A 72,089-nucleotide genomic window follows, 5' to 3' on the forward strand; every position below is an offset into this window, starting at 1 on the left:
CTTCTCTTCGAACCGAATATAAAATAGCATTGTTGTAGGAGAAGTGTCTTCTCAGAGAAGACTGTAACAACTAAAAATTGGACTTGTCTGAAAGGTTGCTTTACCATGTCTCTAACCTGTTTTGTCCTACCACGCTGGTCCCTTTCTCTCTATGTATTCTCTCTACGGTCGTCCCGAATGCCTGCAGCTACCGCCGACCTGCAGCAGCAGCACCAGACAAATGGCAATGAACAAGTAGAGCTTCTTGATCGCAGCCGGACTGCTGCCATTAACGACTCGGCCTGGGCCTGCTTGAGGGAGCCTGCGAAAAGAGCTTGCCTGCTCACTTACCACTGAATGAAAGCCTTAACGGCGAGCGCAGCTGGCGGCGGCGGAAGACAGAGGGCCACCCCAGGGGCGGGCCCGGCGCCCTCGCGCTTCTCCGTCCGCCACCAACCAACGGGCGCGACTCGAGCCACCCGCGGCTGGACTGGCAGCTGCGGCAGCAGCAGTAACGGCCGCAGCCCCGACTTTCGCCATCCAGACCTTTCGATAGTCGTCGGCACCCGCGATGTCGTCCTCGACGTCTTGCCGGCCCTGGTACGTTGGTCTGCGAGCCCCTATCAACCGGCTAGTACCGCGGCCCTCTCTCTGGGTTGCGCCGAGGTCCTCGTTCATTGTCAGCGGCTCGTTGGTTCGCCAGTGCCTTGCTTGCCTCGGTACTCTCATCTCAACATCATATTCCGCCGACTGCCAACTACCGCTACAGCCCAGCACCTTTCGGTTGTCCTCCTCCGTGATGAAGGAAGAAAGGGGCCCGACGCAGAAGTTTTTATGGCTAATGCTTCCACCATCACCACTGCTACTGCTGCGGAGTGACGCTACTGCCAAACACGCTCTACGATGTGCTTCTACTGCGTTAGAGGTCTGAGCAGCCCTCCAACAGCGGGCCGCCAGGATGAATCGGGCAGAATATAGCATGCTCTGCGTCGGGTAGTGTCTGGTAACAGCAGTAGACGCAGTGGCAACAGCAGCAGAAGTCGAAAGAGTATGGCTCCTTGGCCTGGAAGGGCCTTTTGGATTACGGCAAACTGCTGACAGGCCGAGATTTAAAAAGAAAGACTAAGTGAAGCGAACGGGAGAGGACAAAGGACAATCAAGCAGAATTTAAAGCCCAGCGGCAGCAATGGCGTCTATAATGGTAGCCATTACGGTAGCATCGGACAGGGCGCCTCAACGAGCGTCAATTATTTTGGATGTAACACTGGAAAACGATTGGTAGAGCTGATGAACGCGTCGATAACAAGCAACTGCTTAAGGTCTACACATATCCAAGCCGAGGAACGGCCATCGACAACAAACGTCAATATTAAGCTAGCTATAGAAATCTGTTAGCAACACGGGTATGGCGGCAGGAAGGATTTGTCGGCTTAGAAAGAGTAAGCCTTCCCGCGAGCCTCGACCAGGACTCAACTGCGATCAGCGATCTAACCGTGTGAGCAGCCACTCGCAGGGGAGACAGTGTCGAGACTCTGAGAGAGCACTCGAGCGACTTGAGTGCCTGCCAGCTGAACGCCAGAACGAGAGCGCATAGCTACGAGGACCATTGCCACCTGCACTGTTCACTTTGAAGGCCAATTTAACTATGAGACTAGGCCATTTTCACTATGTAAGCACAAGTGGAAAGGGAATCCCAGGAAAGAATAGAGGGAAAGTGTTATGAGAATGCTGGGTGCTGGCTTGTTTAGGGGACCCTGTCAGCAAGAGGAATCGCCACAATCAGGCACGGGCCATTTCGCTACTGGTAGAATCTCAGAACAGCTGTTCTCACTGTCTCGTTGTTGCTAATCTTTGCTAACCTGATACAAGCTCCACTGCGACTGGTTCGAAAACTGACCGTTCTAAGCGGCTCTCTAGGAAGTTTCCGATAAATTCTGGTCATATCGAAAAGATTCCAGCTCGCATTTTAGTGTAAATAAACCTATCCTTAATTGTTCGTACTCGTACCAATAATTAAGGATGAGTAAATATTAAAATGATAAGTAAGAGCCAATGAAATTTTCTAGCTCGAACGCTCGAAATGAACAGAAAATCAATACAAGTTCAAACGTTTTTTCTTTGTTTTGTCCAGCTATCGGCGAAAAGAACGATGGATGCTGTTGATGAAGCGAGTGAATATATATATTGTCGTCATCAAGCTTCCTGGTTGCCGTAAACGTTAAAACGCGTAGAAAAGTTATCAACAACATTCAATAACTATATATTGGTTATTAAAACCATAACAATGAATGATGTAATAAACCTGTACAATGTGTAAATAGACAGGAATCGCAGCGACGCTGAACAGAGCAACGTTGGCTTGAGTCTAGTAATAGTTCAAGTTATGCGTTATGCTTTTGCCCTACTTTCTGCTTTTGACCCAAAAACATTCTCTGCGCACCTGTTTTCATTTGTCCTGAGACGAGCTTACCGGTATGTCCTGTTTTAACGATACCTGCTATACTAATGGTTCGTTTCTGTATTTCATACTGCAAAAACAGCCAGCACTAACTACGACAGAGACAAAGCAACTGGTTAATTATCTGAACCTTGTAAATCTATCACGCTCTATCAGGCCACATCAATCTATCAGGCCACGATTAGAAGGCTTAGGCACATTTTGCAAAGTGGCTCTACAGGGTACGGGAGTACTGAGCTCACAACCAACGGGCAGCATAAGCATTATTACTACAATGTAATGTCGCCCCTTGTTCTTCTAGAATTACTAAATTTTTATTTCGGTATTAGATGATCTAGACTAGTGTTCGTGATGTATATATATGTAGGTGGCAGCGGCTACCGTCAACTAACCGATGAAATAATATCCAGAGCAAATTATATTGCCTGATTGGGTAACAGGTATGAGTTACTGATGAGTAACGCACTGAAAAATAGTCATCTACATTTGTTGCAGCTCCTTAATTCTGCAGTTTTCCAATACTCTGACAGCAGAAAAAGGGACCTGCTCGTGATTCAGCTGATTTCGGCATTATCATACGGACAGGGGAAATATACGACAACGATAACAGAGTTATGTGTGATGGCACAGGCCCGCTAACCGGTCGCTATCGAAAAAAAAGCCATTAAAAGGCCGCTCTTCTACTTCAACCGGACCGAAACGGAGAATGAGGCCCAATTACAAAAAAAAAAGTAACGTAAAAATCATCACGACACACAACAACTTCGACCATTTCCGTGCCGCGATTTCTGGATCACTCGCAAGCGGCGGTATATCGTGCGCTCTAACCTATCGCCATTGCCGCGATCACTATCCCCAGTATCAACAACAGCGACAACAACAACAACGGATACACTTAAATACGCCTTGAGAACTATTACGGCGTTACTGCTTCTGCCATCGAAGACTCACACCTCAGCCAGACAGCTACCTACCTCACGTCTACCTATGACGCCTAATGCTTCGTGTCGATCTAAAGGAAGAATGGCGACAAAAACTCGATCTGACGCTTGCCCATCCACTGGTGCCCTGGCCCTCGTTGGCGAAACGTAAAGACATCGAATTTTCACTTGGTTACATCGGAGAAATACGGTAACGCCGGGCTGAATGAGCGACTATCACTGCGAAAATGGCATCTTAGTGATCTAAAGTTTGACATTCAAAGGCGCGCAACTACACAACCGCCAGCTTTCTAAGGTTTCCGCATGGCGCATAATACTCGTACTGTAACTTCTTGCTTGGTACAAGCGAGAGGCCACAAAAAAGCGTATATTTAGCATGGTACGTATTGTCGTTTGATGTGTGTGCGCGCGCACGTAACAGATTCAGCGCTACAATTACTATCGGTGTTGTCGATGGCGACGGCAGCGGTAGTCGGCGCTTGCTCGACGTAATTTTAAGTGTCACTTCGCTGGCTGTAATATTCCCTGTTGGCCTCGCTGGTCGTTGGTTGACCAGTAGTATTTATAGCAGTAATGAGTAATTGACTATACGTAACGTGGATCCAGGTAAAAACTCAGCTATACTGAAACGACTGTCGGCTGAAGATCAACGTGGACGCGACATGGGTCATCGGGGGTGGAGGAAAATATACTAGTACTAGTAGCACTGCTACACGTCTTCAGATGAACTTCACAAGAAAGTTGTACGCGATCATTGAGCGAACTGCTGGGGCGTTTCGATGCGGCGGCCGTGTTCGGGATACGAGAGACTGAAAATAGCAATACTACAGCTTTCTATTACGGAAGGGCATAGCAGAAACATAATAGCACGTAAGCATTTGCCACTGAGTGAAGGTTTGGGACATGGCGGCCGATGTTCGCTGCTGTCAATGCGATGATAGTCAGGGTAATTCATGCGTAGACTCCAAACGTCTCCGGGAACTTGATCATTTTTACTCGACCAATGAAAGTACTAGTTCAGCGTTAACAATGACCGTGCGATTCATGCTAAGCGCGATGGCGGTGGTCAACGCTCGCCGTGATGGCAAATCCTTAGTGGTCCTTCACATAGATGTACATAACTCTACATGTGTAATTGACTGCTGCCGATATTCGTATCGCTGACTTCGGACAATAAAGAAAAAAAACTCTAATGGAAATCTCAATGGTGTTTCATATTGTACGTAGTGGTGGTACGGACACGAACACGTCTGCGTTTGTAGGTCGACAGGCATTTTACGTTACTGTTACGTAGAATACATCTACACAGGCACGTTATTACTACATCGGGTGCTTCAAATGTCGCTGCTTGAAATACGCGTATACAGTTGTAATTTGTGCCTGAACCACCGTGTTCTGCACCTTCCTTTAACTGAAAGTTTGAACTTTTCCTTATCTAGGCCATGTACCACCACATGACCAGGGCATAACCTGTAACTCTCATTTGAATTCTTTTCCCAAGCCCACTCTTATTTTCTTTTCTTCGGAAAACAACGGATAGGCCTACAGTCGTTAGCTACACTCTATATGGCAGGCCAACAGGCACCGTTGGCTTTGGACACACACTAACCATCACTTTCCCTGGAATTATCCCTGGCAGCTTGTGCATGGCGGGCGTTTTGTACCATGAACCAACCAGTATCCCCTCCCCATTTTCGACATGGCGGCAATGACCGGGACCTCCTCTGCAACCATATCCCGTTAAGCTCTACAGTATGCCCCGCCACGCGCCTTCCTCTCTCCCTCAATTCACTATGTTGTTCTGAACGTTGCTTATTGCACTGCGGTGATTCTCACTAGCGTCCTCATGATCATTGTCATCATCATCGTCAACTTCGTTGTTGTCGTCGTCGTCATCGTCGTCGTCGTCGTCGTCGTCGTCGTCGTTGTCGTTGTCGTCGTTGCTGCCAGCATCAGCAGGCGTCACCCCTTTTTGTGCCTAGCAACTCCCTAAATTCGCGGCAACGGCGGCGGTTGATGGCGCGCGGCAGATTGATTGTGAACACAGGAGTACCTACCTCTAATATTTGCCAGACCAGCGATACCAATATGGCTGCTATAATAGCAATGGGGTGGCACCGTCTTCCATCTGTATAATAGAAGTATACCAGTTGTTCATCTGTTCATAAGGATTGTGGGCGACTTCGTAGCAGTTTGCCTTTTCGCTCCGCGCTTTCTACCTCCGCGTTCCTTTTCTCGAGGCGTTCCCTTTTTCCCTTTAGCATCCTCTACAGAAAATTCATCCGAGCGAAGCCAACAACGAACGACAACTTCTTCCTTACAGACGATAGCGTGCTGGAGTGTGTATGGTAATTGTCGCCGTTGCAGCTGCAGAGCTCGACGCAGTAGTCAGTGCAAAGGAAGTGCACTTTACTCGTTCTGCTTTGGCCTGTTCCTGAACGGGACGAAGCTAAGTCTATAATTGTAATGATTATGTCGCTAACTATTAGAAGTCATTGGGCTCCACTGGAGTTGTTGCCAAGAGAGGCACGCTTTTGCCTGGCTGAAAGCGGCAAGCGCCCGACTTGTAGAAACACTGGCGCATGAACTCTTCGAAATGCGGTGAAAGCGACAGGCACGCTGCTCTCTGCGTGGAAGAAGGCGGTGATGATAAACAAGAAGGATGGTGCGTGTCGGGCTTGGCAGAACGTGAAAATGACAAGAACAAGAAGAGGCAAAAGGAGGGGAGGCACAGCGCGAAACACGAGTGTCTAACATGCTCCTACCGAAGCCTCCGATGCTTCCGCCGCTGCTGGATACGGTGGGTCGGTATCTCAAAGTCTGGGCCGAGTCTCGACGCTGCTACCGGCTGAGTTCGATACGAGAAGCGCAAAAAACGTGCATGCATGAGAATAGCAGGGGAAAAGCAAGAAGGTTAGAAAAGCAAACCCCTGCCTTGAAACAGTTTGCAGTCCCAGTTTTCCCCCTACGACAACCCACAATTCCTCGCTTCCTTAGACCTTTATGCAATATGGAAAGGTTAAAGGAGAGTCGAGATGAAAGAAGTGTTTGACTGGTTTTAAACGCGAGGCACGCACCTCGCATCATATCATCTTTCCTTTGTATTTCTGAGCTGAGCTGCACCAGCGGAAGCATCAGCAAACGAAAATAAGAGCAATCACACGCAAAATTGCTACTTCTTCAAGTGAAGAACAGTTACGTTTTCACAAACCCGCCTGATGGAGGGCCTAAATTGATTCATCCCTTTGAAAACTTGGCGAGCACATGACACTAGTCTCTTATCCTTTACATTAAGTATCGTTGGATTCATAGGTGACCATAAGTTATAATTGCTTAATTAGTTTATTTATTGCTTTTTGAAACTAAGTCTTAGTTAAAGAAAACAACGTACTGAAAATATTGTTTTTGTATTGAGTCCTAAAATCGTTTATGCTTAATTTTTATTACATTTTTAAGCACTGACATTTTAAGAACAACAGTTGATTGATAGGCTTAGATCATTATTGTTGTGCCATATCCATTGGTATAAAATGATTTAAATGATCGCGGCATTTTCCAGTTGAAGATGCAACAATGCATAGGCTTACAATTCGAGATCCGTCGGTACTATTAGTTAGCATGTGTTTTTACGTCACATTTGATCTATTCCTTTTACTCTGTCATAGTTGAGTTAACCGATTCGGACCATTAAATAAATAAACAGAATAGTATTAGCAAGATACTAGAGCAAGTCTTTAAAATACGCTTGGTTATAAATTAAGGGTCGACACTACGTTGGCCGGCCGATTACTTAAATGTTCTCATCTTATTGAGTTCTTGACGAAGTCCATTGGGACCATGGGGTTTTCAACTTATTCCTAAGGTTCTTTTGCCTTACACAGGAATCATGTCACACTGACCTGGCGCTTGCTAAGTCTCTTGTAATGATTTTTTTTTATTTCTGTCCAAAAATGTTTCAGTTATTATGTCTGCCACAGTTTGGTTATTTTAACCTCATGGAAATAAATACTAATTACTAAACATTTCTATAGCTACTTATAGCAGAAATTATGAATCGATAGGTATGCCGAGCAAATGAAAGTCCCTCAAATCAAAGTATAGATACTTAGACGAAGCTTTATATCGGTTATCAGGAAAATCAGCCAAAAAAATAAGTCATTATACTGAAGTATATTGAAACACTTCGATACGTGTGTACCAGTATGTCGGTGTGGATGAATAAGTTCGTATTGTGGGCTAATTCCAGTGAAGTTTTATTTGCTAAACGGGCAGTATATCTTCACAGAGTTATTATATGTTAGTTCTAATTATTTATTCATCGATGACCAACGCTGATGATTGAAATCTTGATCGTTCTAATGCTTAGTAGTCGCGCGTTTCCTTGCCTAATTAATATATGCGTAGACGAATTGCATCGAGTTCACACAGAGGAAATCTAGTTGGCGAGTCTCTACTGTTCGATGGATTCGAAGGGGCAACAAGCTAGGACTCTGTTTAGAAAACAAAAAGTATGGGTACTTACTACAAAACTTTGGGTATGTTTGCGCCTTCGTGGTGATCTACATCGCGTGTGGCCCTTATCAAAGCTTTTTGGCGTTCCTTTACCCTTATGCGATTACCACTCGCCCACAAACAAAGCCAGCTAGTCCTTCCCCCCGTAAGCTGCTAGCCAATGCTTGTGTGCAGCTCCACGAAAGCAACGACGTCCGAATTGCGGGCCGTCATCGAGAAAGCAGACAAAACGCGAATTAGCTCGGCAGAGTTGGTTACGATGCGTCAAAGAGAAATGTCCAAAAGTAAGAAAGGCATGATCATTGTGAAATAATGACCAAGAAGTGTGCCACTGTGATACTCAGCTGGGTATGGGTAGTGAATAATAAAAGGAATGAGGGCACCGAACACTCGTCTGCACCGAAGAGGAAGCCCGTCCGTGCACTTGGTTGGAATAGAAAAGCGTGGTTTTTGCGGCACTTTGAGTAGCGAACTTCGCGTGAGGAAACAGGCTTGTGTTCGGAACACGAACCGAGGCCTAGGGAATAGTCGGAGTTTAAACCACATTTGTACCAGCATGCCCCTACGGGTGTTTGCTGTTAAAGGAAAAATGCTATGAGAATGTTGACGGGGGATGGAGAAGCCTGGGGAATGGGCTTTTTGCCCGGGTGTTGTGGCCGCGCACCCACAACATTGCCAGACTACCGCATCAAAGGCTAGCGGCGCCGTTTCGTTGATTTAGTTGCTGATTCTCTATACAGTGGCATTCGCGCAACGAATAGAAATACCGCTGGTGGTTGGGGAGCTGGATAGGAGAGCTGCATTTATCATATCTTTTTTTAAATGCGCACCCCCGTTTTTTTCTATAGCACGTAGCACTTTGACGTAACAGGGTATGCATATTCAACCCGAACTTCTACCGGCTGTTGACTCTTTTCTTCCACAGGGGTTGTAACTGAACTGATTTACTCTGAAATCCTCTTTTTCTTCGTAGAGTGCTTTCTCGGCAAAGTCGAAAGATTTAGTGGGTCTCATCTGGGTTTCCGACTTTGATGAAGTGGCTTTTAAGCGACTCGAAAGCATGACCAGCACATAGGCACGACTCGTTCGGAAATGCGCCAAGGTTCTTTCAAGACACCGCATCCTTTTCCTGAAGACTGCTTCTGACTAACCGGTGCTTCCACTTTTCTTCACTTCCTTGTTACGACGCGTCAGCCGAAGATTACTTAATTGCTGAAACAGCAGCCATTTGCAACAAAATCTACATAGACAGTGCATGTTTCAAGGAAGTCAGACTGATATTAACAGATGCTTGCACTGCTAAGAGTCAAAGCCTATTGGGAGCGTAACCCAGTGTCATGTACTCGTATACTAATATATATATATATATATATATGTATATATATAGTTAAATACGGCACGTTAAAAAGGCATTTTTCCTCCACATCAATTTACCGCGCGAGAATAACATACACACAAAAACTAACTCGATTTTCGGCCCCCTCTTCAGTCACTCTTCGGATCAGCCACCAACCGCAATTGAGCGTTTCCTGCGTCGGTGAAAATTTCAATAAGCGTATCCGACCGTCCTCTTTTTTTCATTTTGCTCCCCAGCCCGCCCCATCCAAACGGAGAGACATCCGACCCTAAATCCCTACGACTGGACGAGCAGCATCCAGTATACAGTAGTAAACTGCCAAGCGTCACATGTCTGCGCGGACAACGTTGTGAATCCACCCCCTAGGAGGAAAAGATAGAGAAACTGTGATTGTTATGTCTACGATCGGCTTTACGTCTGCAATCGCCGGCGTCGGCGTCGACGTCGCTGCCGTCAGCCGTCAGTAGCCACGTTATTTCGGTGACTCCTCCGTCTCTGCTGCTTGAGAAGCGTACCGATTGAGGATAAGTAGCAACGATAGCGGCAATGGCTTTACTCCGGTAGCGATCGCCAGTTGAAAACGTCTCCATGCAATCGACCAGTTGGACTGGTTAATATTACAGGGTGACGTACACCGACTGGCAGTTGTTTTCTTCCCACGGACGTCACTCACCGGCCGGGGGCGATGGCGGCCAGCCAAGTAAAAACAGTCGCGGCTGTTTCGAGAGACTCTTCTTCAGCCGAAATGTCTCTGTCGATATCATGTCGTCTACTGCTGCTTGTACCACCTATTCAATGAGGTAACTCCACGCAAATAACATGGACAGACACCTCTCTTCAAAAACAGTCGTACGAAGAACGAAGACAGATGGTCACAAGCTTCACTGATAAGAGCGAACAATATTTTTCGTCCAATTACACGCTATGTGGGAACGATGATGTGATCGGAAAAATTGCCAAGGGGATATATTGATCTATTGTATGATTCAAGGATACAGTTGTTACTGAATGTGAAGCAAAATCGTATTGATTTACGGGGCTCCTTGGGTAATTATTAGGACTGAGATAACGTGGAAACATAATTAAAAGCATAGCAGGATATCGAAGAAAATCAAAGAAATCTACTTTAAATCAATTTTTAAAAAGTTCTCAATTGTTACATATTCAATTTCGTTTATGATTCTTTTTTTTCTTTCTTTGTGAATTGTACTCCCTGTAAACTGGGACTACCCGGCTATTTAATGATATTCTGGTCCTCTCATCTACTTTTGGGTTATTTCCTGAAAATAGGTAATTTGAATTTTGTGCCCGCAACTGCCTTAGGAACAAGGCTTCAGACGGCCGCCGTCCTTCATTTTGAAGCACAGTATATTTACTCGCGGTTTCGACTCTAAATCAATTTGCGTATTTTTATAATAGGTTAGGGCGTTAATGTTAAACTACCACTGAGACTTTTTAATTTGTCCTATTTTTCCTACCGGCTGACGCGTTGCCTTCCACCATCCGCGACTTAAAGTTGTGCTTTGTCCGTCTCAGAGATATTATCCAACACTAGGACAACTATCATGGCATTTTCCACTCTGTCTCCTTCTAATACTGCTAGCAATGCCGTCAATCGTATCGTGTCGATCTGTTTAGCAAGATGACTAGACACGATTGGGGCGGTAACGCCCGGCGCACCATCGTCACAAGAACTAAGATAGGGATTTGTTTTCCTGTAAATCACCAATTAGTTCATCGCTTTGTCTTGTATGTGAATGGGGAAGGGTCCTGTTCTAGTAGGTACAGTTGACCTGAACGGAGCGTCCTCTGGCGAGTCTGTACATTGCTAGCGGAACATAACGATGCGCCGCTTACGTACTTAGTATGCAATGCATCTGGTGGTCATATTTAGAGCCGCCGCAGAACCAGCGGCGGTATAGAAGAGTCGTAGCGTTATAGCTAATCTGATGTGGTTCGAGCGGTGTCAGGCCCCAGCTATTTTTTTCGGCAGAATGCCGAGGTAGGCGCACTGCTGTGAACCCTTTGACGCTTGAGTCTATTCTGTTGTTCTTGCGTGTATCACTATGATGAAGCCACTATACCAGACCAGAATGCGAGAAGCTGCAGCTTCGACGAATGTGGCTACCGTGCCTTTTCTGGGAACTATAACCGAGTCCGCTTAAAAGCATCACCTATAGACGCGACTTATCGTAGATTTACCCTATGAATGCCCTATAGCTGCTTAGCTTGTCGACGTCTGTTGATTTTGAAAGATATGCCATTTATTTTACGTTACTTTAAAATGATAATTATGGACGAAGGAACTCCTCGATGGTTCTGACTTCGAAATACTTTTTTCGTTATTTAAACTCGCGTAGTTCGCTAAGCTCGTGATGTTCGTGAAGTACACCTGGTCAGGTCTTGCAATTTCTGCATACCGTAACGGACCAAATCGTTTGGGGGCAAGGTTTGTGTACTCGCACTACGTCGCACTATGACGCTGCTCGGGCTATTTTCGTTACCATGTTCATATAGTTAACGACATATATACATTTATGCGCTTATCCGAACTCGTCTCGAATTGCAGGTGACTTGTTAAAACAGCGGCGCACTCGGTGACATTACAGAATTCAAAGGGGTGTGGGGCTCCGTGATGAGCGGGGTGAAGTTTCAAGGACATCGCCGCCTGGATTGAGGTGAACAGAGCGAGCGCATCATCTGGTTCGAGCATGGACGCCACATCATTGCAGGCATCATAGTCGATCACACGGACTTTTTACTTTTGTCGATCTGGGAGCGTCCTATTCGTGAGGCTGTTTTAAATGATTTAGCTGTAATCATTGATATATTTCTGTATTGGGCAGATAACGCAGAATAAATCAATAGATTTTGCTAAAGGACTGCTCGAAAGCAACAGACTACCTTAGCATTTTTTTTTATGTTTTTATGGTATACAAACATCGTTTGTTCGTACGATCGGAAGCTTTTACCATTTTAGCGGTATTTTTGGCAGAAACTTGTCTTTTAGGTGGTACTTGGATCTAATTGTGTTGTAGATATTTGAATATGATAGCGCCTTTCTTTTGCATAGGCGAGCCTGTAGACTTCAACAGTCTTCGAATATAATTGAACGAATATCGCTTTGATTCATCAAACGCGCGAATGTTCAGGACCGTCTGCGGGTCCGTAACTGACAGTCGACCCGTCTCCCTTTAGACCGAGTAGATATTTCTATTGTCCCTTTATGCTGCTGTTTACCCCCCTCTACTTGTTGTCGTTGTTATTAGCGTACTTTGATCGGAGGTTTTCAGGCTGTCTCGCCAATGCAAAAAGCCGCTTCGAAGCCTTCCGCTTTTGGCCCGCGTGCATATATGTATGTATCTGAACGTCAGCTATACTATTCGATACCAACCCTGGCATTTATGGGACCGATTTCTGACGCTAAACGTAGTCGAACGAGTATCTTTCAGTGTCCGCCAAAATTTATCGAAGCACGCCGACTGCTACCGTTTCACGTGTTGGTCAAAAGCGATGGGTTGGTGTCCAACTTAAGCAATCGCACTATAGGCTCAATAGAGCAAGAAACTTCTTGCGGTTGTCGAATCACAATTACAGGCTAAAATGACGTCGGTTAGACGCTTCAGCCGATACACATGATACGTCAGGACAGTATGATAGCAATCTGCCTTCAAACAACAGGCTTCAGGTGACACCTATCGGCTACCGGATTGATACTACTACAGCTTCAAGGTGTCGAATTGATTGAGAAACGAAAAGATCACGGATGATGGTCTTCAAGAGTAGGATATCGAAAATAGAGTTGGAGAAGTAGCTCCCCCGACAAGCAACCCCAGCTTCATTGCGGCCGTCTCACCAGTAACCACAACGGTCCTCAGATGTTGTTGCTGTCTTATCGAGGAACGATTTACGGGTGGACTTTGAGAAGGGTCGAATAAATCATCTCGTGACGGTTCGTCAGTGAAAATTGCGTCTGTTTAGTCGACCTCTTGATCAACTTTGAATCGAACTTTTTCAAGCATTTTATTGCAGGACAAGATAGAACCAGTCAGTTAGTAATCAACGACGTAATGGGGGGACTGCTGGGTTTTGTGAAAACAATTTGTCAGGCCTATGGTAATCACTGCGATAGAAGTTAGCCAATTTTGGTTAGTTATTCATCGTGAAATTAAGTTGTATACGCAATAGTCTAGCGGTAATCCGTCAAAGGTGCGACAACAAATACGTATAGGTCAGGGTATGATTTTTTTGTAATATGTATATATAAGGCGACATATAAAAGTGATATTTGACTCTTTTATACGTCAATCTTTGCTACTAGACAAACCTAGGTACAATAGTGCCATGGCTGGCAAGCAACGATTCGTCTGAACGCAACCGGTTTAAGCTCACCATCGTATATTTAATGCTCACAACAACGATCCGTACTGGTCATTGTTTTGAGTTTCACAGATTTTCTTTGTTCAAAGCGACGCGCAGGCCATTGACGATTATTCAACCATAGTTACGCAGTCGGTAGAAGTCAGAATCCGCAAAGTTCGAGCGATCATCATTAGCATTAAATGAACATAATCGTTCCGATGAGGATGTCGTTGAAGCTGAGCGCTGAAACAAACGCTGTTACCGTAAAGACGGGCGCGCACGGCCGCTCCCGAAGTGGCCAATAGCGTAGTGAACCGTGTACTACTAACAGTTATTGTTGTTGTGAAGATAATTTGTCCTTAGCCTCGGTCATGCCGCCTGGAGTGTTAGCACTGCCTATTAGCCATCACTCAGAAGACGCCGCATGTTAATATTCCGCGATGTACGTATTTGACTAGCGAGATAAGCGACTCGACTTCATCGCTCGTCCACTTGTCCAAGAGTTAACTTCGTTACGGTTCTCTGACGGCCAGAAGCTTCAGTCCGCCGTGTTGGTAGACTTTCATTGGAGTCGATCATGGTTCATCTCGCGATCAATGCGTTCAAGTCTTCAACACGTAAAAGGTCGGTGAGTCGCTACAAGCGGCGATCTTCCCGCTAAGACCGCTCACATTTGTTAATAGGAGTTAGGGGCAAGCGAAACCTTCCATCGTCGTAACAGCCACATGACTCGTACTGCTTTTGTGAGTATTTAATCGTAAGTTAGCCTGGTTAAGAGAGCCTTCATTCTGCGAGCGAATCTCCCGATAATCGCCGGTATTCGTCGATAAACGTTTTTTTTATCAGCTAATTAGTATGGATACGGAAGCGAACATCTGGACGTCATACCCCATTCAGCTATTGGATAAATGAAAACTCTCAATACGTACGTTGTACACACTTGGCAGATGAAAGGTGCAACAATCTAACAACAGCAGGAACTTGAAAATCTGGTTAGCACTGATGATGACACTTAGGCAGATTCAATCGGCACTTCGTATCAAATCTTCGTGAGAAACTAAAAAAAAAAGAAAAAAAAAAAAAAAACGATCCAATATGTTTCTTAAACGTGTCCTTTTCAAAAGTAAAAAAAAAAGTTTGATACAGTGCTAAATACTCTAAGTGGTGGGTACGTGTTTTGGATTCAACAAACCTAAAATATTCGACTCCAAGGTTCAACGAATAGCTTTATCCGTACCAAGATGTTTTGATGACGGAGCTCCAGTTTACCCCGTACATCAAGAACAACGAAGTTTGAGAAGTTTATCACTGTGGTGATAGGTGTGCTTCCCAGAAGGTCGTACTTATAAGATAAGTTGGTCTACAGGAAGAACGTAACTGTATAAAAAACAAGTTAGAGAAAAACATTAAGCCATGTGGCTTAGGCAAACTAAGCATGCTAGTTGATTATCAGTCTTGGATTGTAGAACCCGCTTGCTACTGCTAGAACACAATGAATCAGGATACGTCGACGATATTCCGCACATAGTTCTTGCTACGAAGTGGCTGTCCATCACGTATATGTATTGCACCTATAGTTTAGTGGTCAAATTAGCTCTGCTTACAGTGGTCGCACACACAATCTTGTGTAAATTTATTCTGTCATTGCCGTCGTAGAGAAGGTAGCGAAGACAGGATGGATATCCTTCGGCAGAAATGTAACCCGACTGGCCATCGCAGGTTAGCGAGAAGTAATGTTCTTCGCTTGACGACAACGGAGTAACCCTTAACTCAATTGCAGACCACACGCACCAGTGTTGTGTTCGAAGTCGCGTGTATGGCGGCAGGTTCGTGGTCCGGGATTTCTAGTCTGGTTAGTCAAGAGCAACGGTACGATTAATGATTCCATGGGATACATCGTGAGTTCTCGTGCGTGTAGAGTTCCCTTAGCGACATCGACAGGGCCGTCGCCAGTATGCGAAGTGGTCAACAACCAGTATTCTCAAGCTATTCAAACGACGAAGAGCTTACTTGAGACCCTCATACGAAACCACAGCCTCATTAGTCTTGATTACACACCGCTCGAAACCTATGCGAAAGAACAGTCTGTTCGACTTGGCCATGATGTACTCAAACGGCTTAACGCTTTGGTTCTGTCGAGGGATGACGTGAAGGAGCACATCGAGAATATTGTAGCGTCCTTTAAGCTCTATCAGAGTCGATATTCACTAGAGGGCGCTGTTATGGCGATGAAGTGCCTACGAGTCTTCATCGCTGCCATTGGCGATACGTGCAACTTGCTAGAGTACACTGCTGGTCTTCCGTCAACAAACTGGGGGGAATGCGTAAAGCTGTGCGAAGCACAACTTCGAAGCTTTCGAATCCGATCGGCTTTCAGCCCACTTGAATATATTCCAAAGATACAGGATTTTCGGTGCGTTCGAACGCTTGGTGGCGGAGGATTCGGTGTTGTTTACGAAGCTATCCATATACCCACTGACGTAAGAGTCTGCGTAAAGCTCATTATCACGAGCCGCCTGAAACGGCTTTCATACGCGGCACTCGACAAAATTGTCGCATCGGTGTCGGAGCATCCGAAAATCGTTCAGTATCATGCTTCGTTCCTCACAACGGCAGCGTACGTCACTGTAATGGAATACGTGGGTGGTATTGATGTCCTTAAATATGTGCAAGCAATGGGTGAGATCATACAATACCCGGATCAATACTGTATTATTCTCAATCAGATGGTAAAGGCGGTTTCCCACATTCATGCGCACGGCTTTATACATCGTGATATTAAGCCACAAAACGCGCTCCTCCTGCCGGGTGGCCATATTAAGCTAATCGATTTTGATACATGCAAGATATGTATTGCTCATTTCGTAGACACGTACCCGCTAACCGGTTACTTTGCACGAACCGCGGTCGAATTCGAGGACAGGGACTATGCTGGTACGCTGGCCTTTATGCCACCGGAAATCATTAACCACAAGCCCTACGGTCGCGCCGTTGACTGGTGGGCTATTGGGGTAACGGCGTATAGGTTGGTCACTGGCAAGATGCCATACCGTGAGAAGGAACGTTCTAAACTTAGAGAATCTATTCGAAAACACCCTATATGTATTCCCGATTTTGTCGGCACATTTGAAAAGGATTTCATTGCTCGCCTGTTGATCAAGAACCCGCACGCCCGTCTCGGCTCGGAAAATTACGATGAGTTGATTCAGCATCAGCTGTTCGACTATTACAACGCCGATAAGACGCTCGACGAAAGTTATTTTGACACTGCTCGTGTGCAGGAGCTAGTGATGCAAAAAAAAGTTTCAAAAAAAATTAGAATCAAAACCAAAGAAAGAAAGTACCTCGAGCTAAAGGAGTGTGCGAGCATACCCATGGAAGATCAGAAAAGTTTACTGATGTTTGCCTCCATCAACTGGCGTATGCTTTTACGGCCAGATGATCCGGTTTATCCATTTAAAACTGATCTAGATGCCGAACATGATTTGGAGCTGCTGTTGGAGACCCCCGAGCCACTGGCGGCCGACACCTACCCAAGCTCTTGGGGTTCGACTGACATTTGGTTACAATCAGATATAAATTCGTCTACTACCAACTACACTCACCCGTCGAATTCTCTTGTACTCAATAGCCGGCTCAAATGCCCACTTGACGAATACATTAAATCCAACATTACCAATCCTATTGTTGAGCCTACAACGTCGGCGCCTACTTTTAGGAAGCGGGAACCGACAAAAAAGCGGCGAAAGAAACGCACATGTGTGATGGCGTAAATGTGAGTCCTTCGCGAATGTCCAGTGTCATTTGTTGTCAATGCAATCTAAAATATTAATATATACAGTACAGTAAAAAAATGTGATCATTACGCCTTATGTTAGGTCGCCTAGGTTAGGTTATGCTGAGATGGATGCCGAAAGACCTACCTATTGCTAGTGGAAGAGGAAATATACTGTCGTTGGGTCGTAAGATTCGCTGACTTCAACCACCCAGGGCAAAACGAAACGAATATTTGGTTCATTACGTGGTTAATTCGGATAAAATCACTCAGTCACCTGAAAGTGGACCTACATATAAATTTTCTTAGCTGCAACTTAAATAACTGGAGTGACTGATAACTTTCGGCTCTGGAGCCTTCTAGGACACCACTACGACTACAAAAATAGTGAAGTGCGCAGGTCTGACGGCCTCTGGCTTATTTAGAAACATGTGATTTAAAGCCAAAAGCAACGAGTTCACTTTCGACGTGACCTGGATTAGCTGGTGATTAGTCCAAAAGCAGCACTTTTTCAAAGCACAACTTCAATGTCTGCGTGCAAATTTTGCACGCAGACATTGTAGTTGCGCAAGTAATGCTACTTGTGCATTGGGCAAGTTTTTTCGTTCCTTGGCAGTATTTGTAACAATAACACTAACAGCATTCGTAGCCTATCGTCTATGCCGCGTGAAGTCAACTGCATCCGAGCGTCACCACGGGCCCAACAGCAGTAGTGGCCCTATGCTTCGAACGAAGGCTGAAGAGTTATTTAATGGCTTGACTCATCCAGAGTGTCCTCCCAAGGGACTAAATCAATAGAGCCATATCTCTATGTATGCGCAATAGCTGGCTTATAGACTGCATCGTCCCTTTACGCTTCCTGACTAAAGAGCAATTTACACGTTGGTCGGTGGTCACGATACCCTGGAGCCGGCAATCTATTCCATAGGGAAGTGAGCGTGGGTACTAAATCACGCTTAGCTTACTAAGCTCTCTGAAAACCATAATTTAGTTTCTAGCCGCCAGCTTGTAGGTGTAACTAAGTAAAATCACTAATTAAACTAACCTTATTTTCTAGTCTAGGCCGTAGTCGAGGACCTTATTTGACTACAATCAATTCCCGCCGGCCAGAAAGCCCGTTGTAATTTGTATCACCTGTTTCTAGGCCCGTACGATGGGGAGTGTGACGTTGAAATTGCCGTGTGCATATGTGCAGGTTGCTGGCGGTGAATGTAAATTTCTCGTAACAAGTAGTAGGCATAGAATGTTTACATAGATGTTTTTGGAAAATATTTAGTGATATTTTTGTTTAAGTTAGTTACTTAGCGACATGAGCTCTTTTTTAGGCGGAGTTGCTATATTCTGATCCTGTATTTGTTAGTTACCCGCTGTTATATCTTCATAATAAGTACCGTTTAGATGTAGCAGTTGGCAATTAGGCGACGGCCTAGCTACTTGAAAACCTCATCGACTCAGGCTTTCCAGACGAGCTGCTAACACCTTCAAATCGTTTTTAAGCGTCACTTGGCACAGCCGGCTCTTTAATGGAAGACCCAACGAAATAAGCTTCGCGACGCAAATCTAACGTGGACAAAAGATCTATCAGAAAAAGAGAGAACAGGCGCAAATCGTAAAGTGCCTATTTCATCGATGAGTCCACATCAGTCTAAAGGGTCCCACCTTAGCGGGCGCATTTGGCCTGCAATCATATCGTGATGGTGGTTGAATCGCTATAGCCCAGTAGACAGTTGTCTCTTCTCTATCATTTGTATTGCCGACGGCTTGCATCTCTATTCGGCGCCGGGAATACACGCATGCGGTTTGTTTTCGCTTAAACCGAAGCCAGATTAGGCTGTTGTCTGATCGGTGTTGTAGGCAGTTCTCTCCGACCGGATCTAACATGCGTTAATTCTGAACGTACAAAGCGTATTATTAAGGAAATCTGCCGCAACTTCCGAGTGCTTTGTCAACGGCCATATAAGGCGTAGAGAATTACCTGTTGCGCGACAAACGTCTTACTTTGTTTCGATGTATCTGAGGACGAATTTTGTGACCACGTTAAACGAGGAACGCCAATAAGCACACTGCGTGGGTGTTGCGTTAAATTTAGACTTTACGACAGCGGTAGGTACGACAGCGGCCACGGTAGCATTACAGACAGCGAACAGCTGTCTGTAATGCTACCGTGGCCGCCCAGAGCAAGAACTGGGTCGGAGCAACAGCACGCGTCGAGCGGACGGGTTAATTATGTCGCAGAAATTAGCAAAAGAGGAAAGTGCGATTAAGTGGGTGAAAACACTTTCAAAATAATTGTACATCCTAAACGTTTCGTTTGCGGAATAACAGAATAATTACGTGTGTATAGCAATGGAGGCGTTGTAATTTCACAGATGGAGAACATCTACACTAGAATATATGTACATATATATATATAAGCACTTTGTGGATTTCTATCGGCGAATGATACTCCCATGAGTTTGCTTTGGCACCCTCCAATCAATTAGACCAATACCGTTCAGCCAAAGCTTAATTGTCACATTTTTATGCTCGAACTGCACTCCACACAAGGCGGTGCCAATTGGGTTGTATACAAGTAACATTTCAGTAGGCAAAAATGTGTTTCGGGACGGTCAGCCCACAAACACCCATCTGTTTTTCCATCAGAACCACCACTTCCGACTCTTGAACCAAGGCAGCGTTGAGCAGGTTTCTCTGAGCCACGTGTCACTATTGTGATGGACCTCGAATTTGAAGATTTCTAAGTTGACGATAGACTAAAATCACCGTGCATCTGATGCAACCTAAGTCAAAGGGAAACGTCATATCTAGAATGTCCAGCATAGCTTTAGGTAATAAAATTCTGAGAAATGTCCCACGAACTGGAAAAAAACAATAGAAACGTAAACATAAACGTAAATCGGTAAGACTTTACTTTGTGTGATAACTCTTTGTTATAGACATTGGTTTTTTCCTGCCTAAACAGAAGCCAGCTATTCGTTACCGTGTTCAGAGGAGTGATAGATAAAACGTAACAGGTTCGTAATGAACATTACGGTTAGCTCAGCCCTTCCACCTACATGACTGGACTTTTCGTCCACTTTAGTCGAACACTTCCAAGTTGGACAATTCAACTTGTTTTATTCTAGAAAACACTTTGCATAGGAAACTTAGCAAATCCCTCATGTTCCTAGCATGTTTGATTCGGTCTACTGTGAGCCTGTTTTTACCATCATCTTCAGATGGATTATATTTGAGTCGTTCTTTAGTATTGTGAATGTCAGCCAATAGCTCGTTTGGTTAATCAGTTAATAGGTTGCTGCCTAGAGATTTGAATATTGCCCCGTTTGTTTTACCACTGCACGTCATCACACCAGACATTACCAGCACGTGGACCCGATTCACAGCATTAGCCGACCAGCAATAGTAGGCAAATCTCAAGATGTTTCTATTCATATTCTAAAGGCGAGTTTATGTTTATGCGTAACACACGCTTTTTGTGAAGGCATTCTTCTTTCTCTCTGTTTACCAGGTAGGACCGTTTCTGTCTTTGTGGAACCGCGCAAGGCTTGGCTGCCAGCGGCAGCAGCCAACAACGAACAAGCAATTACTATTGCCTTTCATTTTAACACTTCAGAGATAGTATCTGTTGATATACATCGTTAAAATCTTGTCATCGTTCCAAGTCCTGAGAGGTTTTTCTCCCACTATCGGCAGCGCGCTCACGATTGCTAGATGTTGTGGAGTCTGCTACTGACGGAAAACAACGATGCCGTTAACAGTTTGTGCGTTTGTGATTTCTACGGGGTGCTCAGATGGCGCACAATTTCGGTACGCTTTTATATCGTTTTGACGTTCCGAAAAGAAACAACACAATTTTGATTGGGTCCTGTGTTGTGGACAACACGATCCGCTGGACGGGATCGCCTATTCTCCGCCATTCTTTCGGGTCAAACAACAGCGCTTATACGACCTGTTGTAGTGCGGAATGACCATCTGAGATGAATATCCCTATTTGGCTGACGGAGGAAAGCAGTTCCCTAATTGAAACACAATGAAATGTGGCAACACGATGAACAAACAAAGACTAATGGCTCTGTAAATAAAGACACAGATAAAAAAACGGCAGAGAAAATATAAACAACTACCACCATAACTACGGCAAAGATTATCGAATAATAACATTTTTATACACGTAATTATCATATACTAGTGTGTCGGCCATGTACGTGCCGGCGCTCCTTGTTTTCCTAAAGTGCTCCAAGAGCTGCCTGTGTAGAATATGTATTTCTATTAAAGTAGTCGAAAGTTACCGGTTAGCTAAGGACTTGTAACGCAGCGGTGATAGTAGAAAAGTCGGTAGTGACGAGTGAATTTACAAAAAAAAACACGATCCATTGTAGACCGAGCTGTAAACAACATAAGGCAGCTTACTAGCTTAACCACTCGATCAGCTTCATTCATAACTCACGAGCAGCTTTATCGGAACATCGCCCAATTCGATGTTGCGTGTCAGCCAATAGTAATAAGGAAAATACTAAGGAATCTTTATTAGTTTGTTTGTCCTTACTTTCAATCAGGTATCTTGAGGCAAAATGACTGAGTACTGGCCATGTGGAAATACGGGGCCAGCTGAGAACGTGCGAGAGAAATCCATCTCTACCCTTACAATTGTACGACTGCTACATACCTACCTGCCTACCTATGTCTGACTTGGTTTCACGTTCAGACATTGCTGACCTAGTAACACATACGTCTTCTGCCGTACGAAGCCAAAGTGCTTCGTAATCGAAGAACCGCACTTAAATTTGATTATTTCAGTGGCAAAAATGCCCCGTCATGTGCGTTACTGAACAAGGTTCTGTACTCGATGGATGCTTAGTCGCGCATGCTTGCACCCTCCTCCGTTTATATCCTTCCGTGTACGGTCTTGCATCTGTCTACCGCACTGAACTGTCCTAAGTCTGTCGCTGGTTCCTGCGCATTGTCTGAGGCACATTGTTTGTAAACGAACTTCGAAAGCTCACTACACTCCAGTCAGCTCTATATTTTAGTTAGTCGAATAACTTGCCGCTTTACGCAATTGGATTGCATAATCTGTGCGCCCGATCCATATACAGTCAGACCTATAAGGCTCAAGCATTCGAATGAACAAGGAAAGCTACAGTACTGGCAGTGCTCTTCGCTACAGCAGACAACCTAAGGCAAAAAACAACAATAACAACCGTACGAACAGCAGGAAGGCCATCGCTGCGGGGTAACGTCTGTAATCGGAAACAATTACATTTGTCTAAAAGTCTCGCATGTTTATGAACGGGTAAGGGCGAACAGCCATTGCTGGCTTTGTGTTTACTCTGGGTATTTTTACAGCGCTCTGTCAGGACATCTCAATAGATTGATTAACAGTTAGCTAACTAGTTGACGTGTGTTTCTGAACTTTCTTTGCAGGCAGTGGCGTTATTGGGGCGGTTTTAGGAGTGGGGAAGACACAGAACAGAACAGTAGCAACCGGGATCGTAGAAAAATGGCTACCGAATCAAGTTTGCCTGGTTGATATCAGTCGCCTACGGATACAGCGAACATTATTGAATTTAGAAGACTTGGGAGCGGTCACTCGCGAAAGAGTTCCAATGTGGCAAAAATTAACCAATAATGGGGCTGATCAAGCGGTCAGCGGATTCGTCGATGTGAGCGATGGATTCAAGGGATGAATTACCAATTAGTCAAGTTAACCTGCAGTTGATTGAGGTAACACGTAGCGACGTGGGCTTTTTTCATCTTTGTTAGTCTCGCAAAATGTACGAGTTGGTGTTGGTACTAGGTATACTTCGGAACTAGCTCACAATCGTGACTATCTTCGGGAACGTTTGTTTTCTGGTAGCATTAGTAAAAGATGGGTCTCTACGACAGTGTAGTGATAACGTTCCTGCCTACTAAACCTAGACGCCAGTGAGCTGTTCTGTGTTCGAAACCGGGTACGACCGAAAGGTTTGTTTTGTTGTGACAACCAAATTGTTGAAACCAATGATTTTCACTACGGTACTACACAACGAAGAGGCTAAAAGCTTACGAAGAGTTACAACGCTTATTTTTTTCATCAGGCGAACAAGAAAATTTAGGCTCAAACCCGGACATAGAGAGCGAGACGTCTGTCTGATGGACAACTTAGCGACCCTACCGGACGTAAAACTCGAAACACAGCGGCTAACAAGGACAGTAGTTTTTGGAATACTGAGGAATATCTCTGTGATAATATTTGTACCGAAAGCATGGATGATTACGTTCAAATTGAGTCGTCTTAAATATCGAGATACATCAGCGTTTCTTTAGAGTTAGTTCAGAAAGGTATTATGGCTAGATGGATTTAGGTCGGTCGAAAATTGTACTATGTTGTTTTAGTTAAGATTCGTTAATATTACCGATGTTTGTTTGCTTCATCCAGGTAGTTTGTGTGAGAAAGCTATGGGCTGGGGTGTGATGTATTGCCCGTAGCTTGATTTGCACCCAGCCTCACATGGTTGCCTATCAACAACGGTTGACGGCCATATGCCGTAAGCACTGGCCACTTCATAGATCTGTAGGGAATCGACCAATAACTCTATGATATCGAATTAAAATGCCATCGAAAGCGGTACCAACATCGTACCGGAATACCAGACCGTCTACTTGCCCGCGCCCAAAATAATGAGTTCTCGACGATGAAGTTCAACACCAGCCCTAAGTCCCCCAGGGGTACCACTAGGAAGTCAGCCAGCCGTCGGTTGTGTACAGTCGTACATTAACTGATCGACTTAGAGACTGCGGCTGTAGCTGACTATATCTGAGACTAGCCGTTGGTCGCGGAATTAATGCAGAACGCCATTTTCAGCAAGGAACTTGTAGCTTTACACCGATCAGAAGAGCTATAGTCAAAGGCGAGTGAGGCAAAAACGGCAAGAATATAGTAAACGATCGGTTAAGAACGCACATTGCATCCATATTGTTCATATAGGCAACAGAGTAAGCCAGCATTAGGGTTAGGTTGGGTGTGCCGACAGGCTTGTATGGTTACCGCATCCTCTGGGTTGAACTTAAAATATTTACTCTCTGTTGTTGTGGTCGATCATCTCCGGTGTCTATTGATTCAGTATATATGTTTTTATTTATTTAGTTTACTCGTTTATACTGATCCTACAAGTTGGTCTTGCGAACGTCCTAACAAATCTTAGCTAACAGGGATGCAGATCAAATTGATAAACGTAGGCTTTTCTTTTCTGGACTTACCCTCATCACAAACAGATCTATGAGTAGGTAGTATGATTACACTGCGAATCGGTGAAACAACCTGAAATTGATCAAATTAAATAGAAATGTAGTTGTTACTAGGTTTATCTGCTGGGGGCTTTACATTTCAGTTTCGTAAAATTATTATTGGGTATTATTAGTAGTGTGGGTTTGAAATTGATAATGACTCACGGAGGGATTGACAACTGGATCTGGGTTATCTGTAGACACACGAGTGTATCGTATATCTACTGCTAAAAAAATCGACATAAATCTAACCGTCTTTACGGTAGAATCAGAAATAGTGCTATGTTGCATCACTACGTACATAATTCGATGAAAAAACTTTTAGAACTGGACCTATTACCAGTAGTGAACTTGATTAACTGAATTTTTTCGAACTTTGGGTCGTTGGAACCCCACTGAATGTATGTGTTTAGTTATAAAAACGGTAGCCATTTGAAGAAATGTTAATTTTGACGCGACAAGTTCCGTATATAGACGAAAGACACGATAGGATCTGTGTACAAAAAAAGAAAAAACATTCCACTTCGTGTGTGAAATTGATTATAACTTCGGCGTTCAGTGATCAAATATAATACGTTGACGCCATAGACGTGGGTGAAAAGAGAGGTAAGATAATTCGCCTTCAAACGATACGTGTTATTTGGCCTTTTCAAAGATTAATCTTACCGTAAAGTAGATAACAGAAAAGAGCAACGGAATATAAAGCTACACTGAGAACTTGTGTTAATTTTTCGTACCAAATGTGGTCTCGTCGAACAGTAGCGGGCTTTCTCTCTAAATTCTAACCCGACTGAATTCGCGAAAGGGATTACTCATTCGAAGACTTTGAAGGCAAACGGTCCGAGTTAGATACCGAAATTAGGAAACTGACAAAAATATTGTGGCCTTTAGCGATGCGTACGAATCGCAAGACTAACCAGAAGACCGAAAGCCATTGAACTGCTAAGAACAGAATACAAATACTACTTCGAGGTTCGAACAAAAACTTAATCACGATTTAATTATCGTTATTAATTATTATCAGCCAGCCGTTGGCCAAAACCGCCCGACACAACTATTCTCTAGTAATTGGTCCTATAAAGTATTGAGTAGAAAGAAGTACACATGTTATGCATTTTGATCGGCCGGAAAACGACAATGCAGTTGCCCAACTAGGTTCGATTTACCTCCATGCCCCTGTCTAGCCTTCGATACATTGAGGGCCCCGAGAAAGCCCAGCGCGTCACAAGTCGGCCATGCTTGACTTGGCACTTGTGACTTCTGCGGCCGCTGCTCGCTGGGCACTTCATCTTAACTGAGCCTAGTATGAGACAGCGTAGCCTCGAGATACAAATGGCATTCCGGCTGTGCATGGGCCATGACCTCGACATTGAAGCTGACTCCTTGCACACGAGTTCCCTTCATCCGCACGGTGTGGCGAAGTCCGATTCGCCCCCTGTCTCGCCCGTGCCCTCGCATGATTCACGCTCACCCCTACAACAACCCCCCAATGCGTCTCGTACAACATACAAACAAGCATCAAAGCACTGATACGCGACAGTTCGACACCGGTCCTAGCGTTCGACGGATGGAGTGATTGAGATGCAGTTCAATTCGCGGAAGTTTCTTGTCAGGCCCAGTCCAGCAGTGAAGCGCGTACTCGATCAACCTCGTACTCGTAGCTGCCGCCGTGACCGCGAGTTAGCCAACCGTCGAAGAGTCATCGATAACCTCGCTCTCGTACAGTGCAAATGAAAAAGCAGCAGAACATCAGAGCGAACGCCACTGGAGAAATACGCACGTACCGATAGCAGGAAGTGGATCGGCTGACCTACAAATAGTAATGGCGGTGACCTGCTATTCTGCCCGGGTTCAACCCGGCCACATCTGCTCACCCATATTAGATGTGACGGGGACACTTTTTCCAATTATACGAATTTACTGCAACTCAAAGCTGCCGGTCTCGCATGGAAAGCCTGCCTGTGAGTGCTCGTATCTTTCCGTCACGTTGTCCAGAAAGTGGAAACAATTTGTTCAACGGAAATCTGGTATAGGGCAAATTCTTTGAAATTACAGGTGACAAACGTTAATAGGAGTAGCGAAATCCGGCAATGGCGCATTTGACAGGATTCTAAGTAGAGAAAAGTATTGATTTGACATTAAATAATTCAATATATTGACAAATTCTTCTTTAGAGTTAACATAGCTAAATATCAAATAGCTTATTCGACGATTCATGTGAGATTAGAAACTCTGAACACGTCACCGGTGGCACGTTAAATTCTATTTTAGGTAGGACCGTCGGACCGTCTAAATTAATGCCTAACGACAGTAAAACGTGAAGCAGCTATTTGCAATCGGTCAAACGACACAAATTTCCAGTAATTGGTCCTTGTTCGACGGCCTGATCCCCCGGCCCATCAACATGAGGCTATGACCCAGTCGGACATGGCGACATTCGCAAAGCTCCAAAGTTTGGCAGCCTGCACTCGGTAAGCCGACCTTGAGCTGCTTAGAACGGCTTCCGGGCGGATGGTAGCGATACCGTCCCCTGTACGTTGTGACTTAAGTATATATACTTTTTGTTATATACCTATAATTATACGTTTTTAAGCGGCATTCACATACAATATGGTCAGTTCAGGGCCTTGTGTAATTGTAATTGGGGAATACAAGCCAACTACCGGCAGAACGGAACAATAGCGTACAGATTTAGATATTCGTTTAGACTCTTGTGTTTTTCTTTTCGTTTTTCTCAATCGCAATTTATCATAAATAACGTTCATAGTAATGGATTTTTCAAAAACGCATGGAAAAACTAACGAGAAGTTATACACTTGGCAATATAAAATGCCAATCGAGCAATATTTCCGAAGTCCTGTATTTCCGGAACGATACATGGGATATTTACGAATCATCCGGTAATGTATCACGCTTGTATGAATTTTGCTGTGATCTAATACCTTCCTGTACACGTTCAGGAAGCGGTTTTTGCGTGAGGACCCGACACGTAAACCCCCATCTCAATGTGTGGGATTGCGTATCAGGTACCTTGCTATGCATCGACAGTAATAATTTTTCAGGACATTATCGATTAGAGCTGACATAGAAAGAGCTAGTCCCCAATGCGTGCGGTGTTCTCAGGGCTATAAAGAACTATATAAGGCCAAGCAGGTATTATTCCTTCGATCCTATAGAGGCAAGTTGATAGAATATTACTCGACTGCTAATTGAAATATTCACGTTTAACCTTTCAAAGGCCCGACATTACCATACGCTATCCTATTTTTGCAACGCAAAATTATAACACCCATCATCTGCTTGCAGTTTATTCAAGCTTAGCTCCTATAGGTCGTAGGGGCATGCTGTTATGCAAACCCACTTGTAGTACTTTTGGCTTCTTCAAATTTAATTTTCGCCTTGAAGTATAAAATGTTTATTTTATAGCGTGCCATATACAGATATGGTATTTCTAGACGGACCGAAAGATCTGCGGCGTGAATACTGATAGCAGTTATATCAACGCCTCGACTTCTTTCTTCCATGCTGAGGGTACGAAGTGCTTGAGTGTACCTATTACGCCTCGATAGACTCGAACACTTCTACAGGTGCCTTTTACATTACTGACATTGAAAAAAAATAATATCTTGGAAAGTCCTTTACTAAATATGTTTCAGCTGAATAAGCCGAAACATTTTTCATATAGATTTGATGGTTTTTCAAGCCGATACATCTTAAATCGTCGGTATTGACAACTGTTCGATTGTGCGCAATGGAATGCGGCGGTTCCCTTGGCCCCGGATTGTTTCGTTTTCTCATTTGCCCTCTCCGTTCCTATTTAGCTTTCGCTCTCTACCTCCGCGTTTGCCTCTATGTACTAGTATCTGAAGGTACCTGCTCAGTCCCCAGACTTTTACAGCTCTTCGGATCTGCGGATTCGAGGGCCGCCTTCGAACATCCGCTTCCGCCAGCAATAGCCGTTTCCATCAGATCTCACTCTGATAGCCCCGCAGCAACTCTCGGCTTTCTTTCAAGCCTTCTGTTCAAGCTATCGTCTACAGGACCATCTAGGCCACATAGATCTCGCCCTCCCTATGCGTACAAGCCGCCTTTTGAAATTGAGCGCCCCTCTGCACAACAGCACTCGACTGCGTGTTGGCCATCCCGTCGACTAAGCTCGATCTTCGATCTCAGTTCAACCAGAACAGGGTGTTCGGAATAGCGGGGTTGCTTTTCTGGCCTATACCTCGTCATTTACGATGCCCTTAGCCCCATCTGGGTTAACATACACGAGCGCAGCACATAAACTCACCCATCCCAACGTACACAGACACAGATATACGCAGTCGCATATCGACCCACATATTCGCAAGTATTCGCGAGAGCCTCTACCGCAGAGAAGAAGCAGGTTGCGTTAAACCTGCATGTATCCTGCTCTATCATGGCCGGCCCCAATGCTAGTAACTGGCAAACGGTTAGCGAATCAACCCGCGTGTAGAGTCGAGACTCACTGAGACCTCAGCTATAGCAGCCGCTGTTGTTGTCGCCGTCGTCGCGCCCGTCATCCGATAACCGATCAGACATCGGCGATCAGATCGGCTGCGGATCGACTAGTCATGCTTCTTATCCGCGCATGCTCGAATTTACATTAGATTGCTTAGGTGGTAGGTTGTTTTCGCTATTCGAGCCGTTGATCGGCGCTCGTACGTAGACGAAGCACATCTCCACATCGATGAACACGGCGGAGTCTGAAGCAGCAGCGGCAGTGGGCCCTCCGAGCCCCGTTCAACCCGTGAGGACCAACAGGAAACACTTCGATGTTTGCGACCGCACAGGTGATAGCAACAATGGCGTGGATATTTTTTTCTATCGGAATGTGTGGCCGTTGGCCAGAGTTCCCCTCTTAAGCAGAAGCAAGACGGGAGAAGTTGAAGTTACCGTAGCACAAGGGATGTGCAAGAGGGAACGACTGCTAGAGAACGACGATGATGTCATGGAACGAAACTGAATTACGAAATTCTACTCACATGGTACTAAAATAAGATTGTATTATAACGTCAGTATAGCAACCAGCTGATGGATAAAAAAGCACGCAGTAAAGTAAGCCAGGTCCACATGGGCCGGCCATGGTGGGATGTCGTCAAACAATGATGATACCTCGGACCGTGGCCACGGACAGTGGCCTTTGTTATCATGTGCGATGCCCATATTGGTTTAGATTAGAAATTTAGGCTCGTTCAATAATAAGTGATTTTTACAACTTATTACAGCACATAGGTTTCTGTCTAATTTTTCTAGTTTGATATGTGCATGGCTATGTGCTTCAGTATGCGTATATTTGATATTAACGTCTCGAGCTGGTCTGAAAGAAGGATTTGTTTATTTTCTGACAATATTATATTCTAACGTGTCTTTGTTGTAGAGGTGTAATAACTATGCTAGACGAAAGCTGTTTCACTTTACAGATTCAAAAAAAAAAAAACCTAAATATTGTTTGCACTACTAGTAGAATTGTTGTAAGCAATAATAGTAATAATAATTGACAAAATCGAAAACAGCAATGTATTATGATTGCTTAAAAGAAACAGGCATGAATCTGCTATCGACGCTGGTCACTTTGCCTAACGGATAAGATGCTGGTGGTATATCAGAATGAGCGGACCAATGTTACCAACTCATCTTAGTATCGTGAGCAGAATATTTTTTCTCGTCTATTTATTTACAATGATAAACTATCAAAATTGTGCCTATATTGAAGATCTATGAGATGAAAACACGTCCAATAAGCTCAGTTCATCAGTGACTCAACGTGCAGGTCCAATGAAGGTATGCAAACAGAAACGGCAATAGGCAAGAGCACTACGAGGCAACAGTCACAGTAGTAAGGTGGATATGTATTATAACAATATTATTATATTTATGTTCTCATTGTGACGAAACGTATATGGAGAAAGTGACTGGAACGGCCATCACTAATTCAAACCATTGTTATATATATATATATATATATATCATGCATACTGAGAATTAACACAGACTATATTGAATGGTAAAAATGATTTTCACCAACGCCAGCAGCACCACCAGCGTTGTGAAGACCGAAATAGCAAGACTAGCGCCACATAGAATTGGTGTACTTAACACCTTACTTGGTCAGACCAATCTTTCGAACTACGTTAGCTCCTTCCATAGTACCAACCGACTCTATCCCCGCGTCGTTGTGGTCCCCTTTGTGGCTTCGATTCTCATTTCGTTAAGTCCTCTCCCGTAGTGGTCTGCCCCTTTTGCGCTGAACGACCGCTAGTTTCGATCGTTTCTATTCGTCGTATTCGCGCGGTTTGCAGAGTCGCATAAGTGGCTAGCGGTCGAGCAGATTTTTCGCCTCTCCCTGTGACATATCCTTCACTGGGGCGGCCCTGGCTTCTTGATTCAGTCTCTCCTCTTCCTGATCTGAGCTAGCAGCTTCAAATTCCCCTTCTTTTCCGTCGCCAGGAAAAGTGGGCCAGCTCGGTGCTCTTCGGGCAGCGATCCTTGTGGCTGTTCCGGTTGATCGGGGACTCCTCAAGGATCTCGTCGTCGTCATTGGATTCGTAAGGCCAATCAGAAAGGCCTGTGGCGAGCTGTATCAGCGTACTGTACTCGGATCTTAGTGATTACTGGTCGTAGAAACTCGTAGGGGACACTTGGTGTCGTGTGGTCCACATCGACCGCTATGAGCCGTTTCTCGTAGAGAGCTAAGCAGGAAAACAGACATGCAGCCAACACCGCAGTCATCATTGGAAATCGTCAAACGAAAGGGGCTTGAGCAGACTCAGCGCGCTCGATCAGCTCAGAGTTGCGGGGAAAAAAGAGGTAGAGAAGAGGCCGATTCGTAAGCCGACTTCATAGGACACCGACACGAGAGATCAGCAGCCAGAGGTGGCCACTAAAGCGGGCTGCGCCCACTTTGCGACCACCCTGCCGCTGGTGGTCTTCTGGTCCCGGCGTTTTCCCTTGATGAAGAGATATAAAGATACAGCAAGCGCAAGAAGATATTGCACGAATTCTGCTGCTGCTTTCGTCGTCGCTCCAGCCGACTTTCTTCATCTTATGCAACCATGTCTATGTGGGGGTGATGCCTATGCTATGCGGACCCCCACCGGTGGTTTCAGATGTGAAGCTGGCCAAGGTGCAAGTGGAGACTAGGGCCAAGCATACGGCAAAGTGTCTACGCGTATGGAGGTGGTGTGAGTATGCCCCAGCAGCCGTTTGTGGCCTTACTACCCTCGAATAGTAGAGCCTATCGGAGGTATCCGTGTTATCGGAAATAACACCCTCCGTAGCTTCATGGTCCCGTCCCGATCCTGCTGGACACTTGTATATGCACATGGTATGCAATATGCATGCGGCACCACTTGTGCATGGCTGTAGCACCTTCGTACCAAGTTAACATTCATCCCTGTGATTAGGTTTATTCCGGGTTGAAATATTTGAAAAAGTGCTAGTGAAACTTCACTACTAGAGCGTAAGTACACGAAGTTAACGACATTCAGCCTAGTTCTGATCTATTTAGATTTAACAGCCAAATTATTCGTAAGTAACTCTCATTAGTCGCATGAATTGTGTACTATTTATGGATTGTTGGCGTCTCTGTATTTGATATATACGGTAATTCTATAGTGCAGTATTTGGACAAGTTACAAATTACCTAATTATCTTTTATTTGTGTGAAACAGTACATTGTGAGACTGAGCGGTGAGGTCCACTTGAAAAAACCATATGTATTTCTCATTATAAATACATTTCGTGACTGTTGGTCTGCTGTCGCATTGGTTAACATTCAGTGAACTTTATTCAATATCAATAAATCAAACAAATTTTGCCGCGTTTTTTGCCAAATTTTGTTTTTTTGAGTACTGTTTAGCAATTGACTACTCCATTCAGTTGCCTGCAATATGTGACTACCGTAAAAAAATTGCCGCGCTACGGTAAAACTGCGACTTTAACTTTTATTTTTAGTTTATGGGCCGAGTTTGCCGAGATGCTATGTGTTGGCATTTTCCAAACCAGGCAACTAATGACATGTTGTTAATGATCCATCCTGATGCGAGTCTCTTAGCTGTCATAGCAGCACTCATTGATTCCTGCTCTCTTAGTAATTTCAGCGAGTTGTTTTTTGTTTTGATTTTACACGTTATATACTGTCTATTAAATATATATATTTTTTTTCATTGATATTTAATTAAAACAGGAATAGGAAAAGCGAGAAAAAGCCCTAAGTGTGTTCGAAGAACGGCGTTCCTCTGTTACTTAGAATTAAAATTATTCGCATCTACTACCCCCAGACATTTTTCAAACATGCAAGCTGATGCATTTTAACGAAAACACAGCAAACGTTTCAGTTTGTTTATACATTCATTTTACTATGACGAGATAACAGTGTAATCAATAGCTACAGCTATAGAGGCGCAGAATTATAGATATATAGAGAAAATCCCAGAGGGTGAAACAGCCTGGGTGCCGCATTCGTGAGGGCCTCTTCTAGTATAGTTCGTCAGATCTCATCATTTCCCGAAGTTTTGCAAATCCGACTAACGAGTTAGAAGGATTCGTCTTACCGAGACACCGCGACTACTTCACGACCATTACAATTGCAGGAACCCCACAGATTATATAGAACGAGCTTAATCGTTTAACCGGTGAAGTGGATCATCAAGTTATGCTATGTTGAATGGCCATAGATTGTGCGGTGAGGAGAGCTACCGTAGCCAGGAATCTACAGCCATTATATACTCCTATATGTAGAGGGAATGGACAATTCACTCTAAAAATATATTGATAAACATTTTGGTGAACTCTCAGTTTCACTACGAGATCATTATGACTGGTGTCTTCGGCTTTGTTTCATATGTTATTAAGGGACATAATAAATGTGTACACCTGTATTCTATCTACAAGGGAACACTTGATATCTATTTCGATGTAGACAATTCTCTTTATACTAATATACCAGAGACCGTATCTCCTTCACCTGGTAGCACGATAATTACCCGATAATTACGTGAGTGCCTCAAGGGCTCAAGAAGTGCGACCACTGTTGATACTAAACTGTGCCGCCCGATAATTTGTAATAATAATACATAAATAATATTAATTTTGCATCGGGCATCTTGACGCTAATGTGCAGGTGGCAGCTTGTGAGCCTCAATAACCTCTGCTTAGGTCACGTCCTTTACATCTCTCAAGAGCAAGCTCCAATACACTTGATCCCACCCCACTTACTTGCAGTTCAGTTTTTCTAACTTTTTTTTTTCCTCAAAACTCAAACGCACGTCCGCGCAGAATGTAAATATTTAATGGGTATTAACCCTATCTTTGAATACGCGACATTTAACGACATAATTTACATATTGTATTGTGAAGTTCCTATAGGATCAATCATTAATCAGTATGATTATGGCATAATAATATTGATTATCATATCCTTGTACCTTCTTTCTTTTCCTTAGCCTATCCCCTCTGTCCAGCGGCTCGCCACGCGTCTCTTACCGCGCCCTAGTATTACCCGATCACACGCTAGCTTCGCCCTATTCGTACTCGAATAACCTTACCCCTCATTCAACCCCTCCAACTCAACATTTATCCATGAACAATTGACCATTCACTCTCGTTTAATCTGTGTTTGTGCGTTTCGTCATTGCTGCTTCCACTCCGGCTCGCCATCCACGATCTCATCTAGGTCGTCAACATACTCGACCAGCATTTCATCCTCAGTCATACACATACACCCGGATGCACTGAAAGACATATGCATCTCTTTACTTGCGAGCTTCTCAGCACAAACGTCCGTCTTCTTGCCTTCTCATTCGTGACCGTCCAACCCCTGGATCTCTTGCGCAGCCAGTTTTGGGCCTTCGACCTATAGTCATTCCATCTGGATAAACCTATCGTATATACGTAGCAGCTAGTGAGGCAACGGGAAAGCCTGGCAAGGTAAAAGAGGCTAGTCAGCAAGGATATGCTCGCGCGTTCGTTTGTATCTATCTGTGCCTGTCCGTAGGTCCGCGTTTATCGAGGTCTGCACGCACTGGCCTGGCTGATGTCCTGACAGACAGAAGTACTGGCTATGGATCATCAGCCTCTTGAAGGCGACCTGCTTATTCCCTTGATAGTGACCGGGTTGGTAGTCTGTCCGATGGCAAAGGACGCTGAAGGGAAATTCGTTCCTATGTGGTATTATCGTAAACGAATAGCGAATATTAGACCGCTGCGGAGCTGATGGGGGTCTATCCGGCGACGTCACCAGGCTGAAGAACGAGTAGGACCGTAGGACAAAGAATGAAAGAAATGAATGAACGCGAATGAAGAAAGAGAAATAAAAAGAAACACAGGTAGAGACCAGACTAGGATGTTTCCTCCTGTGAGACGAGGCCACTCGACCCCCACCGTCTAGCCCGTATTACGATATACATACTAGCAGCCAATATAGAGCTAAGGATGCCTCTGTTAACAACGAGGCAACTTTCGAGAGGCTTGATGCCGATCAAAGCTTGAGTCGAGCGTCGTAGTTAATATCATTGAAAGACCATGGAACAAGGAGGTGCCCAGTGTTCGGAAGCTACTGTGATATTGCTGCCCAGGAAGAAAAAGTCGAAAAGGGGGCAAAAATGTGCTCAATAGTAAATATATGCGCAATTTAAGTTGCAAGTTCGAAATAGAAAGCAAGCACTGTAATTATGGCTAAACAGCACGATCGTCACATGTAGTTGCAGGAACGTCCGAGTGTCCCGTGTTTTATATCTGCATAAGCAATCCTGGCCAAATTTTTAGTTTGGTTAGCAACGTGCAACGATGGTATCCTACTGATAGATAAACAATAATGAAGGAAAGAAAGACATGAGCAGCAGCGTTATCCCTAACGTTTTCATCACGAGTAACTGGGTGGCTGGAACTCCGGCAAGGGGCGGCAAAGGCCGTCTGCAAGAAAGACATACTCTTGTTCGACTTGGACCGTGCTCTTTTCTGAGGCTTAACGGATGACTCCTCTTGGATGCCCCTTGGGCAGAAGAGCGAGACTAGCCGCCAAAGATGTCGAAGATGTAGGCTGCGATACGAGGATGCGGGATGCCATTACCGCGAGTCCTGTGAGGACTGTCGCTTGGGAGAACCGGGGAAGACAACCAAAAGAACTAACGCCAGTCTCTAGGGAGCGGATCAGCGTCAGGGTTATGGGGCCACCACATCATCTGTTCTAAGGCATGTGATCAGATCGCCCTGCGAAGGTAGCAATGTCATAAAGTCCACATAGAGAACGATACATAAACATACAATTCACACAGGGAGTGGGGTATTGTGGGCCCTGGTCGTAACACGATTATATATCATACAAGAATGATCGTCTTGTTTTACAATTTCACATTATCCAATAAGTACATTTATTATAACACATTGTATTATATATTAGGCTAGTACTAATTTATAATAGTTCCAGGTCGGACAGTTAATATTGCAGATATTTTTGTCCCTAGATGAATAAGTCTGCCGAAAAATCTCAACTGATGGTATATAGCAAGGTGAGCTCCACACATAACGCACATACTAATAGAGGTATTAATAGTCAAGCTCAGATCCTTATGTCAACTCGTTAAATAATGTACTATGAATTAATTATGTATGTATGAATTAAAATAATGTACGTGTATATCACCAAATTTTCAAGTGTATTGACAAATTTGACTTATGGGCTATTGATTTTAGCTCCATATTTCTATATGGCACACCATATAATATTAAATAACGCCGGCTTATTATGGATCAGTTGGTTCTAAACAAAATAAAAATTGTCGGACTGAACTACTTCGTTGGAGACCATAATCGTTTCAAATTAAGAAAAAATATTCCTAATATGATCAAAGGACAAGAACGTGCCTAAATCTACTTAATTTCATTTTAAAGATGGCGGCGATGGTGGCAGCAGCAGCAGCAGCAGCAGCAGCAGCTGTCCGACTAAGTAGCGACATGAAATTTGTTCTGTCCACCGGCGAAAATCATACACAAGCGGCCACAATGCACGGAGTTCGCACTGGTCAACCCACATCGTCGTCCTTTAATTGAGTAGGTACCACCAATGATGGCGCGGTCGGAGCCGCCACGCGAGTCCCTGCTGCTGTTTCCGAACGACCGTTGCCACTTCTCCTCCAGGCGGTCTAGGCGCTATATAGGAATCCGATTGCAGGTCGAAACTCTAGCCGTCTTGAATATTAATTAACTTTATTACGAGTGTTGTGAGGTAGTCTGAGGGACGCGCGGGTGTGAGCAAAGATTTGCGGTGTTTTAACTTCATCGATACCATTTCTTCCAAGTGGGGCCGTGATTCCCGGCTCGACCGCCCTATGCATTTAGGCCATGAATGAATTCGGTACGATCTGTCATGTTGTCGTAGAAAAGAATGAATCAGCTTGCTTGCGACCCAGTCTATGGGTTTTCTTTGGTGATTCCAAAATCGAATGGTATTGTTTTCTTGCGGTTTTTACTTATTGTCACGAGTATTGTATGTTTGTATCAATTATCATAAAAAATTTCCAGTTAAGATTATTAAGGAAACTGTCTCTCTCGGAACTTAGACTGGATGAAGTCAATCCTAAACTGCCAGGTCTTATATTAACGAGACACTGATGGAAAGGTGGTAATATGGAACAGCGTAGAGATTCGATTCTCTTTTCTCTGTTTACCATGGCAGCGCTGGACGTTAGTCAACTTTAATAGTATTTCGACTTACCCTCAGTACCTTATACAAGCCAAGTTACGTGAGGCTAATTCATTCGTGAGGCTAAACCAGGAAGCTAGAGTGTTCTTAGCCGACATCAGACTTTTTATGCACACATTCATTTTCTAAGCAAGTTCTTGGCCAAATTATATTTAGAAGATAATTTTTGTTGATTGCAAAATTCCTAAAGGCGGAACGTTTAAAAACGTAAAGAGATGCGTGTGATTAAAAAAACGTGAGTTCAATGCACTTCTTTACTAATTTCCAATGAAGCTGAGATCATTTCCAATACCATCATCAGTTTATTGTTGTTCGTCACCTTTTCAATCAGACCGCTACTCTATGTCCCTAAAAGGGATAAAGGAACACCTACAAAGGCGGAAATTTTCAGTACTCATTGAAAAATGGTATTGGAACTGAAAGTCCATAACCTGCCACAGGTAGTACTGAAGCTAGTTTGTACCCGATGGCTCTTCTCGAGTAGTTTGTCCTTGATCATTAGCTCACTGAATGAATAGTAGCCGCTGACGAGCGACCTTGAGCCTCGACCGTGATCTTATTTGGACAATGCTTTTTTTTCCTTCTCATCCAAGCAACGAACTCTCCTGAACAGCCTGGAAGGAGGTCTTTTCCGGCAAGTTTTCTGGCGTGGAAAGGTTGCCCCGCATGAGACCTAAGAAAAGCTTGCCTCGTTCTTTCGTGTATGCCGTGGCGTTTCTATTCGGCTTGGCTTCTAACCAGCGACTGACTGCTGCTAGCAGTATCCATCGTTCAAGCACTTTGGATGACCGCTGACTGGCCGAAGCAGAGAGGGGTAACCTCGGGCTTTTGGGGGACGTGAGCCCTCTAGTGGGGGTTACTGGGGTAGTCGGTCCTGTCTACACGGGAAAATTCCCGTGTGGAATGCAAGCAACGGCAGCATGGAGTGTAGCAGCCGTCGACGGCGGAAACCGCCAGAGGGAAAATCGGGCTAAAACGGGACATCGGAAGGGGGAGCCACTAGATGTAGACTGCTTGTCCATTAGGAGTCGATTAATCATCTTCGCTACTACTGCTGCCATAGCACAAGCTGTACCGTACTCCGACAGAGCTTACACAGCTCCCAACATTGACTGTACGGAAGAGACCGGATTGCGCCACGCTCTCTATCGAGTGCTAGCGGCACAGACGCCGGCCGCTGAGGGTAGTAGATGAGATCTTTGGTCATTCTGGCAGCTACTTCTTCCTCTTCCTTTTCGGCAATCTACGGCCGAATTGACACACACACGCACACCCAGACTTGCACAGTCCGCTGCGATATTTCTTGAAGTAGTTGGTCTCTTATAGCTCGTGGTTTCTACTGCCGTAGCGACTGGTACGGTAGCTGTACTGCCGCTTCTTTACGAGAGGTGGTTCAGCTATCGGGTGCTGTGACCCCAAGACACGCCACTCGGCTGCCGCTAGGTCGATCTCGCGACTCTTGCCCCTGCGGCAAAAACACGGCCAGCCCACTATAGAGGCAGAAGGAGTTCCTTAACACTCTCTAACACTCAATGGCGTCGTTTGCTTCGACCATGTCCATTCACCGGGTCATCTCGCCTTGTATTGACCATTCCCTCTGTTTAAGTGTGTCTGACTGTGGACGCATGTGTATCGGGGACTGTATGTCTGCGTACGGATAACCTGGTAGGGATTGGCGAAGACGCAGTTTACTGCGGCTGGGATTCGCTGCTGCGATGTTCATATGTTTGGGAGCACTTCCATCGTTCATTGACTACTCGGTTCACACGAAACAGTTATTATTGCTACTATTAATAGATGGACGAGAGGCTTCGGAAGGAACTAGGCCTCCTCCAAGCTCCGTTGGACGTGGGCCGCCGATTTACGAATGTTTGCGTTACTTCGCAGTGGAAAAAGTAAGAAGACTGTGTGCTAATGTGAATGTAGGACGGGCGATTTTCGTTGATCTCATAGATCTAAACGTAGACGGCTACAAAAGGATAAGCAGAATATCATAGGTGCGGTGCAGGGGTAAGCAAATTTCAGTAGCAGCAGCAGCAACAAAAGTAGCAATTGGTAGATTTGATTTGACCAGTCACTTCTGCGCTAAATAGAAGTGCTATACAACTTCGCTTTTCTGTTACTTAGTATATTTGAGCATTGCTCTATAACGACTGATTTTTCCATCTACGAAGAACCTAAACTTCGGCAGAAGAAGAGCTATTTACTCTGTGCATATATACTCGTTCGATATATCTTTTGAGTGTTTCATTGACTACATAGCTTCATTGGATTATAGAATCACACTGTAGCCGACTGACACCAACAATATGCGCTGTGTGAACGATCGTACGTTTCTCTGCTAATTTGCCTGTCATTGTAAAAAGTCAAGGACGAACTGACAGTGATCAATGCAGAATGGCATAATAACACGATACAATCACCTTCCTCTCGATATTTATTTACCATCTTTTCTATTATTATTGTTTCTGTTGTTAAATGTGTTGTTTTTGTTGCTTAGCCGGGGTCGCCGTTAACGCGACAACAGCTCTGCTGGATGCAGCGTGCCTCTTGCATTCCCTTGCGTACCGCTTTCCCTGTCATTGGGTTTGGGTAACTGGGAAGTGTGCGTGGTGCACCCGTTAACATCGCTGCGATAGGCCAGTGGCTCAGGCAGCCTTGAGTAGTCCTCCATCTACAAAGCCCGAGGAGCCTCGGTAATATCCATATTTCTTAGTTACCAGCAACAGTGGAAAAGAGGAGAGACAACGGGTCCAAGATGAGTCGATGGAATTATCGCCATAACATGAACGCAGCCGCCCGTTCATCAACACAACTAGTAGAATGGAAGCACTCACGAAAGAAAGACAATAGCCTTTGTTTTGTCCTGACTAGTGAACAATGACCATCTCGACATTGTTGAGCCATTGCTGAAGGCCAAACCGCTGAAGCTGCCGAGAATCTGCAGACGACCCAACAAGAGGGGTTATACATCTCTTAGGTCTGGGCTCTAATCACATCAACAAGGATCAACAAGGCAAACAGTTTAGTCCAAAAAAATTACCGAGTGGCACGGGCGACAGCCGCCGCAGCAGCATTTTCACGCTTCCTTAGTCAAGCTTCGTAGCGTTATACAGTCCATTTGGTCAGGGGAGCAAAACATAACTTTTAGGTCGAAACGTGTAGGAGAACAATTTAAAATATGTAGGCTAGTCAGAGCTCAGCTTGTGTTTAACGGTAATTAACATGGTCCGTAAGGACACACTTCGATACACTGTGTTAGTGCAGTTCTCAAAGTAGGAAACGGGTATATGCTTATTTAATAATTACCAATAATATACTGTTACATTTATAAAATGGTCACCTCTTGTTTTAAGGTAAGTACTAGGCGTCAAGCTTTTTTATAATGAACAAATCTTAAACTCTGTATTTCTAAATCTCTGACGTCACTCGGTATATGATCCTATACAAAAGACAGCATCTCTTCTTAAAAGCATAAGTTCTTCATTTCTCTTTGCCAAGTTTTACTATTGCCATTTTTCGGTCAACTTAGAACTAGCGAATCCAATCCACCTCAACTATCTATTAACCAAAACGTTATTCACCCCTTTCTCGTATATATATATAAGTAAAATAAACAAGTTTATATAAATGTACATATAAATTTATTAGCAATAAATTAAATTTTCCCAGATCGAGCCTTCATTCTTGTCTCAAGAATGCCGACACTTAAGCTTTTTTCTTACTTGGTTAAATTTGTATGGAATTTTAAAAATAACATTACTTCAGCATAATTTCGAAATGGCGTAAGTTAGGTGGAGTCACGGCGTAATTTCAATAGAGTAACATGGCCGGGCGATAACTTATTTACAGTGGGAAAATAAGATAATCGATAGCGAAGTATGAAACAATTGGTACTGGATCACGAGAACGTTGTAACCCGAACATGAAATATGTTCCTGTTGCAACAGCTGCAATCTTTCCACATCAGCATTCCCACTACGGATAATATTGAAGGACTGTGTGGTTTGGGGAGCTCGTGAGCACTTCGTTTCCATGCACCACAAAAGAACAAGCGTGCAGCTACGCTGGTTCAAATCTTCACGCTCTCAAAAAAATAATTAATAGAAGTACAAACATCAGGAATTACCAATACGACGTTAATAGTTAGTGGTATAGGTATGTTTGAGAAAATTTAGATAAACCTAATAGAATCTGCCTGGGCTATTCCGTTTAACGGGGCAGACTTCTGAAAAGTTTATACGATATCGCAAAAAAAACAGTAACGATTAGATCGGTGAAAACAAAGATGAACAAATCTAGATAATAAATTAAACGATTTTTGGATTCACAGCAGAGCCAGGTAGTCACGAACATGCCGGCCCTTGGCTTGCCTAAGCGGAAAGTGAAGCTGCGGTGTACGCTAATCGATCCAGCAAACATTCATTGTATTAGTAACTTGTTTTTCTTTTACCGTTCCGTTATATTAACTATATTAAGTTACTAGGTAACTTTTGTCAAGATCACTATATAGAAATCCCTCTGATACCTTATAAATCGCAGCAAATCACCTACAACTCTGTTATGTTTATGCCAGCAGTAGCTTGCGTATATGTAAAATCCCTTTTTCGTAGACTCATGCATACTCGTCTGATCTGATTTTGTTATCACCTAACTGCGATCGGCTCAGTGCTTGAATCAAAATGTTGTCACCTCCCAATTGACCCTCTCGCTGGGTTTGTAGCCACTCATCCAAAAGTAGCATCCTGCCCTCTTCAATGGCCATTTATCTATTGTCACTTGCATTCGCGTCGTTGATTCTTGTGTTAGCCTCTTGTTGTTCCCTTCTTTCTGATCTCATTCAACCTCCTCCTGGGGTCCCACAGCCCCCCAAGGTGCTTGACATCATTGGGAGACTACTCAGTTGCATTTGATTTGCCTTCTGACCTCCGTTTCGCCTCCCATAGCTCCTCCTTGCGGAAGCCAACACTGACAGCAGCGTCCCGAAACAATGACACCCAAGTTGTAATGGCCGCAAAAGCACATCATATACGAGAAGCGACGTGCCTCGTACTATTTGCTGCTTGTCCAGAAACGTACCATTTGGCTTGCGGTCTAACATGGGTATGGATCGGGTCTGATGGAATCGTTGGTGCCTGCTTGTGGTTGCTGTCCTACCTTCGGAGTTTGCGGCGTTATTTTTTGTTGCTGGCATATCGTATCATCCCGCTGATGTTCGGTTGCAACGAATAATGTAGCAAATAAGACAGCAGCTTGTAATCCAAGTTTGCTGAGATGAAGGTTTCTTTTTTTGTTTTCCAAGTCTATTCCGAGTCGCGCTATAGAAGCAGCTGGTCGAAAAATTGGGATAATGCAACAAAAGAGGGATCTCAAAATGATCGGTGAGGGTCATTTTTACTTTGTGACATTAGGGCTATAAAATGATCTTTCACATACATGTGTAGTGCATTCCGTTGACTGTAAAAATTGAAGTTTTTTTGTCGTAACTCCATTCTCAAGGTTCGAATTTACGCGTAGACAAACACTATTTTGTACTGCCGTTTATAATAGTCTCCGACAGTTTAAATATCGGTCGTGAAAGTGGGTAGATACAATTATGGCCTAGTGTCTACAGGATGGATTGGCTTCTTAAAAACTCAGCTATAGGGGTGCTGTAAGAAAATAAGGAAAACTTGATTAGCAGTGCGTATATATTCATACTGGATCGACTATATTTTTAGCGCCTTATTTAGTTCACTATAAATGACCTTTAGGACTATTCATAAGAATATAAGAATCCTTAAAGAATATAACGCAGGTACTTTGTAGTGCCGTCGATAGATAGTCATTCATTCAACTATCACAAACCTAACTCATAGAAAATCGCAAAATGCCGGCTGATCTCAGCAATTAATCCGAATCTATAAAGATGACATCACTCATGAGTCCAAGCTCGTGTATTTACGAAGCTTCAATGCCATTGATGATCAATGGTAAAAAAGTGAAATATCGGCTAATGCGAGGCATGTTTTTAAACAAGCGGATACTGCCAGCCCCAGACATGCGTTGCCAGTTCAGCCCAACCTGGAAGACTATCTTCTGAAACATATTGTTATCGTTAGATGATCATAGATCTATTTAAAAAGTGGCGTGCTGCCAAGCCACTAGCCGCATCGTAGCAAATCGTATATGCATAACGCTATGTATGCCCGCCGCCATCTTCAGAGCGTCATCTCCACGGCGGCTTCACGACGCTGCGGTGACGGCTGGCGATTATTAACGCTCTTCAAATCTATTTTCAGTAGAAAAAAGAAATGTTATTAATAATCATAGCCTCTCATCTTCTGTGTCTCTCTCCGTCGATTTTTGTTACCCGCGTCATATTTCTGCCACGCGTTCGTCGCTCCACAGCTCTGTAAATGTGTATCTCTTCGAGTGAAAACGTATCATCGTCACTGGTAGCTGATTCGATCGAAATCAACGTTCGTTTGTTTTACGGTAGTCCTCGTCCACTCACTGATGATGAAGTTCTGCTAGGGCAGACATCGCCGATAACAACAACGCTAGCTATATTGCTCGCGCTACATTTCAAACGGTCGATAAGTTAGTGTTACCGAACAAGAGGATAAGCAGACAGCTAACAAAAAAGGTAGTGTCACTGTAGTGCGTCTTGAATTTTCTTCAATCCAGCCCGAAAGCAAATCAGCAAGGACGGTGAGGCATTGAACATCATCACTCCGATACTATTGCTACTGCCGGCTCGTCCGGGGCCGCAGCCGTAAATGAACGACTGGTGCTACGAGTCATGAAAGGACGCCAATGTTCGAAGGGTAGCTCGCCAATAGCAAACAAATGTTACGTCTCTACGGCGGCACAAGCCGCTGCCAGTAATAATGTCCCTATTAGAAATGCTGTCGGGCGCATTTGACGCTGTTTATCGACCGGTGCGCGGCTGGTCGATCCCAACAGATATCTACAGAGATCGTATGGGGGGTAAACCTGTAAGTAGGTGATATTGACGCGAATCGACAAGTCACTGTACCTTGCGCTACTGTTGTATTTCCGTTACCCCTCTCGGATAGTGGATATTGAAGCGTAACGCAGAACACAAATTTGCGTCGACGAATGTTCACTGTTTGAAGTCCGAGACTTGCACACGAGATTTTACCAACGAGGGTAGCTGTAGACACGATAGGGTACGTAACAGGGATGGAGACTAGAAACGATTATGACAGACGGAGCAGACAAATATATGTATATGTATGTGTGTATATATAGAGAGAGAAAGAGAGAGAGATTGGAGCACAGAAATTGGGAAAAATATCGAAATTAGCCTGTCGAAGCGTTCGTTCCAAAAGAAAAATGGCAAAATATAAATAAACTTTGATAAAAATCTTCAACCGCTTTATATCGATAGCAGACTCGGACTCTTCGCCTGGCAACTACTGGTAATGTCTCTTTGCCGCCGCGAATGACTCGTGCCGCAGCGCTATTACTTCTAAAGCTTGGAAAGGAAGAACCCTCCGGCGAAGCTGAAATCGTTGTATTTTGTATCTGGCGTGCTGCTTGTCCCCGTCGCTGTAGAAGTGTCATGGTAATGCCATTCGTATACGTTTACGATTGCAACAGATGACAACTTCGCTAGCGAACTTGGACGAGGCGACGGGGAAAGGGGTGGAGGGGGCTCATGGAACGGAAACACCACCCAAAATGTCGACGACATCGCGCAAGCGTTACGAAGGTATGGGCTCTATGAAATGGGGTGTTTTTGCCTCGTACGACTAGTACGAGCGAGTATGTGAGGTACATGCACTTGTCAAAATGTGCAGAAACACTTCATCAAGTCTAGAAGAATGAATGAATCTATTCTGTCTTGATATATTTGAGCGTTTCAGAGACGATGGCCATCGCAAAAAGAGAAAATCTATAAACAACGAAATGTCCAGTAAAAAAGAATTATTATGAGCTTAATTGCGAGAATAATATATACGTCATTAATCAAAAACAGTCTGGTTGTGATTGCAGTTTGCTTGCGTCCGTAGCATCGGATCGAAGTCGCGTGACGGCATACCTCATCGTTACTGTATCGGTTAAACAAACATAACTGTGTGATACTATTATTAAATTTGCCTCTATTTAAAGAAGAAACTACTATACAGGATGATTTGTACTAACTTCTTTTAGCCAGCTTTCTATTGATATACAGGGCTACGATCAGAGACATATAGCCTTGCATGATTAGGAAGGTCTCGTTCCAACTAGGACGGGCCACCAAAACGAAGAAGCGTAAAATCATATATACTACGATAGTCGTACGCTAATTGGACCAAGATGGCTATGTAGTCGAGCGTCTGGTAACGATAACCCCCGTCAGAGAAGACAGGTGATCCATCTTACTGGGCTTATGATGTGGACGTCCTGTAGAGTGGTCGAGGATTTAGCCTCAACGACGTTGGAATACCAATAAGACATTGCCAGATCAATAGTGTTAGGCAAGAAAGTACGTACACTTTCGCAAAGGCGTTTAACAACGAACAATTGCAGTTGGAGACGATATTTGTTTGAGGTTGATCCGCCTTATCGCATTAGCGATACAGATTCGCGTAAAATAAATGCAAACATTATATTCCTATAATATTTTTTCAGCAAGTATGCATAGAATCGGTGCATTATCGACAAGAAATGCTAAATTGTGAGTATCGTATCCGATGCCTGAACGTACATGTGTACCTGTCTAATGTCCTTCCCAAATGTTAATTGTTTTTGCACAGGGTGAGTCTGATTAAACACAAGCTTCAACTGAGATGAATTTTTCACCAGATCGGCTTTTTTAACGCGATTGCCAAAATCAATGCGGTGTAGGTATATTCGTCTGCTAGGACACAACCCTCTTGAACCTAACATCCTATGTGCTGTTAGAGAAACAGTAACCTTTTTGCTGTTCAAGCACGTCCTTATCGAGTGAAAACAGACTAGCTGGTAACACATTTTAACTAAATGTAGGGAACCGAAGGAAATTTACGGACTAATCACTTTTCGACATAAAGACAGCTCAGGATTTCGTCTAGGACCATATGAACTTTTCGAAGTTGCGTTACCTGCCGTGCGATACCTATTTAGTCTATATATGTGTGCGTCATTTCGGTGTCGGTATCGTTGTGACTGGAGTTTTGCCGAATGTTACTTCTGGAGAACTTTTTCAAGCATGACTTTTACATTTTTGTATTAAGTTAATCTCACTGCCGGTCTGTTTAAATTACCTATTTAATGCAATTGCTCCCTGTTCGTACTCATGCTTGAAACTGTAATATGATGAAACACTGTTTGTTGCGATTATCGATACAAACGTATGTACTATTATGGCTATGATACAAACAGCGCTATTCATTCATGGATAATTTGCTAACAACGATAACGTAATATTTTACCCTAATTATTGTTTTTACAAATAAAATTTATTAACTAACTGTAGAAAAAATATCGTACTAAAATTACTATGCTTACACGTTAGACTTGACGCTTATGACTATACAGAAAAAAATGACTCCTTAATAATTTTTTGTTTAAACATAACTTTTATTATAGTATCACAGCTACGGACTCCCAGCAGCCATGCATAGGCAAAGTCAAGTGCCAGGCTCGCGTGACACCTCTGCTTTCCCCCTTTACCGCCTTTTTCGAATTAAGCCAGACCCGTTTGTACGTCTTGCGTCAATGAGTTTATGTAGTTGAGAGATATGGTAGAACGCAACCAACCGCCCATTGATCCACTTTATTCACTGACAAACTGTCGACAATGCCTGCCCGCAATGCTTAGTGACTTTGGCCTGAAATCTTCGTTTCATTTTCTCACTTTATGCTCTCCCTTTCCGTCGCGCACCTCAACAAGGCGACCCTGTTGAATGGAGAATTCCAACACTCACGAGTTTTCACTCCATAGCGTTCATCCTATCAGGAACGATCCGCAAACCCGCCAGGTTACGCCGACTTCCGATGACCCCACACCCCCACCCTATTTCAACGGTTTCCCTCTCGCTCGGGTTTTAGCGATGTTCAGCTCGCCACGCTTTGCTCAGTCTGCTCAAAGTTGAGGGGACAAAGTGGACCAGTTTCAATCCCCGAACGCCCAATTTATTCGCTATTTTTCAGCCGTTTGCCAGCAAAAGCGGCAGGAGTTCTTTCGCAACTCTTATTTTGCCCCAGATCTACACATCGTCTGTCTGCGCTTGTTCTGTTCCCTCCGTGCTTTTTCGGGGTTCTTCTCCTTCAAATTTACTTTGGCCAATACGCCTGCCCCAGCAAGGGCAAAGGGTTCCCAGCGCTTACGGGAAGAGACTTGGCTTAGCATTGAAACCTGAACGAATGGGAGTGCCTGACAATGATAGATCCACCTGGTCTGCAGCCTTCCTATGAAACAGTTTCGCGAATTTATAGCAGTTTAAACTTATTCCAGAATAAGATTTCGACAAGTAATTGGATCATATATAGGTTTACTGCGGAAAATATCGGTAGCCAGATTAACGGGTTACGCCAAATACACCGCATAGTAATTATAAACTAATCTCAGCTAAAAAAAACCCGTTGGTTATGAACGTGGGCACAACGGGCAAAGAATGCGGTTGTAAGGCTATTTGCCATAGGATCATTTGAAATTGATTAAGGTAAGAGTGCGTGCATTTATATGGAGCATTTGATACTCGGTGCCAGAGATATTTTGAAGTACTGAAGTTAAAGCGGAATGGACAGACTTGAAGCAAAAGTCACTTTTTAAGTTCGTATTGAACTTTTTTTAAATTTTTTTTTATGCTAAATCTGTTACATACGTTGTTCAGACGAAAAGCTTTTCAACATTATCTATGAGAGCACACTTTGGATATCGGTTTTTATCCTGATGGTATGCTTCTTGCTGTTCGATAAGTTTGAGTTGAAAGATCGTTGATTGAAAGAAACGACTAACAAGTTATAGACTAACAAATGCGAACGGCGTAAACATTTAAGTACTTCAGAGATCTGGTAGTATTGTTCTTACACACGCCTTTCATATGAGCCTATAAGGACAGTGTATATAAAAACCCTTTTTAAAAGAAAAGTGTAGTAAAAGAAAAACAATTTGTGCAAGCGGAAACCTTGTATGAAGTACGACAACCTTTTAAAACTCGTAACTTGTTTGACAATCAAAAGCTTTTGATAAGACATGAAATAACTCAGCACCACAATACTGATACGGGAGAGAATTGATCGATGAAAATGTTTGCATGGCCTTTTTTATGTACTGTACATCGACTTCAAGTGCGCATTGATGCTTCAAGTAGGGACAGCATCAATTGAAGAACAGGCATCCCTTCAATCAGTTCTGCCCTTAAGTCCTCTCTGCGCATCCCAAGCAGGAAACATCCGAAGTAGGAAACTGAACTGATGAGGTGCAAAGCCGTCTGCGATTGCATCACGTGCACCGCACGCTGCTCGATGTTGTCACTGTTCTTGATGGAGCTTGATTTGTTTGCTCTACAGCAAAGAGATAGATGAAATAAATGTGCGTGGGAGATGTAGGCCTTTCTGCTTGTGTCTGCGCCTGCCACAGAACTTCATACATGAAGACACACTGACCGCCATTGTGGGCCAACTTCATTTCAGCTTGATTCGGCTAAAGCTTTGATGCGGAGCTTGCCGCAAGTGACAGTCAAGCTACCCTCTGGATTTAGCCATTATTTGTCGGCCACGAGCCCTCAACGAACGTATGTATATAAAGGCCCCTATGGTAGATCCATACGGTAGGGTACACAAGTGAGTATACTAAACTGCTTCCATACGGTGCTGGAATCTAATATACAGCCGATTTCAGGAATGAGACAAGCTGTTCTAAAGGAAAGCTCTTTTGGGCAAAGGCGGTGCTAACACTTGGATGCTGGATGGAAGATGAGAAACAGGCGCCTGCAGCCTTTAGGTTTTTGGGGTGAGACACACCCCAAGGTAGACATGTCGGGGGTACGGAATGGCCGGGGATCGCCAATGGAAAGACGATGTGGATAAAGGCAAAAAGGCCACGCATCGCTTGCAAAATGCTTGCTGGCTCATCTCCTATGTTGTGTCTGAGGGTGGTGGCAGCGGTGACTTGCGGTGAGGCGTCTCGCTGTTTTGATTCGTCTTGAGGGGCCTACCGCTCTAGCCATGGGGCCGGCCCCTGGGAGAAAAAGCGCCTGAACTCTCCTACAAGAAAGGAAGATCAAATCGCCGATCGCTACCGCCGCTGTTCCAACAGAAAGCTCACAGCTCTCTCGCTATAGCGCACACTTACCACTCACTCAAGGGACTACTCGCTGCCACTGGAATGAGCGAGTGCCCGCACCTCGCAATGAATGTGTAAGCTTACTTCAATGTGACAATGTATTTTTTCTGCAGGTTTTTCCCCTTACCCCAACATAGTGCTTACCCGTCCTCAAAAAGTATAGAAAAAGAGGAAAGACCAAAGAAAAGCCTGATGTGCGACAACTCCTTAGGAGTTGCAGATGATCCTGAGCAGGCGCAGCTGCTTCTGCAGCAAAGAAAGGCACGCGGGCTGTCGCTAATGGTTGCAAACGCAAGCACATCCCGGTACAACACAGTCCCTACTCCCAACCGCGGACGCTGCTGCTACCGAGCTGTGCGAGCGTCCTGACGCGTCGAGTGAGCGCAGCGTGCATGACAGCGAGCTATTGTAGGAGAAACAGCACAGACGCTCCCTAAACGAACAGAGCCGCGCCCACTGTGAAGAGCATACGCCATTTCTTTCATGGATAGCCTCTTTCCTTTAAGTAAAGTGAAAAAAAATCAGTGCCGTGACACCCGCGCAACGGAAAAACAGAATGCGAAAATAAATAGGAGAACCATGCGTGTCTGTTTATTTAATGTTACACAGGGAATGGAGTACATTTTGCAGAAGAGAATTGTCAGGGCAAAAAGTACAGATGTACCTAAGTCGCCAGCGAAGTTGGCTAGCGCAACTATAACTCAGTGAAGAATGCTTACGAATTAGGCCCAAACAATGTATAGCATCGACCTTACTGGATTGTAGCGTGTACAGAGCTTTTGGCAATTAGTTCATGTGTCATCAGTGAACACAATTGCGAGCGACAGTTAGAATAATTCCTTTGAAGCGTATAACAGGTAAAGGTTAAGGTTAGGCGAAATTTTTTTGCTTATTATTATTATCAATGCCTCCAAAAACTTACTGATGGAAGAAGAGAAAACCTCTAATGGCAGGTGGTAAGAAACGTCCAACAATCACTAACACCCAAGACATTCTCTATTGTCAGCCTATTGAAGTATGGTTACGTTGCCTTACTGACTGGGAGCCGGTCATCCACAGGGTCATACAATCAAATGAGTGAGAACTTGGTCGTTACGAGCACAGTGTTTGTCACGGACTCGCAAGGGCAGACAAGCGATGGCGATGGCAATGACAACGACGAAAAGCACTGGTGTTTTAAATCCAGGCGGGATGACACAAGATAGTGTCGTTTGGGAACTGACGCGGGAGTTGCCCTCGCCTGGCCTCGAAGCAAAACCTCGATCACAACTCTCTTCCCAACTTAATAATACCTTGCGCATACATACTTAATACCTCAATAACGACTCGATATCGGGCAGGGCTAGGAGGGAAGACATGCTAGTGTGAAGCAAGACCTCGCCAGTGAGATCCTGAAGGGGGTAACAACGAAGTCGGTGTCGCCTCCGCGGGAACGTCTCTTGTCTCTGGTCAGCCAGCCAAAAGCTCGTCGGCTGAAGCCGCCACTGACAATGGCGTACATCGGCGAGCTCGTTGTTAGTGTTCAGTCGGGAAAGTCACAGTTTCTTCTAGTTGTATTTTCCGTCATTATTTTCGCCCGTTTCAATCCCCAGTGCTATCACAATGTGCTGTTCGTGCCACCCTCGCATTACGACCACACGATGACGGTCCTTACGTTGTCGAGGACACTGGATCGCACATGATAGGAGAATCGCTTTAGGAAGGTTAAACAACTTTGCTCTGTTATAATAATCCGAATACAAAAAAACGAAGCACACACATACGGACACACACGCTCAGTGCATATGAACACACACTGTGTTTGCGTAACGGTAGCCAGTGCTAGCAGCAGTGGCGCGAACGAGGACAGAATTCTTTTAGAATAGCAAACCAGTGCCAAAAAATTAGGTGCCTGCGTGTGTTCGATGCAGGACAGGTTGTGTTCTTGATTTCAGAAAGCTGATCAAGGACTAGGAACAAGTTCACCTGGGAACAGTGAAGCTGAAGACAGCATGCAAAAGACGAAGTGGACTAAGAAAGAGCGGCGAAGGTATCGGTCGCCTGGATCGTGTCAAACAGGAGCTGGACAGAAAGGGTCGTCTGGGCAGCCATCTAAACAACTGGTTACGAGGCTAGGCGGTAGCGAACGTTGAAATAGAGAAGGAAAGGCGAATTTGCAAGAGTTCGCCAGACAGTAACCGGGTGTCAATGACACGCAGAACTCGATCATTAAGCGAGTAGACGCTATCGGCGTTGGCAGTGAAATTTTTGTGCCTATCTTCTTGTTGAACTCAGATGAGAACTCGAGGATTCTGACAATAGCAACTTGTTGCAATTGACAATCGCCTTATTAGATTTGGTGGTGGCGGATTAGATCGCGTTGTTGCTAACACAAATTGATGTCAAAAAGAAAAGCAAATATACCGACATGTATAGGGATGGTTAGATGTTTTACATCCGTAAAGAATGACGCAGCTGTCACTGAAAACAGTATTACGTTAGCATCAGAGGGGAAAGTAATGAAGGGAACTGTCAGCGTTAATCACACCCGTCCCCGATCAAGGCGTTATACCGTTGCCTGTTTAGACATATTGTTTTATGATGTTTTAGCGATTAACTTACAGTTAAAGTATCACCGTAATTATCGTCACTACCAACGCAACAGGCCTTGAACAACGTACATTTCTAGCGAATACGTACACGTTCTGAAATGCTAAGAGTCTCTTATGGGGAAATATCGGTTACGTCCATTCCCTACGTTTGTGGGTTTAGTTCTCAGTGGATGCAGTCAGTGGTCTGATGCGGCGAAAAATTTAAATATATCTCTATTATTTGGCATTGTTCGTTCTTTAATGCTGCTAACAAAAAAATCAGAAGTAATCTAATGATGTTCAATTTAGAAAAAAATCCGAAATGAAAGCATAGACTTGATAGTGTGAACTTCGCTTGTCGACTGAAGTGTTGAATATTTCCGAGCTTCTTTTCTATCAAGTGGCGACCTATTAGCTCATCTGGGCTCGTCCTGTCACCACGTACTCAGACCATTCTATGAGCACCCCCGTCTCTAATGCATTAATTGCTCTTCTACCTCCCAGCGCGTCTACAACAGGCATCGAAGGCGCGTAAAGCCTCGAATAACGCCCCTGCTTCGATCTGGCGTACGCTCTATCATTAGTAAATTGAATCGCATCCGCGACTCCGCCGTCATTGGGCTCTTCAGTCTGTTACGATCGCACTGTCGACGTCTGATTTAACCTGTGATTCTGAATCGTCGGTGGCCATATTTGGCGACACCCATTCAGGCTGTTCCGACTTGTCTGATCATCTATTATTTGACTCATAAACGGATGGACCTGTTCACGAATATCGCCATATAATTTGTAGTGCCCTATTTAGAGCTATTTCCATCGCTAGAACGAGGTAAAGAGACTTGTTAACGGGGCATTAATGATTGAACATAATTACTAAGCATTTAGCTTTGCCCGAGGTCTTTACGTTATAAAATCAACGGTGTAAAAAGTATTCGAAAGCATATAAATAACAAAAACAAGTTTATATTGATGCAATATACGATGTGTTTTTATACACACTCTACATACACGCTATAAACAAAATAATTTATGGCTATGATAAATAAGTTACAAATAGAGAAATAGGATAGAAGTAGGTTTTAGGGGAAAAGTGAGCGAAGATATAGGAACTATTGCAGTTAGTAAAGTCAAGCATTGGAAATAAAGCAAATGGTTTAGCATTTATTCAAATTCCTCAACATATTATAATTAGTATTAAAAAGAAGCGTTGCAATTTCTGAAAATTTGATGACACTGAGATTCAATAGTTTACTGTGCTACTATATATTAAAAGGAGAGAAAAAAGGAGATTGTAAAAACGTGTAAATAGGATCAATTATAGTCACAGAGACTTTAATAATAACAGTGACAGGTTTACTATTATTATTACTACTACTACTACTACTACTACTACTCATAAAGGCCTCTTTCATCTGGAGATAAACACTATACTCATTGGCGGTACCGCGCGAACGGGTCCAACGTTCAAAAATCATTTTCTACTTGTAAGCATTTGAGCGGCATCTTTAACATGAAAAGGCTCGTATCGTAGAAGCCTGTTCCAGAGCTAACCGGCGTTCGTATTTGTGGATGCCTTGTAGTAAAGCTATCTTTCGAATAATCGCTGATCTATATATCTCTCTCTCTCTCTTTTTAAACGTCGTAACACTTCCAAAAAAAAATTACTAATTTGCTTTAGAAAAGCTGACAACACAGGGTAATCCATCAACTCTTGCATTGCTTACGCGACAGTTCACCGCTGTCACTGCTAGATAATTCCGAGGAAAAGAAAGTCCGAGGATGACGCAAACGATGAGGTGAGCTGATCTCTCTAGCCGATGACGAACCAAAAAGATGTATATATATATATATAATAGTGTTGTTGGTAATAGTTGATGGAGTTGGTTTGCATAGCCAAGCAAGTTACCCAAAGGGCGAACAGTGACTTAAATCGACCGCTTAAAGACGTCGTCGTGAATCTATTTCTTTCCATCAAGAAGGATTTATTACCAAACAGGCGCGTGGTTAGCTATAGTGACAAAGGTGGTGACGGGCATGAGCCTTAAAAAGCCTTATGGATTATTTTTGAACTAACTGTGAACTGTTTTTTACGACTGCGATATCAGAAGTATTGTAGATTAGGTTTTTGTTAAGGTTCTTAGTAAATTTTCTCCAAATTGGGTAAGCGTAATGATCATACATATCACATCTAGGGCTTATTAAGGACCGGACATTTATAATCCTGCATTGTATATTTTCGGAGCAAAATCACAAAATTACCTTCATTGTATTCGTAGCTGAGCGTGTTGAAGGATAACGCAGAGTTGGCGATAGCTGGTGGCGTCGAGTACAATTCGCCGTAGTTCATACTAAGCCAAGGTAGAAGTCTGACCTTTTTTTCACGAACGTACCTCGTGAACTCTTGTACATTAAATGGCATCCAACAGATGTACGAATCATTAGCAAACATAAAAAAAATGCCATATAGAAACTATGTAGCATGGTGCGTAAGGATGTGAATGTCTACGATATGAGACTAATTATACCTGGTCCTTTTTTATAATCGACAATAAACTTAAGAGGAATACCCAGCAAGAGAAACTTTCATCAACTATTGTGGAACAGAACGATTACCGCTATAATTACCTTGCGCAGAATAATCTGTAGCAGAGTCGCTGGATCCTTCGAAAATCGTTTTCACTACAATTTTTAGTTCTCATAAGCGTATCTTACAACCTATTTAATTTATAACGTTTTTGTTTTTATCTTACATACATTGCCTCGATTTGCTAGGAACGAAGCCCACAGCTTTGATTTGATGCCTGCCAAATTAACTAGACACGACTCCTTTGTCTCTTTATAGCCTTTTTCCTCATTGAACAAACTTCAACATCGACTTAGTCCTTGTGACCGTCTGAAGCTCATTCCGCTTGTCGAATGACCCAAAAACTTCAAGATAACGTCGCCGCACCAATAGTTACGGCACTGAGTACAATTCGATAAGAGTTTGCTTTTTCGAGGAGATTGGCCCGTAGGACACCAACGGGGGAAGAGGCGGCAAGAGCCAAAAAGGAAAAAACCCCTTGGAAGGCGACCTGAACAAGAAATCCAGCCTAGGAAAAGACTGACGGTCGCTTTATTTTTCAAGGCAACCTCGTTCTCCTTCTCCAGATTGTTCTTCCCTATTTTTCCTCCTCCTGTTGGCCCAAAGTATCGACGGCTGGCAGCGGCTTCATGAGATTCTCTCACGCTTAGCGGCCGACCGACTAGCAGACATCGGCTGCGTTTCCCGGCTTCGGTTCGTTCTATCTCGCCCCGTCAAACGCTGTTTGAGGTGGGTGGAAAACCACCATTGGGATGGGTGTAGGCGTACGACCATCGCGGAGAGAACCGACTCGATTCAAACGAGTCTACATGGTGACCGGATCCATTCGACCGAGAGCGCGGCGGCGAAGTGGTCGCTTAAAGTAGACTGCTTGCCAACGAAGCGTCCAGCTTCTGTAGGCTGGCCGCCAATGGTAGTGGTGTCGCCACGGACTCAAGTTGGTGGCGGCCAGCTCCGCCGAAGGTTGGATCCTGCCTAAGATGGAAGACAAGACGAAATAGAGAAATAGCTGGCTTACCAAGGAGTTACCAACGAGGTAGTCCTGAAACAGGATCGAATCAAGCCCAGTGGAATCTAAGCTAGACTTGCCGAAGAGATCCGACTGAGGCGTTCGACATTGAGCCATCTAGCTCAAAGCGAAGCTCTGACAGGATCTCCAGACATGGCCGAAGGAGTGGAGAACGGTTGCGGCCTCATGGACAGGCCAGTCAGCGATTGAGTGCGTTGCTCCTGGAGTAGGAATAGCGAGAAAGGGCGGTAAAGACAACAGCATGAAGATCGAGCAAGTGACGCAGGATACAAGAACTACATCTAACAGAGGACACACTGACACTAAACGAGAGCAAAACAACGACTACAACGCACAAACGGATCGCTCAATTTTTCTCCTCGTTCTCGGGGTGAACGGCAGCGGCGTCCCCAATGGGCTGCCCTTGTCAACCTGCTTCGTTGGTTTGGTTTAGTTTTGGGGCAGCTGGACGCCCGGATCGCTCCAGTCAGATCCCTTTTTACAGATCTTCGAAGGCGAAAGCTCTTGCGGAAGACTGCTGAAGACTAGCTTCTTTCGCCAAAAACAGCCTGACACCAAGTGAGGTTGCTGCCTCAGCCGCCGAATTTTGGTAGAGCACGAAGAAGATTTATACCTTCTAGAGCTCGAAAGAGAGGGAAAAAGGAAAGCGAGCAGAGAAAGGACCTCGGTGGACCTGGCTGATCGAACGCGTTAGTGGAAACACAAACGCTGAAAATAGAGATACAGCAAATGAAGCCGTAGACGACGAGTTGGAGAAAAAAACGACGTCGAAAGAAAAAGAGGAGATCGGAGGAACAAAGGAAAATCAGTGGAAATAGGAAGAGCAGGGAGAGATGGAGAAAGTGCTGCAAAACATGGCGATCGGACAGCCCAGAGGTCGAGACGGAGGGACCGCTGCAGGTTGAGACTCCAGACGACAACCGGCGGTCGAGGCAAGCAGACAGGTTGGAAGGGAATTTGCAGGAAAGGAAATGAAGAAATGCGCTACATTTCAGCTGTGGATCAACTGACTTGAGAGTGAGCGGCTGCGCTTTGGCTGTCGCGGGTGCGGGGGTGGACGAAATGGGGGACAAGCGAAACAAGTGAACGAACTCAATTGGCGAGCTTCGACTCATACTGTATTGGACAGGATAAAAAAGGACACGGTCTATTACAACTAGCGAAAGAAAAAATAAGACGATGAGAGTAACAAAAGGTAGAAAAGTCGAAGGGCTATAGGGTGTAATGAAAAAGAAAATGTAGAGGCAGTAAAGGGATGCCGCTATGGTTAAACATGGACTAAAGATTGGTGAACGGAAAAGTAAAGTAGGCAATGGCTTTTGTTTAGATGACAATTTGCTAGTCTGCAGTTAGAGGCCACATTCATCGATCATCAGTGATCCCATCTCTGGGACATTTGGATTGAAAAGCTACATTTTTTTTAATGAAAAATATTGAGGCTTAGTTGATGAGCTTTAATAGACTATTTACATCTGCAAAATCTATATGCAGTGTGTTTAAAGGGAATGCTTTCAGCTCAAAGTGCCTCTTCCTCGAAATAGTTTTTTGTAGGCGGTCTTATGAAATTGTTTTTCTGGTTCTCAGGCTTCGGAAACGGTAGCCCGTACATGCCTTCATCACCCTTACGCATCGGTCATTCATAGGTAACGTGATGAGCAGAATTTCGGAGGAGAACACCGAGGATAAACAAGTTAGGAATCGCAATCAATTCCAGCAAATTCCTTGGACCCTCCGATGCTTGGACACCACGCTTGGGAATCCTAGCAGTGGCTCATGAGATAACGGCTTCTCTTCGGGTGCCTTCGGTGGCTAGTCTAGCATTTTTCTCCCAGCACGAGAGATGATCTCGGTTGAAAGTCCGTAGCTTCGGCAGCAGCTATAGTCAAGGTGATAGCGGGCGATGGCGGGTGTGTGTCATGTTCAATATTCAGAGAACTCTCCTTGACGCGCGCGGGGCGAGCAGGCCAAAGACGGTTACGTTACCCCCTCCTACCGCACCTCGCCCACTAAACGAAGTAGGAGGCACTGGATTGTGGGTGTTAGCCTCCTGAAGGCTGGCTGAACTCGCAGGCAAAGCATTTGCGTCAAGGGGGCTTATGTAGAAGATGGGAGAAAGACCACTAAGGGGACGCTAAATGTCATCAGCATTTAGGGTTCCTTCTCGTCTGACTCGCCCCGCTTGGTGGGGCAGCCGCTTTTTGCTTCGCGCAAAAAGCCATCGGGTTTCTCAACCCTCAGCTTCAGACAACCTTGGCGTTTAGCTGTCCGCCTTTGGCTGGCTGGCTGGCGCCAAAATCCAGCCTGTTTAGCCACCATTGCTTCCCCCATATAGCTCTACGCTGTAAGGCAGCGCTAGTAGCAGTACTTATCCTCCTAGCCTTCGCCTTTGGCTCTCGCGTTGTCCCGCGATAGAAAAACCCGTTAGAGAACCCATTCGAGGCTCGAGGTTTGTTCGAGATCTGGCTCACCCTGGCCGCCCACAGCTCAGACACGACTAACAAAGGGAAAAACACGTATAAAAAACACTCTAAAAACCATTCCGGTGCTAGCACAAGCGACAGGGCAACCAGCAGCAGTTCTGCAGAAGCTGCTGCCCCTGCAGTAATGCCAGCAGCAGAGGTAATAGCAGCGGCCTCGAGAGCTGCGACGATGTTCCCTCCAGGACGGCCTCACCGAGTAAGGCTCGGCTAGCCTCACGAAGTGAGGCTACCCGTCTAGCTGACTAGCTTCGTATCGTTATGCGGCACTCGGCACTCAAGCAGCAGGGACCTGCTGTTGTGTGCGCTTAGCCAGCAGCCGAGTGAAGCGAGACCTCTCTAGGCTGATCCAGACGTTGCTAGGCTGACCACCGTCAAATCAGTTCTTCACTACGACCCTCACGATTACTACGAGGCCAGGCGTGGAGGAGTTGGAAGAGGTGAAACAAGCAGGGTAAGGAGCTCTGCTGGTACGAACAGCTTCCCAAGCACTTAGACGTTTCCGCTGTGCTGCTGCGGCCGCCATTTTGGGCCGCTAGGCCGCTTTGAGCAGCACTCGCTGACTGGTCCGTCGATGATTTCGGCTCTATACACTTTTTGCATATTACCGCATTTCAGGAATGGTCGCACGTCGCATCTCCGACACCCGCCCATAGAGAGTGACCCTATGATCAGCGAGCAAAGAGAGGGAGCACAGGGGTATAGAGACCAAAGATTTAGCCCCGTCATCGTCCGAGGCAATGTTTCATGTTTGCTGCGTTTCAGGCAAAGGATCAGAGACGGCTAAGCAGGGTCGGCCCGTTATGTGACCTCTATCCGTGGACATAATTCACATGCAACGACAACCAATCTAGGGAGGGTTGCATGTAATAAAAGTCGTCATGACAAAGCGTGGATAGACACATATTGAAATGAGCTGTGTTCAATTTTGCCCTTGCAGTACGACGGTAGCAAGGATGCTAAAATGCTTATAGCGAATAGGGACGTACATGTGCCTACACATTAGGCAGCATTTGAAACAATATCTGGGTCGATTGTTTGCCCACATCCGATTTTATAAGGACATGATATTTTTTCTTGCAGGTAAAGACCATACGGATTACCTAAGTCGTATCGGAAAATGTGAAACGTCAAAGCCTTTATTTTATTGAAAAGTCTTTTTGCATGAAACGAAAGTAATTGTTGTCATGAGAAACATATCAGACACTGCGCAACGGTATTAACCTTGATCTTCTGATAATTTTTCTTTATTTACTTTGTATTCTAAACTACCCACTTTATCTTAGTATGTGCCCCAGCCAACTTGCTAATTAATATTAACAATCACAATCACACACGAACTTTTTATCCTTTTAATTAATTTTAAGTTACACAATAATTATAGTGTGAACATGTCCGATCCGCATCACACCTATACCAACCTCCTCTATAACAATGGGACCTGCTGGGGTACAGCAAATAGCCCTGCATATTCTCTGTTACAACAGAGTGGTCGCCTATGCCAGCCTTCGTATTATATACGATGGCATATCTATGCTAGACAGTATCAACTACTTAAACTGCCTATAGCCTCTTATGGTTTCTTTATTCTGTTAACCTCACAATGTAATACTGAATATATCGATAGCTGGTAATTACACGACAGCGAATGAAAACATCTCCATTGTAAACGGAAAACCTACCTTTGTTAGCTCTCAATTGAAAGTCATACAGAAAAAAAAGCAGTTTCGTCACGAGAACCCTGCTCCAGTCAGATCAACAAAGCTCCGATTTTAATGTATCCGAATAGATTGGTACCTGACGCGTATGGTTAGGGATAATGGATTCGACCTATAACACTTTATGTGTTATAGGTATGTCATGTAAAGTTTGCAAATAACTCGAAGCTAGGTGAGAAGTATTTTGTTTGAGGGTACAGATGAAACTCTGACGAATGAAAAGCTTTATAGACAACTCCATTATTCTCAATGGAATGCGCGCAAATGGAACGCTACAAATGACGAACAGCTCTTTCCGACATGAAATTTTGCCCCATGTCTCTCTTGTTCTCAGTTCTTCTCTTCGTTATGCCCCTCACCAGATGAGGGACGAAAGATACCACGACAGACCTGTGACTACTACCGACGTGTGAGATCATCCAGGGAATAGCGATATCAATTGCAAAATGGAACTTACAATCTGTTTTTGATGACGTGATGTCTTATAAATTTCACAGTGCTTTTTGCGTCAATAAGGAGATCTTCGATTTAGTCCAGTAAATCCCCTTAAGCTAGGCTTGGGCAGTGAAAGATACGGAGAAAAGGATTCACTTCTTATAGCGAATCACCTATTCGCAAAAAACTGTTGGAAACTTTGTTTCTCCGATGTTCAGTTAAGGGTATATGTTTGCTTAGACGTACATATCTTGTGGCTTGCCATTTATCCTTAACTGGCAAATTGAGAGGACGCTGATAGCAAAGCATCTGCTGACCGGTTACTCAGTTGAAAATTAGCGACCGACCAGTCACTCACCCAACCCATATAATTCTTCAGAGCCGAGAAAGCATGTAGTGTCAATTGTTAACGGTCAGAGGGCTCAGGTCATAGATGTGACAAGTTCAGGCATTGGTCTTGTTCCTGCGTATACTTGCAGCTACCCGTGACTGGTAACCATGTTCAAAGTAACGCCTGTTACTACTGATTTGGTGCTCTCGAATCAGGCTTGCAAAATTGTTCCTTGCTCTGACAGGAAACCTCGCAGCAACTCGATTCAAGCTGGGACGCGATAGCTTCCATTGAACCAAACGTAGGGTATCTATATTAATACCTTCGTTTCGATCTATTTTCTTAGGTCCTGGCCCCTGATAAAAAACTTTTCAACTCACTAACATTGCCGCCTATCTTTATGCTTATTCCTACAACAAAAAATAGCATCTGAGATCGAATTATATCCCGACTACACTTTAATATAAAAGTATATTCTGCAAGCCAGATTTCTTCTAAATCCTCTACAACAGTTCGTGTAAATGACTGGGCTCTACCTACTTGTCCATCGTGTTCTATCCAACAAAAAAAGCAAAGAAAGTACCTACCATCTCTTCGCCTAGCTTCTGTGATGCTCATCTCTAGTCAGGTCAGCCCACTTGCTTCAGCTCAATAAGTGGACCCGCAAACTCAACTGAAGATCACGACTGGCTGAGGGCACGAATTAGCGCAATTATAAATTATTGGATTCAAATCACCCCCGTTACAAGCCCCAAGCGTTTCCCTCGTTCTCCTTCGCCACTCACTACACCCCCCTCCCGGCCCCTGCTTCTCATTCGATCGTGTCTTCCCAATCATTCAGCGTTGCTTTTTCGTTTTTAAAATCCCCCTGTCTCTGCCCCCTCTTGCGTACCTATCAGCGGCGGCAGCAGCAGCAACCACGAACCCCTTGAATCCCTTACTCGAACCCCTGCCGCTGCCTCTGCTACGCTCTGTCGACGGCCTTATTTCACTGGTCTTCTTTCCCTATCATGGAGTTGCTAAAACCGACGCGGCGGCTGCTGCTGATATTTGAACTCACTGTTCCTTCGTAGCGTATCCCTGAAGCGATCTCGTGAGGAGTAGTAGCAGCCAAGGGAGTGAAGCAGAAGAGACAACGAACGGCAGCATGAACACCCTTCAGGATCGCAGAGGAAGAAGGCGAATTGTGGAAGGTGGACGACCAGGGGCTCGATGAAGGTAGAAATGGTGAAGAGAGACTGTTTCGTGGTAACCCTGGAATACAAGGGGGTCACCGTGAGGCTGACTGTATATATGGCCGCTTGGCCTGCTGCTGCTTCATGCTGAGGTATGTGCCGAGGTGCGAGGAACGCAGCCAGAGGCAGACATGCAGCCGGCCCCTTCTCAAGTGAGCAGAACGCTGCTCGGCGCTGGGAGCTGGTAGCTACTGAGCAGCAGCAAATGGCAGAAAGTGCCAAAAGTAAAGGAGACGAAGAGAGAGTATTCGGCTTCAAACCATGAGAGACGGTGTCGATGAAGCTTTCGTCTTGCTCATCCCCCTCGACCCGCCCCGATCGCTCTGGCTTCACACTCTCTATCTTACCTGATCCATCTGTGGCCAGTATGCTTCATGTGTAAGTGCTGCTGGTCAGACGAGGACGTGACCGAAACTGCAAACACTCCACCTCCAGTCGATGACGACGAGAACACGTGGGGCTGCCCAACTGGGTAGCGATGCACAGGGTTGAGAGGAACTGTCGAAAGGGAAGCGGTCCGGGTTGACAGACGGGGTCGCTGGTGGTTGTGTCTGAAACTGCTCATTACACATCAGAAGAGCGTTGGCACGGCCCATCCGCCCCTGCTTTTGTGCCATTGTTCTTTATGAGGGTCCGATATCTGCACTTTTCAAACATGCCAACATCAACTGCAATGAGCTTTGCTCAATGGGTATGCAGGACTATATCGGTGAGACTATGACGCTCTACGTTCGCGAATGACTTAACGTGCGCAACGCTACCATGGATCGCTAATAGAGCTACGAGCGTTGGCCAGAGCGGGGTTGCTGGCCGCAGACAATTGCGAAGTGCAAGATAAGGCTTGAACGAGAATGTGAAGAATAGAGTGTGTGAACTAGAAAAAGATCGTAGCGTGCAATACAGCAACAGCCGAGTAATAGCTCGGGCGGGGTGATTATCAACCGTACTCATTACAACCGTAGTTAAGGCTATTGTGGGACGGGGATGAGGGGTAACAGCAAACACTTCTGAATTGAATATGTAAGTTTGTGATTCGTAGGTTTCTGGGTTCGGCAGGTTGTGAGGCAGCAAAAACTGGTTGCAGTCGTGGTGGGAGTCGATGGGGAGTTTGACTGGGCAAACCCTAATGAATCTATTATACTTACAATATGAATTGAACCGGTGTTACCTAGGCAAGAAGGAAACACTATTACTAATAAGTAGGTAAGAGATTGAAGAATCTTTGGAAGCATGTGTAAATCCTTCACTAACTATGAAGACCGAAATGTTTTAACTCTTTTGTATATCATGCAATGCGTTGATGTTGGTATACTTGAACTGCTAATATGTAATATCTAACCGACTTCATTTAATTCTATCATGTCACGAAACACAGTTAGCGTCATAGAGGTAATACAGGTTAACAGATTTAAGCGAATCAGCCAATACAACCATGGATACAGCCTGACACTGTGATTACATCTCCAAAGTAACTCGTATGAACTTCGATACGAGCAGTAAACGATTTTAAGTTCTCCACTGAGGGAATCTAAGTAAAGTGCACCTAAGTGTTTCCATTACGGTAATTTGCCTTAGCTACAGTTTGTCACAGGTTGTCCTACAGAAGACTGTCTCCCTCTGATATACCATTTTGGGCTTTGTGGGTTCTTTTTAGCCTAGATCTATTATCTCCCTTAAAGAATTGACCCACCACACATATACAAGCGAAGAAACGGAGCCCTCACATCTGCCAAATTTGAAAAGTTGACTTTGGCAAAACTGATTCGAGATCTCTCTTCTCAGTGAGCTGTTTGCTTACCACTGGGAAGTTATGCAAACGATTAGTTGGATAGTTGGGTGTTTCTTGGTTCTATCACCGCCCAGAGGAGCCAATTTTGTGATTACCGCAAAACGTACTTCATCATTCATTATATTAGCAGAATTCAATTGGATACGTCATTATCCATACCGCATTAACTTTCCGTGCTCTCGAGTTAAAGCTTTTTGACGCTAAGTAATTCCGGCTTAAAAAAAGGACACCCGAGACATGATAATTTATAGGACGATAATTATCGGACCATTTCGCTCCGCTTTACAAAATAGGGAACTACGTCATTTCTCCGATGCTACAAGTGACAATTATCGGTATAATTACGTCCAATCTTTGGCATTTTTTGAATCAAAAAGGAAACACCAACATTCATTATTTGTGGCATTGTCAACCCTAAGCTGTGACCGTCTACTGAGATAGTTTTACTGTCCATTCTGCTGCCAATTTTCTTCGAATTGTGTCCAGCATGACAAATCGAAGTCCGCCCCGCCTTACGAGCACCCATAGCGAGAATGTTCATTATGGGAAAGCAACCGCAAAAAACGAAGCAGGACAAGACGGGAGCGGTACGTTTTCCACTGGTCCTATTCGATCTCATCAGACCAGGAAGTCGAGCTATGCTCAAACAACTACCGAAAACAGGACAATTTGTTCTCGAAACTAAATGATTATGCCTTATTGTTGTTATCGTTGACAAATAATACGTAAGGATATTTTGTTTGGAAAACAAGTACCATAGTACTCGACTTTTGAGGGATTATTCCCTAAAATCGAGACGAAGAGAATTAAAGTAGCCCGATGTGTAAGTAAAATCATTTTTTCGATGTCGTCCTTTTTTCAAATCTCAGCAAAACCCTTCGAACATATCTATTTACGTTCGGAAGTTCGTGCACAGACAAGTTTCATGCTATACATAATCACACCGTAACACGACTGAGTATCGAGTCCTGCCAAGTTTGTTCGCATTGTGGACTTGATTTCTTGAGAAGTTGGAGATATTCTACTTACAGTATGGTATAAGGTTAATCGTTGATGTGAAAAAGCTAAGCATACATTTCCATGTAGGCGAGAACGACCGCCTAGCTACGAACTCAAATCGACAAGGGAGCAACCTGCTACCGCGTTGAAGCTTCGGTAGGCGGAATGGGGAAGGGGCAAGTTCATTAGCGTACAACATGGTTTCGCGCACAGTTTTCCATCGCATCTCAGCTAAATGAACGTCGAAATGAATAGAAATGTGAAACAAATGAGAGCTGAGCTACACACGTTCTTACATTCGACACGATCGAGGCACGGTGTCTGAAACGGTACCGTATCGTAGATAGAATGTTCAACGTCGATTCACTATTTCGTTACGGTTAAAAGTCGATCTGGAGCCAGCTCGTTGCAGACATAAAATTTAAGAGGCCTGAACTTATCCTGTCCTTTTGACGACCATTCGTGACGACAGCAATAAGCGATTGGGTAAATATAGCGACCTCAAAAAAGACGACTTTCATTATGTTTTGTATGTAGGACATTTAAGTTTGTTTTTGTGATGGATAGGCTTCTAGGATGATCAGCGCGTTATCATGGCATTGATAACTATCTCGTAAAAACATCAGAACTTGCGGTCGGGACTCAGTGTTAGCCGTTCTTTGTGATCAGCTCGCAACTATCAGCGTTCTGAATTCGAAACCCAGCTGAAATTTAGGGATTATATTTAATTTTTAACATGAGCTTGTCATGCAGATATGTTCGACGGATAGGAATATCAGTACATGCCCTGCAAGTAATTTAAAACAAAATGAAGCTACAGCACGCCACAGTCAATACGTAGGTGTTCAGCGTGGGTGTTTCTGCCCTCAGTTTCCGGTCCGATGAAAATAATGATTTTTTGAAGGTAAAAAGCCCCTTAACACACTGATGCGCAGTATCTAAAATGAATAGAGCAAATACCGGAGACCATGCTAGTAGTACACATACGTGACATTTCCTTTGCAATTGATCAAACATAATATACTAATATTGGCCTACTCGTATTTGTTGGCCTAAATTAAAAACGAGTACAACTTAGACTTAGAATCCATTCAAAGGTCACCTCCAGCAAACCAGCTCTCTGGAACAACCAAAAGCCCGACGTCGTTTACCAAGCACTATCAACATTAACAATTGGGCCAATCCTCAAATCCTGTGATGTCTGAAGCGGAACTAGGTACGTTCCATACACCACCACTGCTCGTACATCGTTCTAATACTACGAATGCAAACCACAACCCCAATACGAATACGCTACATTGGTTGTTCTCTCTTATAGGCACTCCCCATGCCCCGGTGGCAAAATCCACAGACTAGCTACAACCATCTTAGTGTCACCATTCAAATGCTGCAAATTTCGTTTCGAGGGCATCGGATTTCGAATGCTAATTAGGCCTGCGGCTGTCCTGTCTCCCTGAACTGTTCGTAGGAACGCTCAACAGGCAAAAGAAAGATCTGACCACACGAACTCCATTGCGCGAGCGAGCCAAAGCAAGACGATACAAGATCAGACGTTTGTGGAAGTCTGTGGACCAATCCGCCTCACATGGTCGTACTACTCTGACAGAAGCTGGCGGGGATGAAGGTAGCATGTCATTTTAGCATAATTAAAAGTAATACTACACTGTCACTATGGGGCTTTCCTTTGCTCCATAGCTGCTGCTGCCGCTGCTACTGCCTCTTCGTTTCGCGGTCAGGATACGTAATGCAATGAGGGTCGAGTCGCCGATCACCTCATTGGCTTTCTGCGAATTCGACGATAACACCAGTTGGCCTAGTCGATGCCTCTTACGGGCATCTCTCTCATCGTTGGCCGCTGGAGCAAGGTTACAGTCTGGCCTGGTCACGTGGGCCTATCTGTGGCTTTTGCCTCTTCGTAGCATGGTAATCGAAAGTAGGATATGTTGGATCGAAGAATAGACGTCGAAGATAGATGTTTGTTTGTGCGATAGAATTTACGTGCGTTTGAGATAATGTTATAACAGTCGTGACGCATGTATGCGGGTAGAATAATGTGGGCCGTTTGATATGTACGTGCAATATAAACAAAATAGTTTTGTGACTCGTAAATCGGCCGACGAATCACTACACAGCCACAAATGAACAAAGAACCCTTGATAATGAAGTACAAAACCACATGGGAATGTTATATTAAGGCCCGTTTTACTACTTCTTTTAGTTGCTTCATTTGAAAAAAGAGTCAGCATAGCCAGAATGCAAATATATCTAGATTTATATTCATATAATAAAGTAAAGCTGCGAAAAATATGCATATTACATAAGCTGCTACAGTATTGTTACTAGTCTGTATATACTGGAAACTTTCCTGGGAACTTGGAAAAGCATGCTTCCTAAATCAAGACCCATAAACTTTCGAAAAGCATTTTGTTGTAATGAGCCCGGACGTGTGTAAATATACTGCATTTTAATGAATCGTACAGTTTGATAGTGAGGTCAAGGCGTGAGATCCTACTTCGTCAACTTCATTGTCAATCCTTTGATGGGTAGTAGGTCTTTTTGGGGTATTGGATGTAGAAAATTCAGGTTTATCATCCATCACTACAACATAGTTGTGTATTCAATGTTTAAGGCAGCAGGCGCTTCCATCATTACGACTATTTTGTGTGCATGCAGTGCTTTGTATTTGTTTACCCTGTATAATGTCACGGGTAACCTAAATCGGCCGGGCTCTATCCATGCGTGCAGTTCTCTCAAAGTCCTATATCGGTAACGTAATGCTCTGACTAAAGCAAGAGGGTTTTCGTTCGAGATGGTGAATATCAACCGTTTGACGGATGAGGTTGGCTAATGTCTTGGCTGTTTCGAAAGCTCCGGAAGCTTGCGCTTCTGGCAGAAGCACCCCTGGACGAAAAGCTTATCGAGGTCCTCTCGACCTTTTCCGCTTGAGTTATACAGTTTCGAGGCTAGTTTTAAGAGTTCATCGAACTTTGAAGACAAGCCAAACGAGATCTCGCTGACAATCAACTACTTAGCTTTCTTCAAAAGTTCTTTTGGTGAGCTAACGTCTATCGATGACATTATGGAACGCTTAGAACAAACATGCTTCATCTGCTGTTATCGCGATTTATTTGACAAAAGTAGCAAGATGATATTAAAAGCAAAACAATTTATTGACTTCTTCGTTAATATTCTCAATGAATCTTACCAAGGAACCGCTGTTCTAATATGGCGGCTCGAATCAAAATTACGCTACATTAAATTTGTTTCTCGCTGCTATCGTATTTGTTTTCAAATAGGAAAATCACATCGATTCAGACGGCTACCTGACGTCCTATCTGATACGAACGCGGCAAGGGGAGATAATTTGGAAAAATCAGATGTCAAAAATTACATGCTACCTCACTGTGGCACAGCCGGCGATGTCGGTCACACCATATAATTCAGCGATCTAGTAGAGCTACGTTACAGACAGATATGTGTAATACAGGCCGAACGAGCAGAGCTAGACCAGGTTAATTCTACTTGGCTCGTCAAGGAAGTTTGCCAAACTTCTTTCAACTTGATTCGATATCATGTAACACCATAATCGTCAATGAAGGATTCGAAACCGAAGCCCGATCCAAATTCCCACGCTTTGACGTTCGCGAGCTGCTCACCACGTCAGGGGCCACCATCTCACCGCTATCTATTTACATGTCGCTGTGTCTGTAGCCGATTTACTGAGTCGCAAATTCCGTCAGCCGATGTATACGGTCAAGTGAGCGAGTGTCAATGATAACATATGCCGTGAGAGTTCAATGGTGAAGCTCACGGCCTATTGTACGTAACTAAATGTCAGCGAACGTCGGCATTGTATCAAAACTTCATAATCGATTGTGAAGGTTGTCAGGAAGCAACCTTTGATTACGCGCAGACTACCGTACGAAAGTAAGTTTGTCCCGTTACTATGACTCGCCAAACAGATTCGAACCTTGCATTCCGTTAGTCGTACTTTTTTTCTTAGATTAATGATAACTACATAATTTGCTTCCACATACAGATTTGTCAATGAAACTAATCCCACTGTCGAGTATTATACTTTATGCTTACATTAAACTTCCATAGAAATACAGTGTCGGTTTTTGATCATACATATTTACAACCGATACTTGGGTCAATCAATACCTCTTAGGTTATCTTAGCCTAACCCCAATTGGGCTAGTCCCTCGTCTCGACGAATAGAATACGTTAGAACCAGATATTTTTGCCAATCAATATTTTTCAGTCAAACCCAATCTTGCACAGTCGATGATACAGATCGAAATGGACAACCCTACAAAAGATGCAATGGTGATAAATTACATATCTGACAGAGAAGTGATAGTATAGACACATATAGGCTGCGTCTTATCGTTGTTGTAAATCCCATAGCTTAAATGATCGTCGCCGTTTGATATCTGGCGAGCTGTTGGGTTTTCTAACCCGTTCTGTCCCATGGCCAGATAGTATACTATAATTTCAACTTGATATGAAGCTTTCTGCTGAAGCATGGTCTCACAGAAGCTGTATAGGGAATGAATTGAGTATAGAAAAACATCGAAAAGTACTCAAAATGCAGCATAAATAAATGTTTTCCTTGAGCTCATTATTTGTACGCTGGCACAGTACGAACGCTTTACGTTAGCACTTCAGGAAACCACGCACCATCCATATCCGTAGTGTATCCTGAACTGACCTCTGAGTTTAAACTTTGCGGTTAGCCTTTACTAGGTACACGCCATTAACTTCGGTTCGCTAAGATGATTCCGCTTTTGTACAACAATATAAGCTATAATGAGTGACGGCTCGAAATAATAATCCGTAATTACCTAAACCTCATATGAAGATGGTAGCAATTTTGTTTCAAGACAATAGCACCTAGACCTTTGTGTCCTTCGCTTGCATTTGCTAACCAATCCCCAGTTCTTACTCGATTTCTCCTCGATTCTCCATCATTCCGAAAGGAGTCTCATTGCCGTTTCGGCAGCAGTTCTATCGGTCGGCCGTCCAATTCACCTCTTTGTCCTATGATATATATAGTGAAACGCCAAATGAAACATAGGGACAACGCCGACGCCAATCGCCTCGACGCGTTCGTCGCAAGAAGTAACTTTGTGGGCGGCCCTCTATTGCCGCAACCAGCGCCGACATCACTATTGACGCGGAGGCTGCCGCTGCTGGCCGCTGTCGCGAACTTCACGCTGAATAGCGTAAGCCTTCCATTTCAACCCCGATTGACTGATCGGCGACTATTCTTAAGAATCAGGTGCCCCGAAACCGGTACACTGCTAGCATAGCGCGGACAAAGCATCGCATTAGAAGTGGCATGAAGAGCAAAGACAACGGGATCATACATACATATACTCAGACATTAACATAGCAGGAAGCTGGCTGGACGTTTCATCTATCTCGGCGACGCGGTTGGCTTTTGTTATTATCGTTGGATGGTAGATATTGCGTCTGCTCAATCATGCGTAAACACTGCAACTCGTCATGGAGCCGTCGCCACCGCTGCTGCTTCGTTAAATGCGCCGAAGGTTCCTTTTAGCCAGTCGACTGGCTTACAACTGGTTGGTTACAATTACTACTCGGTAACCCAACAATACGATGACCAGTATTAGTAGTAGTTGTTGCAACTGTAAAGCAACAGATCTTACGCGCAAGATCGAAGTTTCTCTCGCCTCGTCGCGTTTTTTTGCCCGTCGTCCCTTTTCTCGCCCTTCTTTGACAGATTTTTTACGTCACCCCAATTTTCCTTCTGTCATGTTCAACTTCACTGCCTTAGCCACGTGGAGACTGTCCACGTCCGATAACCATTCCAATACAATTACGGCAGCTATGTCTCGTCTGAATTTGAACAGAGCCGCCGGCTAATGGCAAACGCCAACGGTAGGTTTAGTGTTTATAGTTCAACGAAGATGAACAACGTGACGCTATGCTACCAGATCTACGTTTGCTAGCGAATGGTCCATGGCGAACGTCCAATTCGACGTTGAACGTGAAAACAATCACTTGGCGGGTTTCAGCACCGTTTCCACTGGCAGCAATAGTGAAATAAGAGTTGTGTCGACTAGCATTGTTGCCGGTAGGCAATAACGTCACTGGTGGCGGCCAGGACAACAACAACATCCTAGAGCCTATCACCTACCGCCAAGCTGAAACGGTCGCGTTCGGCTCGGACGTTGAATGTCGCCGAGAAAACGCACGTCGGGCTCGATGGCGACGCTAAGGGGAGGTTCGACTTATCTGGGGAAGCAGTCTCCTGGGCGAACGCAATTTTCTGTCTTTTTATGTGCTTTTTTTCCCAGCCCACTTTATCCTCTTATAGTTGTTGTTGTCGTCGTCGTTGTTATTGTTGTTGGTGTGATTGGGATTGTTGGTAAAGTTAGTTCTTTTGTTTTCCCATCTTTCATTTGTTCCCCATCTTTAGTTCTGTTCACCTGTTCACGCTACAGCCGCATCCGGCTAGACAGACAGACAGTCAGTTAATCACTCAATCAGTGTGTCAGACTATTCGCTTGTCTCCAACGCGCAGCTCCTTTGCGCCACTCTCAACTTTAAATCGTTAAGCATGACCAGAGACAAACATCAATTCTAAGTCTACCTTGGGCAACTTTCTCTGGTTTCCAACTCGCCTTACATTTACCCGAATCTTAGCGCGGCGAAACGCTAACAGTATCTGAATGTCGATGGCTGCTCCGCCTATTTGGAAACAACGGCCGTTCTCCAGTTCGAAACAGTCTTGATTACGGTGATGGTTGCTGTTATGACCCGTGTATTTCAGCTTTGTATTGTTGTCCTTTTGTAGCAGTTTCGTCTTCATGCGCAGACAGTTTTCTTTACTTCATAAGTTTCTTCCGAAGTGGATGGATTCTTCGATGGATCGTCGGTTGCATTCTGCCTGCTCGAAAAGCGGTTCCTTTTTGTGTTGGTGTTTCTGAACAGGCTGACGCATCCGTAGTTTCCCGTGTAAAGATTTATTCAGCTTCGTTGTTTTCTAACTCCGTTTCGGGCGGAATTCTCGAGGGTGCATGTGTGTGTGTGTGTGTGTGTGTAGGTGTGCCTCGAAGTCTGTATTCTGGCGTAACGTGCTGCACGCTAGCTGTTACGCCGTAGCCATGCGCTATGTTCTAGGCATGTTCTAGACTGTAAGGCACCAGCATATACAGGAATGGGTGGGCAAAATTAACTCAAGAAATCAACTCATCGTGTTTCATTGGTACATTAAGCCTTATGATATTACTTCGCTTTTGTCTATTATTAT

The 72,089-nt window shown here is 44.3% G+C and overlaps 1 protein-coding gene across 2 annotated transcripts; it reads left to right on the forward strand.

Annotated features, from left to right (window-relative positions):
* Positions 1-15,349: 15,349 nt before the first annotated feature.
* LOC111253410 (uncharacterized) lies at positions 15,350-24,722 on the forward strand. Of its 2 annotated transcripts, none has more exons than XM_086993328.1 (3): positions 15,350-17,384; positions 22,809-23,108; positions 23,462-24,631. In XM_086993328.1, the coding sequence occupies exon 1, from the start codon at positions 15,496-15,498 to the stop codon at positions 17,380-17,382; it is 1,887 nt and encodes a 628-aa protein (XP_086849454.1). In that variant the 5' UTR covers positions 15,350-15,495; the 3' UTR covers positions 17,383-17,384; positions 22,809-23,108; positions 23,462-24,631. The 2 variants fall into 2 exon arrangements, 1 of the variants encoding a protein (XP_086849454.1); XR_002674636.2 differs by lacking the exon at positions 15,350-17,384 and adding an exon at positions 21,897-22,677 and having other exon boundaries at positions 23,462-24,722.
* Positions 24,723-72,089: the final 47,367 nt, after the last annotated feature.

Source organism: Varroa destructor, unplaced genomic scaffold, assembly GCF_002443255.2.
Source record: "Varroa destructor unplaced genomic scaffold, Vdes_3.0 BEIS01000006.1, whole genome shotgun sequence".
Classification (NCBI taxonomy): Eukaryota; Metazoa; Arthropoda; class Arachnida; order Mesostigmata; family Varroidae; genus Varroa; species Varroa destructor.

Excerpts from the sequence above, each read along its gene's own strand:
- LOC111253410 (XM_086993328.1), top strand. The coding sequence starts at position 15,496 with ATGGGATACATCGTGAGTTCTCGTGCGTGTAGAGTTCCCTTAGCGACA.